The 68,652-nt window shown below is 49.1% G+C and overlaps 4 protein-coding genes across 13 annotated transcripts; all 4 read left to right on the forward strand.

Moving 5' to 3' along the window:
* Nucleotides 1-387: 387 nt before the first annotated feature.
* Nucleotides 388-17,141, forward strand: S100A2 (S100 calcium binding protein A2). Of its 4 annotated transcripts, none has more exons than XM_043456398.1 (4): nt 388-1,010; nt 2,357-2,423; nt 10,725-10,782; nt 12,584-13,764. In XM_043456398.1, exons 1-4 carry the CDS (start codon nt 1,004-1,006, stop codon nt 12,815-12,817), a joined length of 366 nt encoding a protein of 121 aa, XP_043312333.1. In that variant the 5' UTR covers nt 388-1,003; the 3' UTR covers nt 12,818-13,764. The 4 variants fall into 4 exon arrangements, with proteins under 4 accessions (XP_043312333.1, XP_043312324.1, XP_043312339.1 ...); XM_043456389.1 differs by lacking the exons at nt 10,725-10,782; nt 12,584-13,764 and adding exons at nt 15,134-15,287; nt 16,897-17,141 and having other exon boundaries at nt 989-1,010; XM_043456404.1 differs by lacking the exons at nt 388-1,010; nt 2,357-2,423 and adding an exon at nt 9,460-9,526.
* A 6,756-nt stretch (nt 17,142-23,897) lies between these two features.
* Nucleotides 23,898-27,007, forward strand: S100A3 (S100 calcium binding protein A3). Of its 2 annotated transcripts, none has more exons than XM_043446369.1 (3): nt 23,898-24,021; nt 25,902-26,041; nt 26,501-27,007. In XM_043446369.1, exons 2-3 carry the CDS (start codon nt 25,907-25,909, stop codon nt 26,663-26,665), a joined length of 300 nt encoding a protein of 99 aa, XP_043302304.1. In that variant the 5' UTR covers nt 23,898-24,021; nt 25,902-25,906; the 3' UTR covers nt 26,666-27,007. The 2 variants fall into 2 exon arrangements, with proteins under 2 accessions (XP_043302304.1, XP_043302297.1); XM_043446362.1 differs by lacking the exon at nt 23,898-24,021 and adding an exon at nt 25,491-25,588.
* Nucleotides 27,008-28,254: 1,247 nt separating this feature from the next.
* Nucleotides 28,255-30,721, forward strand: S100A4 (S100 calcium binding protein A4). Its single transcript, XM_043456451.1, has 3 exons — nt 28,255-28,403; nt 29,260-29,415; nt 30,423-30,721. The coding sequence occupies exons 2-3, from the start codon at nt 29,275-29,277 to the stop codon at nt 30,585-30,587; spliced, it is 306 nt and encodes a 101-aa protein (XP_043312386.1). The 5' UTR covers nt 28,255-28,403; nt 29,260-29,274; the 3' UTR covers nt 30,588-30,721.
* A 2,291-nt stretch (nt 30,722-33,012) lies between these two features.
* Nucleotides 33,013-36,568, forward strand: S100A5 (S100 calcium binding protein A5). Of its 6 annotated transcripts, none has more exons than XM_043446429.1 (3): nt 33,013-33,214; nt 34,437-34,595; nt 36,298-36,568. In XM_043446429.1, the coding sequence occupies exons 2-3, from the start codon at nt 34,458-34,460 to the stop codon at nt 36,436-36,438; spliced, it is 279 nt and encodes a 92-aa protein (XP_043302364.1). In that variant the 5' UTR covers nt 33,013-33,214; nt 34,437-34,457; the 3' UTR covers nt 36,439-36,568. The 6 variants fall into 6 exon arrangements, with proteins under 6 accessions (XP_043302364.1, XP_043302320.1, XP_043302337.1 ...); XM_043446385.1 differs by having other exon boundaries at nt 33,018-33,214; nt 36,295-36,568; XM_043446402.1 differs by lacking the exon at nt 33,013-33,214 and adding an exon at nt 33,724-33,851 and having other exon boundaries at nt 36,295-36,568.
* The last annotated feature ends 32,084 nt before the right edge of the window (nt 36,569-68,652 follow it).

The following is a 68,652-nucleotide window of genomic DNA, read 5'->3' on the forward strand; positions in this document are numbered from 1 at the left end:
ATCCAGAGTCCAGATCAAGCTATAGGAGCTTCCTTGTAATCTCATTTTGCTGGTGGGAGATTTTCCTTTCAGGCCATTCTTTCACTATGGAAGCAGTCCTTTGAGGGTCTTTGCTTCGTGTAAAGGGCTTTCCAATTCCCAGCTACTTGCAGATAAAAGACTCATTTCTTCTCAACTGATCCCTAAAAACTGAAGCCCTTTGTTTCTGAGACTAGAAACCACCCCTTCCCAAGGACAGCTGTAGCATTAACTCACGCTCACTCCTTAGTTTTTAGCTTCTCCTTTGCTTTGGGCCTCTGAAAATTTCCTTTCTTGTGAGCTTAGCTATGAATTAGAAAAAGTATGAAAGTTACATCTCAATCAGAGAGAAATAGAAGTCTAATTCTTTTTTATTTCTTCCTTTTTTAAGTTGAAGTATAGTTAATGTACAATGTTATGTTAGTTTCAAGTGTCAGCAGTGATTCAGTTACACATACACATTCCACATACTCTTTTTCAGATTCTTTACCATCAATATAGACATTACAAGACATTGAGTGTAGCTCTTGGTGCCATACAGTAGGTCCTTGTTTTTATTTCTTTTGTGTACAGTAGTGTGTATATACTAATTTGAGATTTTTCTTGTTTCTCGAGGTCAGATTATATCGCTATAAACTGCTCTCTCAGAACTGCTTTTGCCGTGCCCCATGAGTTTTGGACTGCTGTGCTTCCATTGTCATTTGCCTCTACTTACTTTTTGATTGCCTCTCTGATTTCTTCAGAGGTCCATTGGTTATTTGGTAACATACTGTTTAGCCTCTACGTATTTGTGTTTTTTCCAGTTTTTTTTTTTTTCCTGTAATTGATTTCTAAGCTCATAGCCTTGTGCTTGGAAAAGATGCTTGATATCATTTCAATTTTCTTGAATTTACCGAGGCTTGATTTATGGCCCAATATGTGATCTATCCCGGAGAATATTTCTTATGCACCGAGAAGAAAGTGTATTCTGCTGCTTTTGGGTGCAATGTCCTGTAAGTAGTGCGTATATGTTAATCCCAACCTCTTAATTTATCATCCCCCATCCCGTTTGGTAACCATAAGTTTGTTTCCTATGTCTGAGTCTATTTCTGTTTTGTAAATAAGTTCACTTTTATCATTTTTTAATTTTATTAAACACTTTTGATTAATTAGTTAATGTTTTGGCCTCACTGTGCGGCATGTGGGATCTCAGTTCCCAGATGAGGGATTGAAACCATAGGCCCTGCACTGGAAGCTCAGAGTCTTAACTACTGGACTGCCAAGGAAGTCCCCGTATCATTTTTTGAGATTCCACGTATTAAGTGGTATCATATAATATTTGTTTTAACCTGACTTACTTCACTTAGTTTAATTATCTCTGGTGTTTCCATATTGCTGTATACTCCGCCATTTTTCATGGAGAGTGCCCCAGAGTCATGTTTAAGACTGAAATTAAATTTTACCATCCTATTACTTAAAATCCTTCCCCGGTTTCCTATTGTGCTTAGAATAAAATCCATAACACCGGCCTACAAGGCTCTGCATGACTCAACTTCCTTCTGACTTCTGCAGCTCTATCTTACGCTATTCTTTCCCTCGCCATCCACGCCCCATCCACACTGGTCTTCATTTGCTTCTTTCACACCCCAAATTCCCTCCCATCTCTGGGTCAATGCCTGGAATGCTCATCCTCCACTCCCTTTGGGGGAACTCCTCACCCCTCAGGAGGCCTTTCCTGACCACCCTGCCCAGGTGATGATTCTCTCTCATTGCACCCATTGGTTTTCATGCATAGCTCTTACTACAACTTGTAATTTACATTTACTTGCTGTCATCCTCACTTGATTACATGCCCCACCAGTGTAAGGAATGTGTCTGTTTTTTTTTCACCAGTGTATCCCCAGGGCCTGCTGCAATGTTACTACTTAATTAACATTTGTTGAGTGTATGAATCAGGAATGAAATGGAGAGCTGTACCCTTGAGAGCCACACTGAGGAGTTTATTTATTTATTAAAAAAAAACCTTTTAATTTTATATTGGAGTATAGCAAATTCACAATGTTTTGACAGGTTCAGGTGCATAGCAAAGCAATTCAGCCACACATATACTTGTATCCATTCTTCCCCAAACTCCCCTCCTATTGAGGCTGCCACATAACATTGCACAGAGTTTCCTACGCTGTACAGTGGGTCTTTGTTGATTATCCATTTTCAATACAGCAGTGTGTGCATGTAGGTCCCAAACTCCCTAACTATCCCTTCCCCCATCCTTCTTCCCTGTTAACCGTAGGATTGTTCTCTAAGTCTGTGAGTCTGTCTCTGTTTTGTAAATAAGTTCATTTATATAATTTCTTTTTAGATTCTCCATACACACTGAAGAGTTTGAACGATGTGATGGTCAGTGAAGAGCTCCAGAAGTTTCTTGAGTAAGTGAGGGATAGAATGGATAGCTATGATCAGAATGAATGAAGGGAGGGGCTGTGGTCCAGGAAGAGACTGGTGAGGTTGCTCTCCCAGGGCAGCTGGGGTGAGGCTGTAGCTACAGGCACAGAGAGGAAGAGCTGGCCAGGTGAGGTTCCCCGGGAAACCCGGCAGCACTTGGTCTCGGCTCAGTGAGGACCTGGGCTGGTGAGGCTGCCTGGCTGGGCCTGGGGTTTCTACAGAAGAAGGCAGGGTGATGGCCATCGGATGACCAGGGGAGCAGTGGGAGGCTGAGACTCTCAGGGGAGGGTGGGGCAGCCTGAATGCAGATTCACGCTCTTTCAAGCTGGTAAAGAATCTGCCTGCAATGCGGGAGACCTGGGTTTGATTCCTGGGTCGGGAAGATCCCCTGGAGAAGGAAACGGCAACCCACTCCAATATTGTTGCCTGGAGAATCCCACGGACAGAGGAGCCTGGCAGGCTACAGTCCATGGGGTCACAAGAATCGGACACGACTTAGTGACTAAACCACCACCAAAGTGAAAGGATGATGATGCTGTGAGAAAGAGGGGGAGAAAGAAAGGAGATGGAGGGAAGCAAGCAAGAGAGAAAAGGATAGAACACTAATGTCAGCCACCAGCAGAGAGAGGGAGAAGAGCAACCAGGGAAGTGGCTAGAGAAGAAACTAGGGTGAAGGAGAGGCAGGCAGTGGGGGTGATTGAGGAGTGGTGCTCTGCAGCCAGGCCAAGCTGCGTTTCAGTCCTGGCTCTACGCTTAATCCCCTGAGCTTCTGTTTCCTGATCTATTAATCACAGACATTCCCCACATTACAGGGTGGTTGGGAGGATTAAATTAGATAATGTAGGTATAGTACTTGAAACAGTGTTTACACAGAGTAAACACTCAGTACATTCGCGTTTCTCCCCTCCTACTTGACTGCTGCCCTCTTTCTGTTTTAGAAGCAGATGTTTATCAAGCCAGAAGCTGGGCAGGTTTAAAAAGTCTTTATTACTTAACTCAAGGATGAGCTTGTTCTGAGAGACTAATTCTTGTGAATTCTTATAACTGTGTGATAAACATAAACATTCCAGAAGCCAGCTCGAGTTCTTACCAGAAGGAAAGTTTCTGTGAGAATCCAAATAAAGACCAGAGGTTAGTTGCTAAATAAACAGCCAGGAGAACTAGAGGTGGATGATCTTAACATCCTGAGTAACCTGGGATGATGACGTGTGTTTCCCCTCTTGTAGGGAATCAATTTCCTCATCCATGACATGGGGCTCAGAGAGGCATTGAACGAGATCAGCCTCGGTTGTCACCAAACTGCTATACGTGAAGCTGGTCCTAGATGTTTTACCAATTATTTGGAGAAAATATGTTCATTTCCAAGCTAGGAGAATGAATGAAGGAAACAAGCAGATTTTCCTCAATTTTAAGATTTTCTTTATTATTTTTATATTAAAAACTGTTAACACCTGATACTGTGGGTGTATGCTCAGCCATGTCTGACTCTTGCTGCCAGGCTTCTCTGTCCATGGGGATTCTCCAGGCAAGAATACTGGAGTGGGTTGCCATTTCCTCCTCCAGGGGATCTTTCTGACCCAGGGATCAAACCCACGTCTTCTGTGTCTCCTGCATTGACAGGCGGATTCTTTATCGTTGAGCCACCTGGGAAATCCCTGAGATTAGCAGGAGACAAGCTAAGAGCTCAAAAAAGTGTATAAATGTTGACAGGGAAACTAGAAATAGACTACGGTCCTTGAGTTTCAGTGGATGTGTGGGGCTTGATCCTGGTTTCATGTTGCTGACATGTCAGACGACCCCATCCGGGCAGTGACATTGTTTCTGAGTGCATATCCTGGCTTCTTTTACTGGTGTATCTGTAACGTTCACTGAGGGCTCTCTGGGGCTCTACATGTGTTATCTCGTTTGATCTGTGTGGTAGATGGCGGTGTGCTCATGTTACAGGGGTGAGAGGAACCTCCTGATTCTCAGCGGGGGTTAAGTCATGTTTGTAAGGTCACAGGTGAGCGTCGTGACTGTGGTAACTTGCTTCCTCCATTTGCAAAGAGATCCTTGATGGTAGGCTGGGTACCTTACCCACGCTGGCCATTGATAACACCCTGCGTCCCTGGAAACAGGGATTGGTCAACAGCTGAACCATATGGGACCATATGGTGAACCATTATGAACCATATGGGACCAATCAAGGCTCTTCCTGGGATATGTGAACCCTGGGTTTATGAAGCTGGAACAGTCTGCGGCTACATTCTTTGATATACAGAGAGACCTTGGTACAGTAAGAGTGAAGCCAGCACGCAGAGAAACAGTGATGAGAGAAGGATGGACAGATAGATGGATGGTCTTAAGACCCCTGTTCTGGGCCCCAGGGCTGTGGCTCATGGACCTGTGAATTATCACAGTGACCTTACCAGTTATGTAACACAGTATATCCCCCTTTTTCTTCAGTGAGTTTGCCTTGAACTGCCATCTCTTATGGCTGAAAGATCTTGATCAATGGAGCTCGAATACAGTGGAGTTAAGATTCAATCTCAGACTCCAATGTCTTAACTTCTTTGCTACAACCATTTCCTAGTATTATACATTGATCTCTTAGCACATCTCTCTTTAAACCACTTCCTCATGAGCAATACCCTATGCTTTTAAAAATCACTGCTCACCTTTCTGAGTCACCTTTCTTTTACTGAAGCTGCTTTTAGCTCCTTTCTGAGATTTGGGAAGTTCCTAGATGTATCAGAACACATCAGAATGCACCTCTCAAGCTGAACGTTTCTGGGAAGAATGTTAATCACTCCCCTTTGCGTTGATTCCGGTTGGCACTAGTTTCACCAAGTGATATTCTCCATCTGTGGCCCCATCTTCTGGCAAACGGCAGAACCCCACTTCAGACCTAGGTCTGTCTGACACCCAGGCCTGAGTGCTTGGCAGCAGGACAGCCAGAATCTAGGCCCCTGAGTCAGGCATCAGACTGTAGCAACTCACAGGCCCCTGTACTCTGACCTTGTAAGGAGCTGCTGGCTGGAGAGGCAAGTCCCCAAACCTGAAGTCCAGCAGTGCGGGGGAATGGCCCAGAAGGTGCCTGTGCCCCTGGGAGCCCACTCTCATGAGGACACAAATGAGGGTGAGGGCGGCTGGAGGTGGGCAGGTACAAAGAGTGGTTTGTTCCTGGCCAGACCCCTGAGGAATGACCCTGGTTAAAAGGTGTAGATAGCAGTAGAAGGGCCAAGAAGGAGGAGACCTAAGTACTGGGGTTTCTGAGGGTACTCATTGTTCACACTCCACCTCCTTTTTGAGTTTGGAGAAAGTGGACCAGAGAATATAATTTAGAACTGGAGGCCAAAGCCCTTTAAGTTCCTCTCCTGCTGCTTCTTGAGTTGACCATCCCCGTCTCATCACAGAGGGCAGCTGCCCTCCTGCCCCTGCCCCTGGGGGCAGTGTGGTCACCAGGGAGGTGAGGACAGGATAGGGCTGGCTGGTGGAAAAAGAGAGCAGCAGGCTAGGAGTGCGGCCTCTTCTATCAGAGCCGGGAGGGAGTGCTGGGGGGAGGCGTGGACCGGCCCCTCCCTCTGAAGAGCCCTTCTGAGGAGTGGGCTGTTAAGTTGCCCCCTCCCCCAAACTGGCGTCGGTAAGAAGGCTGCTTCTGGTGACACTGGAGATAGCTGGATTTGCAGGATTGTAGAAAATCAGCTTTTATTTGTTTATTTGCCTGCGCCTTGCAGCTTGTAGTATCTTAGTTCCCTGACCAGGGATCAAACCCAGGCCCCTGACAGTGAGAGTGCTGAGTCCTAAACAGTGGACCACCAGGGAACCTGCAAGTCAGCTTTTAGAAGGTTCAGGGATGGGGGTAGAGGATCTAGAGTCTTGGAAATGTGGGGTCAAAGGGAGGAGAAAGGGTGGTGGCAATGAGGGACTGTGCTTGTGCCTGCTTCTGGCCATTCACGGGACACTTGCTCCGTGTCAAACACCGGGGATCCTAGGAGTTGACCATACTCAGCATCCATGTCCCAGCAGCCTGAGCTAGTTGGGGAAGACATATAAATAAATGGCTACAACTACACGTAAAATGTGCTGTTACAGGGAGATTGGCAAAGGGCTGCAGAAGTACGTAGGAGGGACACCTAACTTAGCCCAAAACCCCACTCTGTGTGTGTACACATGAACACACATGTACACCCATGTGCTCTAGTATGTGAGGAGGCTGGGGAGTAGATCCAGGGATGCTGCACAGAGGAGTTGCTCTTTGAGCTAAATTTAAAGGGTGAGTAGGAAGAACTATATAAAAAAGATCTGCACGACCCAGATAACTACGATGGTGTGATCACTCACCCACAGCCAGACATCCTGGAGTGTGAAGTCAAGTGGGCCTTAGGAAGCATCACTACAAACAAAGCTAGTGGAGGTGATGGAATTCCAGTTGGGCTATTTCAAATTCTAAAAGATGATGCTGTGAAAGTGTTGCACTTAATATGCCAGCAAATTTGGAAAACTCAGCAGTGGCCATAGGACTGGAAAAGATCAGTTTTCATTCCAGTCCCAAAGAAAGGCAATGCCAAAGAATGTTCAAGCTACCACACATTTGTACTCATCTCACACGTTAGCAAAGTAATGCTCAAAATTCTCCAGCCAGGGTTCAACAGTACATGAATTATGAACTTGCAGATGTTCAAGCTGGGTTTATAAAAGGCAGAGGAACCAGAGATCAAATTGCCAACATCCGTTGGATTATCAAAAGAGAGTTCCAGAAAAACATCTATTTCTGCTTTATTGACTATGCCAAAGCCTTTGACTGGGTGGATCACAGCAAACTGTGGAAAATTGTTCAAGAAGCAGGAGTACCGGATTACCTTACCTGCCTCCTGAGAAATCTGTATGCAGGTCAAGAAGCAACAGGTAGAACTGGATATGGAACAACAGACTGGTTCCAAATCTGGAAAGGAGTATGTCAAGGCTACATATTGTCACCCTGTTTATTTAACTTCTATGCAGAATACATTGTGTGAAATGCTGGGCTGGAAGAAGCACAAGCTGGAATCAAGATTGCCGGGAGAAATATCAATAACCTCAGATATGCAGATGACACCACCTTTATGCAGAAAGTGAAAAAGAACTAAAGAGCCTCTTGATGAAAGTGAAAGTGGAGAGTGAAAAAGTTGGCTTAAAACTCAACATTCAGAAAACTAGGATAATGACATCTGGTCCCATCACTTCATGGCAAGTAGATGGGAAAACAATAGAAACAGTGACAGACTATTTTTTTTGAGCTCCAAAATAACTGCAGATGTGACTGTAGCCATGAAATTAAAAGATGCTTGTTCCTTGGAAGGAAAGCTATGACCAACCTAGACAGCATATTAAAAAGCAGAGACATTACTTTGCCAACAAAAGTCTATCTAGTCAAAGCTATGGTTTTTCCAGTGGTCATGTATGGATGTGAGAGTTGGACTATAAAGAAAGTTGAGCACCGAAGAATTGATGCTTCTGAACTGTGGTGTTGGAGAAGACTCTTGAGAGTCCCTTGGACTGCAAGGAGATCCAACCAGTCCATCCTAAAGGAGATGAGTCCTGGGTGTTCATTGGAAGGATTGATGCTGAAGTGAAACTCCAATACTTTGGCCACCTGATGAGAAGAACTGACTCACTGGAAAAGACCCTGATGCTGGGAAAGATTGAAGGCGGGAGGAGAAGGGGGATGACAGAGGATGAGATGGTTGGATGGCATTACCGGCTCGATGGACATAAGTTTGAGGAAGCTCCGGGAGTTGGTGATGGACAGGGAAGCCTGGTGTGCTGCAATCCATGGGGTTGCAAAGAGTTGGACACAACTGAGCGACTGAACTGAACTGAGGAGGAAATTCCCCGGCGGTCCAGTGGTTAAGACTCCGAGCTGCCAGTGCAGGGGCACTTGTTTGATCCCTGGCCAGGGAACTGAAATTCCACATACTTTGCAGTGTGGCTAAAAAAATAAATAAATAAAATAAAGGATGAGTAGGAGATTGACGACTAAGGTCCATATAGTCAAAGCTATGGTTTTTTCAGTAGTCATGTATGGATGTGAGAATTGGACCAAAAAGAAGGCTGATTGTCAAAGAATTGATGCTTTAGAGCTGTGGTCCTTGAGAAGACTCTTGAGAGTCCCTTGGCCTGCAAGGAGATCAAACCAGTCAATCCTAAAGGAAATCAACCCTGAATGTTCATTGGAAGGACTGATGCTGAAGCTGAAGTTCCAATACTCTGGCCACCTAATGTCAAGAGCCGACTCATTGGAAAAGACCTTGATGCTGGGAAAGATTGAGGGCAAGAGGAGAAGGGGGTGACAAAGGATGAGATGGTTGGATGGCATCATCGACCTGATGGTTTAAGCAAACTCTGGGAGACAGTGAAGGACAGGGAAGCCTGGCGTGCTGCAGTCCATGGGGTCACAAGGAGTCTGACGTGACTGAGTCACTGAACAACAGGAGATTGACAGGGGGACAAAGCAAGAAGAAGCTTCCTGAGAGAATGAATGGCTTGGGCAAGGGCTCAGAGGTACGGAAGGGCATGGCATGTGCCTCAACGCAGTTGGGTACCTAGGGAGGTGTGCCACGCTGGGTAGCCTTCTTCTAAAGTTAAGGGAGATCACTCAGTGTTTTTACTTGTGGAGTGACATGGTCAGATCTGAATTTTAGGAAGATCACCCTGGTGGCAGAACTGAGAATGGGTCAGAGTGGGGGACAAGGTTTGAGGTGGGGGAAAAGGCCAGATGTACTTGCAATAGCCTAGGAACCAGGTGATACAGTGGGATCTCAGGCGGTGTAGACAGAACTGAGCAGTATTTAGAAGGTCAGGTTGCCTGACTGGGTAACTGGAGGGCAGTAAGGGGAGGATAGGAAGACAGCCACGTTTTTGATTTGGGTCACTGTGTGAATAGAGGTATTATTTGTTGCAACAATAAGAGTCAAGGGAGGTGGCAGATCTGAGGAAGGTTTTTTTTGTTTTGTTTTGTTTTAAGCTTATTTTAGATTCAAGCCAGAGTGCATTTGGAGGGAAAGGAAGAGGGATCACTGAAGATGTCAGACCAGAGCAGGCAGAGAGATGAGCTCCTGGATACTGGGTGAGGTCCAGAAATAAGACTCAGAGGTTGGGTATAATGTGAGGGGATGGATGGTGGATGGTTGGTCTGTGTAGGAATCAGAGGTTAGGATTCTATGGGATTCTTTTTTTGATGTGGACTATTAAAAAAAAAAGTCTATATTGAATTTGTTACAAAAATGCTTTGATTTCATGTTTTGGCATTTTGGCCACAAGGCATATAGAATCTTAGCTCCCTGACCAAGGATTGAACCCATATCCCTCACATTGGAAGGTGAGGTCTTAACCAATGGACCATGAGGGAAGTCCCTAGGGGATTCTTGATGATTGGCTCTTCTAGGGAGGTTTACCATTGTGACCACCTGTATTTAAGCCATGCCTCATTAATTGTGTGAACTTGGGAAAACTTCTCTGAGCCTCAATTTTCTCCTCTGCAAAGTGGTGGTAAGACTGTACCAACTTTCTGGGATTTTTGTGTAAATTAAATGGGCTGATATATGGACATCACTCAGCACACAGCAGGTGCCTCATAATGTCAGTCTGGACTCCTCCAGTAAAGGATATGACAAATTCATTACACATGGAAATCCAGAATGACCCAAACCCAGTGTGATAATTGCAGGTTCTCTCATGCCGAGTAGGCTGTCAGGGGATGTGCTGTGCTGGGCTCACTCAGTCGTGTCCAACTCTTTGTGACCTCATGGACTGTAGCCCGCCAGGATCCTCTGTCCATGGGATTTCCCAGGCAATAATACTGGAGTGGGTTGGCATTTTCTCCTCCAGGGAATCTTCCTGACCCAGGGATGAAACCCTCGTCCCCTGTGTCTCCTGGATTGGCAGATGGATTCTTTGCCACCGGGCCACTGGGGAAACCCCATCAGGGGATTGCTAGATAAACTATTTCGTGCAGTTTGTTAAGAGAAAATATCTCAGCAGATTTGGGGAGGGCAGAGAAATAATAAAAAGGATCCTTGTGGTGAAAAATTTTGAGTTCAGAGGTTGGTGCAACTTCCCCAAGTCGCATGCTTAAGTCAGGGGAAAGCAAGGGCCCTAGGGCCCCAACAGCGAGACCATTTCTCTTTCCCTGGAAATGCCCCAGGGATGGTGGGGAGGTTGACAGAGCTTGACAGTGTTCAGCCCCTCACTTCTGCTACCTAGGTCCTTCCTGCCTCCTCCCTATGGCTTTTAAACTGTTTACAGGCATCCAACTTCCATTTCAGAAGTCCACCTGGGCGTCTCAGCAGGACCTGTCCTGGAAACACTTCATACGTCATGCAGGTGTGAGAGGTGTGGGTGTGGGAAGGCTTGCTGGAGATGAATCAGCATTGTCTTCTCCTGCCTGAGTCAGGAGCAGGGCTGGGCAAGTGCTGGCCGACCCAGACCGGAGGGAGGGAAAGAAGAGTAGGGAGACCAGCCTGCAATGACACGTCTCAACCACCAGGGGGCATGAACAAGACGGGGAAAACCCAGGAGTTGCTGATGGGAAACCTTTGGCGCTGGAACCACGCCTAGGGGAAAGAGGACACCCAGCTTCCCAAGCCGGGCATGGGCTCAGTCACTGCCAGGATGTGCCCACTGCCTGCTTGCGTCCTGGCTTCTCTGCCTTCATGAAGAAGTGGAGAGAGTAGAATGGAATTGGACTTTGAGGGGTCAGCCTGTCCAACCCTCCTGTTCTGCAAGGGGGAAGGAATTACTCTAGATTACCCAGCAAGTTAGTGGCAAATTACTGTGATTTTCATTCAGTTTCAGGAATATGGCTCCTTGATGGGCACAGCCCTGGTCTCAATTCAGGGACAGGTGTCCTGATGCTACTCCTAGCATTCAGAGGCGCTCTCTCTCCTCTCTGGTCTTCCCTTTTCCCTCACACTTTCTGTGACTCTGTTTTTCTTTGACTTTTTCTCCCAGTTTCCGTCTGACTGCCTCTTCGTCTCTTCCTCTGTCTGCCTCCTGTCTCCATCCCTGCCCGCTGGGGACTTTGCTGTGCTCCTTCCCTCAATGGGTCCCCAGAGCAAGATATTTCCCGCAGTCACTCCTCAGGGACTCATAGCTCTCTGAAGCTCTGTTTTCCAACCCAGAGTCTCAGTTCCACTCCTGGGAGCAGGCAGAGAAGTTATGATTTGGTAGCATAATCAGTGATGTGATTTCGGGAGGTGGGAAGGCTCCCTGGTACTGTCCCCAGCACCCCACCCCCTACGGTGCCAACCGTAAACTTGGGATGGCACCTGGTGTGGACAAGACCCTTTGCTCACGCGCTCCCTGCCCGGTGAGCTCACCACGTGGGAGTGAGGGCGAGAGAAGACAGGCGCACGAGTGATTCAGTCGAGATCAGAATGCTCTGAGCACAAAAGGAGTGCTTGATGTGGGACAGAGCAGGTGGAGGCAGACTCTGGTTAGCCCTGGGGCGGCTCCGTGAGGCGAGGGCATTGAACTGGCCTTTGAAGGATCTGTGGGACTCCGGGAGGCAGGGATGTGGTGAGTGGGCACATTTTGAGCAGAAGGATGGGCATAGGCAGCCTTGGCCACTCCAGGTGCTCAGGCACAGTGAGCAGGCAGTTACTCCTAACTGCAGGAGTGCAGGAGAGGTTGGATATGCAGGTAGGGGTTGGATATGCAGGTATGGGCCAGAGCCCGAGCACCTCACTTCCAGCAAGGGCCATGGGGACGCCACCGCAGAAGTACCATCTGCCTAAGTCCATCAGTTAAAATGGAAGAAGTGTTGTAAAAAGCAATGCATTGCACCCCACTGATCCTTACCCTCAGGGAGAACAATTTTTATTCCAAGCTCGATCTGAAATAGGTTTTGACAGAGAAGAGCAGTAGCACAAGGGGGCCAAGTGCCTTGGGGAGGAAGGACACTGGGTGGCTTTGCAGAGGTGTAGGTGGGGGTACTGGGGGCCCCCGAGGCCTGATTTCATCTATGCTGCTCAGGCTGCCCCCAAGTCCCACTGCGAGTGACCTCCAGGGAAAGAGCAGCCTGGCTTGATGTCTGATCCTCTGTGGGTTCTCAGGCTGAGTTTCTCTGTGGTGTCATGACCCAAAACTCCCCAGAGTGGGCCTGATGAGGGGGTCTCTGTTCCAGGGCCCTGTCTGCCAGAGCTGGGTTGGGGTTTCCGCCTGCTGCCTCGTGACTTCGGCTGCCCTAGCCCTGGGGGAGGAGGGCGGTGCCGCTGAGTCACTGCCTGAGCCTCTGGGCCTGGAACCGAGGGTGAGTCACCTCGGACTCGGGCCGCCGGAGGAGGGAAAGAAGCTGGTGGACATCTGGAGGGGGGAGGGGAGCTGGCACACAGGAAGGGCGGTGCCCGGACTGGATTGAGGCAGTAGGCAAGGGGGCCTGGGAAGGGGCCGTGTGAAGTCTGCTCTTCTCTGAAAGGCCCTCCCCTGGGCTGGGTCCTAAGAGGCCTCAGTGTTTGCCTTTCTCTGGGGAGGGGCCTGGACGAGTGGGTGAGCGAGGCCGAGGCTGTGGCCTCGTCCCCGGCCTGGCCTCCTGGCTTGGGAAGCTGTGCGGGCCCCCTCCTCACCTGCCCACCTCCCGACCTGGAGGAGACTCTCGTTTTCTCCTCCCTGCAGCCCTCCTGGGCCTTCCTTACACACAGAGACTGCTGCTCACCCCAGCTCACTATAGCAGAGCCATCTCCCACCTCACTGTCTCCCTGTCTCCTGCCAGACCCCTTCCTACCCGAAGGGGGCCTTTCCAGGTCTTTTAAAGCACACCCACTTGCCTTGGTTCATCACTGAAAGTTATTCTGGGGCCGGCTATTAAAAGTCACTGTTTCCCTCGTTCCCTGCGGTCACCCCTGCCCTCTTCTTCCTGATAGCCCCCAGCTGCCTGCTGGTTCCCAGCACACACACAGGCCCGTGAAGTCCCAGCACACACCGGCAACTTCTGGCCCGACAGTGAACTGTGACTCGCAGGCATTTGTCATGAGAACAAGGCTGGGCCTGAATCTCCAGGCCCCTGTGAACAGGGGCGGCCTCCCCTCGCCCAGGGCCCAGAATACCTTTTCCCCGTGACACCTCCCGCTCCCGCTGTGGCCAGGGTGGGGCCGGGGGAGGCGCTGCCCTTGGCTGCCCAGAAAGGGAGGGACTGGGAGGGGGTGTGAGGGGGTGGCAGGAGGCCAGGCTTTGGCGGGATCAGGTTAGGGCAGGTTTGGTTTCCTTAAAATGCAAAGTTGGGGGCCAGTGGGGCTAGCATATAAATTCCAACTCCGGGCATCTGGCCCTTTGCTTTCCTTCCCGAGTCTCTCTCTGCTCTCTGGTCTGGTGAGTACCTCTGTCCTGGGCAGGGCCGGGTGGGCAAGACCCCCATGGGTTTCTGCCTTTGTCCCTTTGGCATTTTTTTTTTTTTAATGGATTTTTATGGGAGCAGAGCTGATTTACAGTGTTCTGTTAGTTTCTGCGGTATGTCCCCTTAGGTTGCTCTTGTCTCCTGGTTCTCTTGGTGGAAGGCCCGGGGCCTCTGTGGGTCTCTGCATTTGGGGGGACCTCCTCCCCAAATGTGTCAGATAGAGGCTTTTTCCCAGTTCCTCTGTGAGGTTTAGGGGTTACTCTTGTGCTGTGTCTGCATCTTTCAGCCTGAGTGTTGGTCTAAAGGTACTTCCTGGGGGTTTGGGCCTAGGCATATGAAGTGTGGTGGTGGGAGGATTCGGGGGGGGGGGTGCTTTAAGGAGAATCCTGGGTTTGTTTTTTTGAAAAGTCCTGGATTCCAGCAGGACGAAGAGCCAAGGATCTCAAGCGAATGGGCCTGCCGGTGTCCCTGCCCTGAGCAGCGGCATAGCTCTGCTGCGTCGGTCTTCTCCCACCTCCTGAGGGCAGGGCTGGCAGGATGGGCCCAGGGTGCTTCTTGCCTCTGGCGCCTGCTCCTCCGGCCTCACCCTGGGACCTGCCTAATCCTCCCAGGGTGGTGTGACCGCTCTGAGAGGCAGGGCCTTGGAAAGGATGACCTCCAAGTTCTGCCCTTGGTCTCAGATTCTGTCTTGATCCTGGGGTACTGGGCTTTTGATTTCTTGAATTCCCGTCCCGGGAGAATCCTTCCTGTTAGGGAGAGTGTTCAGTTGCCAGCACCCCTGCCCCGGTGCCTCCAGCGTGAGGGGAGACACAGTCCCTAGCTGGTGAGAGCCCCTGGTCTGACGGAGGATACAACCTTCCCAAGGGAGCTTTCAGTTAGATGGGGAAGTCACTCCTCAGGGAACCTTGTACCCCTGGGCTGTAGCCAAGGACACTTCCAGAGCCCAGTGAGCCCCACTAACTAGCACGTGCAGACTCCTGTCTCTGCAGCCCTGGCACAGAGCCCACTGGCCTATGATAGAAGCTGACAGAAAGGATCCCCAATGGGACTCTGGCCACCCTGCCGTTTTTTGTTTTTTTTTTCCCCCATAGACGCTCTGGGCCCCAAGTATGATGGGAGGAGACATGGGGCCCTTCCAAATATAGGGAAAGGTCTAGCCTCTGCCTCACCCACCTAGTGTGAGATGGAGGTATGGCTTCTGGCCAGGGAGCCACAGGCTGAGGAGGAGACACAGCCCTGCCTGCCCATTCAGAGAGGGACTTGGAAAAGCAGCTTGGGGCTCAAGGGCAGCAGACGGTCCTGCAGGCTGGGCTGAGGCATCTCCCTCACTTGCCACCCCTGTAGCCTTGGATCCAAGATGTCCAGTCCCCTGGAGCAGGCGCTGGCTGTGATGGTCGCCACCTTCCACAAGTACTCTGGCCAAGAGGGAGACAAATTCAAGCTGAGTAAGGGGGAGATGAAGGAGCTTCTGCACAAGGAGCTGCCCAGCTTTGTGGGGGTGAGTGGGGCTGGCCGGGGGTGAGAGGGGCCTGGTATACGGGGTGGGGGCCCAGGACGAATCTCTTCTCCCTCCCTGGGCGGGGGTGAGTGGGGCTGGCCGGGGGTGAGAGGGGCCTGGTATACGGGGTGGGGGCCCAGGGTGAATATCTTCTCCCTTCCTGTGTGTGTGGGGGGTGGTGCTGGGGACGCAGACACTAGGGTGGGGTCAAGCCTTTTATGACCTCACCAGAGTGAGAGTGAAGCCTTCGTGTGAATGCCTGAGGGGGTGCTCCACTGCCGGCTCCTCCCTGCAGCTTTCCAGAGAACGGATGTGCTGTCAGAGCCCAGAGAGGGGAAGTGACTAGCTCAAGGTCACACAGCTCTCATTTGTGATCTCCTTCTCTCTCTTCCTCCTTCCATCCTCTCCCTCTTTTGTTTTTCATATTTACTTGCCAAACTAAGAAGGTGTCTAGGGAGAGAGAAGCTCAGCGCAGACACACCCTGAGATGTTTCGTAGAGAAATGCCATCAGTTTTCAATTTGCCACTTGCCCTCCCTTTAATCAACTCCTCATATGTCTCGTGTGCTCAGTCGTGTCCAACTCTTTGGAACCCTGTGGACTATCGTCTGCCAGGCTCCTCTGTCCATGGAACTCTCCAGGCCAGAATACTGGAGCAGGTTGCCATTTCCTACTCCAGGGGATCTTCCTGACCCAGGGATCAAACCTGAGTCTCTTATGTCTCCTGCATTGGCAGACGGATTGTTTTCCACGAGTGCCACCCGAGAGGTGCTCCACTCCCCCTCCGCCCCACCAAAAAAATATTTATTTGTTTGGCTGCACTGGAGTGAGGACAGAGGGAGGTGCATGGGCAGGAAGGTCCAGCTCTCCACCTCCTTCCACAGGCCAGTGGGCTCTGTGCCAGTGCTGCGGAGATGAGCATCTCCCTGGGCTGGTTAGTGGGGCTCACTGGGCTCCGGCAGCGGACTTGGGTACAGCCCAGGGGTACAAGGTTCCTTGAGAGTGCATGGGCGGGAGTCCTAGTTGCGGCATGTGGGATCTAGTTCCCCGACCAGGGATCGAATCCAGGGCTGCTGCACTGGGAGTGTGGAGTCTTAGCCATTGGACCAAATCCCAGTGGAGTCTTAGCCACTGGAACAAATCCCAAAGTCAGATCTCAGGCTTTGGACATACGAGGCATGTCTTTTTTTCTTAAAAAAATTTTTTTGATCATACTTTCCTAATTTGGTTTCATTTTATCTGGTATGGGAAAGAGTCTGCCTTTTTGGAATTCATTTTTCTGGTGATGAGGCATGGTGGTGGCTTCAGAAAGCTTGAGTTTCCTCATCAGCAGGATGTGGGTAATGCCCATCTCGCTGGGCCCTTGTGGGGAGCAGAGCTGATCCTATGAAGGGAGGGTCTGGAGATCCCCCAGCAGGGAGAGCTGGAGACTCTGGCTCATGCACTTCGCTATGTCCCCACTCACAGGGCACCCTAGTGCTCCCAGGGCCTCCCTGCTCACCATCAGCCCCAGGTGCTCCCTGCTTACCACGTACCTGCTGCCCAGGGAGGAGGGGAGAGCTGGGTTCCGCCCCATGAGAGCAGATGGCCTGACTGTCTCTTGCTTTCAGGACAAGGTGGATGAGGAGGGCCTGAAGAAGCTGATGGGTGATCTGGATGAGAACAGTGACCAGCAGGTGGACTTCCAGGAGTACGCCGTCTTCCTGGCCCTCATCACCATCATGTGCAATGATTTCTTCCAGGGCTCCCCAGCGCGCTCCTGATGCAGAGCTTGTGGCTCCCTGCTGTGGGTCTCTTCGGCCGGGGAGGACTCTCTATCTTTTTTAGTTTTACTCAATAAACTGTTTTTGCCGGTTGACAGTATTTTCATTGCTCAGTGCTGCCCTGTCACCTGGCTGGCCCAGGTGCTGTGCTGAAAGTTAAAGACCCAAAGCTGCTTTTCCTTGTGAGCTGTCTTAATCCCTTTCAGTGCAAGATGATACAATTCCTTTAAAAATGTTGTGGGTTTCCTGTGTATCGACTTACAAGTTCAGTTAGCCCAAAGCCACATTTATAAATCTCTTTGAGACTGGCCCTTTCCACCTTAGAGTCAGGGTGCTGGGAGAAAATGTCCTTATGATTCTTAAAGACCCTCTTGTCTGAAAGGGTCAAGAAGACACACTGTTAAAATTATTAGAAGACATATGATGTATCTGAGATCTGAGACTTGCCCTTAAATCTTTTTGAAGTCCACATGAAATTTCTCCTCTTTGACTTTATCTTACTCTGAGGCCCGTTTCCTTGGCAGGGCCAAGGATTTGATCTTGGCCCCAAGGCCATTTATTACTTTGAGAGCCATTTGTTGTCTGGGAAGACTGTCTGGGGTGCCCCTGGTGGCTCAGAATGTAAAGAATCTGGCTGTAGTGTGGGAGACCCAGGTTCAATCCCTGGGTCAGGAAGACCCCTGGAAGAAAGGAATGGACACCCACTGCAGTATTCTTGCCTGTAGAATCCTATGGATAGGGGAGCTGGTGGGCTACAGTCCATGCGGTCGCAAAGAGTCGGACACAGCTGAGCAACTAACATGATCTTGTACTACAACTGCCCTGGGCCCTCTATATTTTCTCTAAATTCTACTCAAATTGAAGAGCTCCTTTTTTTTTTGGCTGAACCATGAAGCATGCAGGATCTTAGTTTTTCCACCAGGGATCCAACCCATGCCCCCTGCAGTGGAAGCAAGGAGTCAAAAAGAGTTTTAATGATAAGGAAAGGGGGGATGGAGAGTAGGCAAGTCATAGACAATATTTTTGTGAATTACTTCCTTACTTTTCTCAGTTCCCTGGGAAGCTCTGATGCTTGGGAACTGCTTACAGAGTAGCTCAGACAAAAAGCTCCCCCAAAATAAGGAGTGAGAAGGTTCTGGGACATCCTGCTTATTCTCACTGTTCTGCTTTAACTACACATCTGGGGCTGGTGCTGGGCAAGGTTGGGGAGGCTGAGCAATGAAAAAAGGGGAGCCCATTTCCTAATACCCTGTAGGAAAAGGAACCAGTGGTATTCACCTGTATTAGGTCAGGGATGTAAATGTATGATAATGGTAATTAACATTTCCACAGCAGTTCCCAAAGCTGCTTTCATGCACACTGTTTCTTCAGCCCCATGGTAACCACCAGAGAACTATCATTAGGCCTCTTTTACAGATAAGGAAATCGAGAGGAGGAGGCGTCTGCCATTCAAGGCGCTCTCGTTTTGGCCAGGCTCTCTGATAGGGCTATGCGGGCAGCACCCCACTGACTCTTCACAGCAGTTGTGTGAGGGCTGTATTACTAGTTTCCACATTTCAAAGAGGAGGACACAGGGGCTGGGAGAGGTTAAATATGGGCTTCCCCGCTGGCCCAGTGGTAAAGGATCTGCCTGCAATTCAGGAGACATGGGTTTGATCCCGGTGTCACGAAGATTCCCTGGAGTAGGGAATGGCTACCCACCCCAGTATTCTTGCCTGGGAAATCTCATGGACAGAAGAGCTACAGTCCTTGGGATTGCAAAAGAGTCAGACATGACTTAGCGACTGGACAGCAACAACAGAACGTATACAGGGAGTGGTTCTGGAATTTGCCCCAGGTCTGCGAGAAAGGGTCTCCTGCTTATGGGACATGCAGGCAACAGCCTGGGCCTTCCTCTCCTTCCTCTTGGGCTTTGTGTGAGACGAAGGGGACCTGGATGGGCAGAGTCCAGATGCTCTTGGTCTCTCGATCCTGAAGACATGGGGAAGTGGGTCCACTTGTTGGTGATTGCATGACTGTAGTGTGAATGTTTTCAGTGTATCCTGGTTTCTGCTGGTGCTCTGTCCCAGATTCTGGGGCTGTTTGGGCTGGTGGAGACTGGCCATGGTTGGCTGCCTCTGGAGCTGTCCCCCGACTGGTTAGGCCCTGAATGGGACAAATTTCTTTCTGTGTATTTGACAAACTAACAAACACACGAGTTTCCTAGCTGGTCTCAGTAATCTTCCCTCATCCCACTGCTCCCTGCAAACCTCTGTGCCAAGGCAGAGAGCAGGAGGGTCTGGAAAACCGTGCTTGCTGTTCAGGGGCCTGCTGGCCAGATTCTCTCTCACTTTCTCCTGGAATTAGGGCAGGGAGCAGAAGCTCAGGGAAACATATCTCCCCTTCCACTGTGTCTCACTGTGACTCTGCTCTTTGCTCTTCAAGGTCTGTCCTGCAAGAAAAGAGGGACAGAACGCAAAGGTCGATTCTGAGACAGAGTTCAATTCAGTTCAGTCGCTCAGTCACGTCTGACTCTGCAACTCAATGGACTGTAGCACTCCAGGCTTCCCTGTCCATCACCAATCCCCAGAGCTTGCTCAAACTCATGTCCATCGAGTCGGTGATGCCATCCAACCATCTCACCTTCTGTTGTTCCCTTCTCCTGCCTTCAATAGGAGTGACCCAAATAAGGCTCCCCATGCTCCTTTAGGTCACTTGAACTCTTCACCAACTCAGGGCTCCCATCCAGGAAATGGGCACAGTCAGGCATTGACTAGGCACTCAAAAGAGGTAGTAGGTCTAAACTCTACAGATTCTCGATCCCAGTTCAGATTGTCTCCCCACCCCCTTTCCCTAATTCTGTAGCTGGCTCTGTACCCTGGCTCCAGCCTTGGTAAATCAGATATCCCTTTCCACACTCTCTCTGCACTGGGCTCAGATGATGAGAGAGAGGAGACGGGTCAGTTTGAGGAGGTTCATTGAACCCCACCAGGCTATGAGACTGGGGGGGTGGTCACCCTGTCCCTTGGGCCCAGGTCCTTGTGGCACAAGCACAAGAATGTTCGGATGCTCCAGGACATTTCATCTTATTTCTCCCTGAGATGCGGAACCAGACACTGATCTTCAGGGGGCAAGGGGGTTTCCCAGAGGCCTTTGTAAGGTGAAGGTGGTGATAGTGGGGGACCGAGGCAAGGAGGGAGGAGAGATGGAGAGGAGGGGCAGTCCTGCCGGGTCAGAGAGCATCTGCGTCTCTTCCTGCCACCTCCATCGAGTGGGGGATTTTGCGTGCGGTTGCTGAGTTAGACGCAGGGCCCTCCGCTCTCAGACACTCTACAGGACCGTCAAATGATATGAAGAACTTTCACACTGAAGTCTCAGGGCAGGAATCTTCCAGATCAAAAAAAAAAAAAAAATCAAGACCCAAACAAGGTAAAGGACAGGCTCAAGGTGGAGGGAGGCGGGTGGAGGAGCTCAGAGTGAGGGCTCAGTGAAGCGGTCTTCTCATGACGGTGCTCCAGCCCCAAAGCACCTCCTCCCAGACCTTCCTGTCCACCCGCCCTCCCCTCAGCTGTCACCTCCTAGGGCGAGCTCCTGCCTGCCTCCTTCTGGGCAAACAAAGGGGCGGAGTCCCGGAGAGGTGCAGCCAGGCTGAGAAACAGGAAGGGCTGGGGGATGAGGGCTCAGACTGGGAGCAGGTTACCCGGCTCTTCCTTGACCGCTCACATGAAGTACCCCAGGCCCCGCCACTGTAGCCCTGCTTTCTTGCTCTTCCTTGCATTTACGTTACCCATCTATCATACATATGTTTGTTACTGTCTGTTGCCTGCGTTGGAGGGTCCTTTCCACAGAACTTGGATTTTGTCTGTTTTGTTTATGGCTATACCTCCAATGCCTAGGAGAGGTGCTTCTATATATTCACATGAGGACTTCTTGGTGGTGCAGTGGATAGGAATCCACCTGCCAATGCAGGGGACACAGGTTTGATCCCTGGGCTGGGAAGATTCCACATGCTATGGAGCAACCCAGCCTGCGTGTGCCTAGAGCTCATACTCTGCAACAAGAAAAGCCACCGCAATGAGAAGCCTCACACTGCAATGAAGAGCAGCCTTTGATCCTCACAGCTAGAGAAAGCCCACTGTGCAGCAACGAAGACCCAGCGCAGCCAAAAATAAGTATACTTTAAAAAAATAAAATAATTATTGACATGAGTGACGAATGGCTCTTACCCCATCACTAATTAGTTGTGTGACTTGGGCAAGTTACCTACCTCTCAGTTAACATTTACATCCTTACCAGGTGCCAGCGTGCCAGCGCTATTTGTCTATGAGCTGTGTACCTGTTAACTCATTTATGCCTCACAGCAATCCTATGAAATCGTGACCATTATTTTCCTTGGTCATCCACAGATGATGAAAGTGAGGCCCGGAGAGCTGAGGTGATCTGCTTAAGGAAGGTGGCTGCTCGTGGCATACCTGGGATGCCACAGGTGGGAACAAGTGCTTGACCCAGAACTGAATTAATCGCTGGTCCCCACTGGGCCCCTGCTTCTGTCCCCTACTCCCCATAACTCCTTGCCTATAAAACAGAGATAATCACAGCCCTCCCTTCCCTGCCCTCCCACTGCCTGCTTCCCTCATCTAAAGGGGCTGAGTCTTCAGGGAGCTGATGGCAAGGTTGAGCTTCAGGTGCAGGGGGGTTCAAGGGAGGCCAAGGTGTCATGAACTCTCTGGCTGCCCCATAGTAAGCATTAGGATTTCTTCCCCATTCCACACTCTTCTGGATCTTGAGTTCTTTTCTGAGAAATGAGGAGGGGTCTCTCGGGCCCAGGAATCAGGGGCGGGAGGAGAGAAGTGATATAAAGGGATTTCCATTTCTGGTAATATGGTGATCTGTGCTGGTTCTAGCTAAAAACAACAAAAAGTGCTGGAGAGAATAAAAACAGCTTTTCAAAGCCTTAAAGAGCTCACAAGGCGGTAAAGAATGAGATCAAAATCTAAGTGAAAGCAGATTCCAGGAAGAAAGCCCGTCGCCAGGCCCCTCATGTCCTGAGGACATAACTAACCTGAGCCAAAGTGACCTTTGGCTTTGTTTGTGGAAACAGGAAGGGTTCATTTGAGGAGCAGAGGCAAAGGGGAGACCCCACATACTGCTGAGACCCCAAAGGGCTATACCCTTAAGCCCCAAACCAGAGGAAACCTATCCCCACCCCATGGGAGTGCAGGGAACTCGGCCTTGGTGCCATGTGGAGCCAGGAGGACAGGAAACCAGAGCTCTAGCTCCAGGCTGCCCTGGGGTGAGTCTGTGCTTGGTGGGGTGGGGTGAGGGGGGACCAGGAAAACACAGCCTAGACTTCTGGAAGGGCCCCTAGGAGCAGCACACCTTCCTCCCGGGTCTCAAAGACATTCTACTGATGATCCCCCCCAGGGAAGCAAACGTGTCCAAGCAAAATCCTTAGGTGCTGTCTCAGGGGCTCCAAAGAGCTCCAGTACCGCAGTTCTTTATGTCTCAGCACAGAAAAGAATTCAGGGACAGGTGAAGTGATGTAGTGAAGAAATGATTTACTGGAATAGGACGCTTGTGAGACTTACAAGCGGGAGGACGAGTGATGCCACACCGTGAGAACTTACTGGGCTCCAGTTTTATAATCAGGAAAAGTGGGGAGAGGGAGAAGACCTTCTTTGTCTTTCTTGAGTAGACGTCAACGCTTCTATCATCAGCTCCTCCTCCAGGTTGAGCAAGGGAGTTTTCTTGTCTCTACACAGACAAGCTAGGTTCACAAATTATTGTTTTTTCATGTGTACAGACAGCATGTCCGAGGGATCATCAACTTACTGAGCTCACTGTGCAGTATGTGGGTCTCAATGTTTCATTGTTTTGGGGGATGTCTTGTGCTTCTGTTGTGTGGTTTTGTTGCTAAGGAAGCCTGCTTGCTTTTGTGGTTAAGCAAACCTGCTTTCAGGCTTCCCTGGTGACTCAGTGGTTAAAAAATACACCTGCCAATGATGTGGGCTCGACCTCCGGGTCAGGAAGATCTCCTGGAGAAGGAACTGGTAACCCACTCCAGTATTCTTGCCCGGGAAATTCCATGGACAGAGGAGCCTGGCAGGGTACAGTCCATGGGGTTGCAAAGAGTCGGACATGACTTAACGACTAAACAACAACAAACCCGCTTTCTTGAGTAATCATTAACATTCAGGAGTCTTCCATATTTTTTCTACCTACCATCCCCTAGTGGGATTACCTATTCAATCACCTATTTTGTCCCTTTGAAAGTGAAAATGTTAGTAGCTCAGTTGTATCTGACTCTTTGTGAACTCATGGACTGTACCCCCAGGCTCCTCTGTCTATGGAATTCTCCAGGCACGAATATGGGAGTGGGTAGCCATTCCCTACTCCAGGGGATCTTCCCGATCCAGGCATTGAACCCCAGTCTCCTGCATTGCAAGCAGATTCTTTACCGTCTGAGCCACCAGGACTATGCCCCCATCACAAAGACTGTCGGTCTGGGGATCCAGCAGGGAGAGTGATGGGCTCAGTGGTCTCACCATAAATGGGGGTCTGAACCAGAGGCTCACCAAGATCCTCTCTGACGCAGGGATTCTCTGGGGGTGAGGCAAAAGTGTGTCCTCATTTTGTCTTCTGTGGATGCCTCTTCAGCATGAAGAGGTAGGGGGCGGCTGTGGAATGACCTGTCTCCTCTAACCATGCAGGAAGGAGATGGACAGGAGGCCGTGCCCTGTTCCCAACGCTGGGGGAGGGCAGAGGGAAAATGAAGAGGTGGTGGTGTCTGCAGCCTTTGATGTGTGCATGGCTAGGTGTGTGAGTGGGGCTTGTAGTAGGGGTTGGCAGGGAAGGAGGCAGGGGAGCCCCTGGGGGGCATCCTGAGCTTGACCTACTTGGATCTCCCCATAATTACTCCCTTCCTTCATCGGGAGGCTACAAATAGGGATGTCCTGTCTCTAGGTTCCTCCACTTGAAACGTCAACATCAGAGGTGAGTGCCAGCTGCTTGGGTCCTGCCCTGGGCTGGGTGTTGGTCAGTCCGAGCTCTGTCTCCTGGCTCAGGGTCTGAGCTTGGGGCCAGAGGGGTGACCACAGCAGGGACTGGGGAGGTGAGGGGAGTCTGATGATAGACTCAGGGGTTTCAGGCACAGTAAGGCGATGCTGAGGAGCTTGGGTTTAGGGGTGTGCAGAGCTGAGGTCTAGCCGAGGGATGGACAGATGGGCTTAAACCACTGCTGTTGCCCATAGTTAACTCCCCCCTTAACCCGCTCTCTTCATTCCTGCCAGGGGGTGAAATGGGCCAGGGAGGCGGGCAAGAGAGGATTCCCTCTAGTCCCCAGGCACCAAGCTCCTGAAAAAGCCACAGTGGTGGCGCCAGGCAGGCTGGCAGGAGCCCAGAAGGGCAGGTCAGCTCCTCGGCATTTCCCTATTCCCTGCCATCACGGCCCTTTCATCTCCTGGGAACCCGGAACTCCGCTCCAATCCTGGGCTGTCGCAAAGCGTTAAACCCCAGGCAGCACTTAACCCCATTCTCTCTCCCTACTCTTGACCATCTGCAGGGCCCAGCAGAGGACAAATCATTAGGGAGGGAGAGAGCCTTGGCCCAGGCTGCCACATGCTGCAGGACTCCTGTCCCCTGGGGGAACCAGGAGTGAGTCACTCAGCTCACGTGGAAACAACACACGCCTTCCTGGCTGCCTTAGGGTTTCCCCAGGCTGGAGGCATCTCCCAGGAGGGCGGTGGGAGGGGCCAGTGGAATGGGGGTGGGTGGGCAATGCTGGGGAGGGCTTCCCGTCTAACAGAACGGGGTGATTGCAGAGCCTTCTGTCTCAAGACCCTTAGGGGTCAGGGGGATGGCCATAGTTGGGGCAGATCATGTATTGGTCCCTACTGGAGCTGGCTGTCTCCAGAGACCATCTGATTCAGGTCCCTGATTAGGTCTGTGAGGTGGGATTAACCCCATTTCACAGATAAGGCACCTGAGACCCAGACTGGGTAAATGCTCATCCTCACCTGCATAGCTAGTCAGAGGCATAGTGGATCTTTGGATGCAGCTTCCCTGGATTCAGGGCAGAAGGGATGGTGAGGGGGTGGTTGTGAGACTGTAGGGGTTCCTCTGAGACCTGACTCTCTCTAAGGATGCTCAGCTTTGCCAAGGGCCTGAGGCCGGGAGCCCAGAGCAAGGATCTCCATGCAGGTTCCTATGGAAGGGGCTCTGGGGTCCTGAAGGGGAGGAAGATTCTAGGGTCAGGGGGCTGTGTCTCAGAGGGTGAGGCAGAGCCGGACTGAGCCATTGTTGGGTGTCAGATGAGAAAAGATGGAGAAAATAGGTGGGGGTTTCCCTGGTGGCTCAGACGGCAAAGAACCCTCCTGCAAGGCAGGAGACCCAGGGTTTGATCCCTGGATCGGGAAGATCCTCTGGAGAAGGAAATAGCAACCCAGTATTCTTGCCTGGAGAATCCCACGGACAGAGGAGCCTGTCTGGCTACAGTTCATGGGGCCACAAAAGAGTCCAACATGACTTAGCGGCTAAACTACCACCACTGTGGGGGAGTGAGGTAACGGGGTCGGGGGGCGGGGGGGGAGAGCACTCTCCCTGAGGGGTTTGCAGTGATGTTGGGCAATTAAGGCCTCTGTCCAGAAATAGAACGAGTGATGGTGGTGGGAGAGGGTGGGGGCGGTCAGAAAACAAATGAGGAGGAGCTGGTGTGGTCAAGGAGGGCTGCTCAGAGGAGGGGGAGCTTGTGGGTCCGGAAGTGTGTAGGGGGTTAATCCAGGTCTGGGCGCAGTCCCTGGGACACTCAAAATGCAGAGATGAGAAGAGGGGCTGACTTGGCTTCTGCCATGAGTCCCACCTTTATTCCATGACAGTCAGTATGGCCAGTCTTCTGGAGCAGGCGTTGGCTACTATCGTGAGCACCTTTCAGGAATATTCACAGCTGTCTGGAAACCCGCTCTGCCAGGCGAAGTTCAAGGAACTCCTGGAGAAGGAGCTGCCTACCTGGACCCCGGTGAGCACCTGGGCTGAGCCCGCGAGGGAAGCACTGCTTGGAGTCTGCGAAGAGACCCTGCTCTGAGTCTGGGGCACAAGGGGGTGGAGGTTAGACTGTGGGGAGGGATGCTGGGAGGGAAATGGGCACAACCGTTTCTTCATCTGTAAAGTGGGAGAAAGTCACCTCCCAGACTGTCTGGCAGGGCAGTTGGGAAGGCTGAGTGAGAGCTCTGTGAAGAACGCCTGACACGCAGTCGGCAGTCGGTGAATGAGCTGAGAAAGAGGATTTGGGAGGGGAACTGACACGGTGAATCCTCAGAACAGGGAGGCTGAGGTTGACCCCAGGGGGCATGGGTTGCTGATGGCTGGGACCACTGCGGGGAGGAGGCGTGGAGGCGAGGGAAGCTGGCTGTGTGCACCAGGCTGCCCTGCCCTCCTCAGCCTGCCTTCTCATCCCTGCCCGCCCCACCCCACACAGACGACGCTTCGGGAGTGTGAGTACAAGCAGTTCATCAGTGTCCTGGACACCAACAAGGATTGCCAGGTGGATTTTGTGGAGTACATGCGCTTGCTCGCCTGCCTCTGCGTCTACTGCCACGAGTCCTTCAAGGACAGCCCCCTGAAGCCCTCCTGCTCCCAGTAATGGGCAGGGCAGCTGTCGGAGGGCAGAGGTCAGGGTCCTCTCGGGACCCGCTCCGTCTCTGCCCCGAGGTCATCCTGGGCACATCAGCTCTCCCCTTCCCAGCCCCCCGGGCCCCTCCTTCTAGAATCTCCCAGGCTTGCCCCTGGTGTGCCAACCCATGAGTCCAGGAGACATGAGGGGACAATCCCCAGAATCACAGCTAGTGATCTGAAGAGGAGCCAGCCGCTGCCTCCCCCCACCAGCCACAGCGGTGGTGGCTGTCAAGGCCCAGAAGACCATGTCTGGGAGAGAGACTGTGGCAGCAAAGGCCTCTTTTGTTCCTAATAAAGAACTGGCATCACTTGGCTTCGTTTGGTTCTTCTGAGACGACGGCCTGGGATCAGAGTCCCACTGAGGCGTCACTCCGCCCTGGACTTTTCCACGGGAGGACAGGAGGTTGAGGGCAGTTTCAGACCCTGCGGAAATGAAATGGTCCCAATGTCCAACAGGAAGGCATGGGGGCAACTCGGGGACAATGTCCATGGGAGGATGGTGGGGTGGGGGGCTCTCTTGTCTGTCTGTCTGTGTCGGGCGGGTCTCTGAAGACGAAGCTTCCTTGGGCTGTGAAGGTGAGGGGGGGGGTCAAACTCAGTCCCCCAGACCGGCTGTTCCGGGAGGAGGGTGGGGCTATAGGGGAGAGGGCGGGTCTGTTCCCCCGCCCTGGGCTATGAGAGCCCAGAATGCAGCACTAATCAGATTAGGGGTTGGACCAGGGTGTTGCTCCCTGATCATCTGGGGATGGGTGCTCTGCTGTTGAAGGGGGAAGGAGAAAGACCTTTAGGCAGACTCCTCTCCTTGAAGCCACAGCCACCTGAGGGGTTTAACCCCTGACTCCTGACCCTCCCTCGACCCCTGAGCTCATACCTTACCTCGGGAGGGTCCCCTGATCCCTGCCTCCCCTCATTTTGTGCTGCATCACCTCTAAATTTCCTCTGCTACCTGCCGTCTTCATCCCTGACACCCAGCCCAAATTCAAGCCCCCTCCCAAAGCCCTCTGCCACCCTACTGCTCTAGGTCTCTTCAGTCCCTCCCTGAGCCCCAGGGCATACCCCTCCTTCCCCATTCCATCACTCCTGCATCCAGTGCCTTTCTCCAAGGATGTGCCTGGGGTGTCCCCAAGCCTCCTTTGGGTGTTAGCCTGTTCCTCCTCCCAGACCCCCAGCTCCCGTCCCTGTGCTCACTCAACACAGTAGGAAGCTCTTTGGGGAGGGGCGCAAGGCAGCATGAGCCGCCCCCAGCACCGATCCTGAGGTGCCCTCCCTGTGTTCTGGGCTGCCACGTTCCAGGGCAGTTTCCCACCTGCCACCTTCCACCCCTCTATGCTGGCTGCCTGGTGGGACCACGTCCTCCTTGTCCCTCATACCCCAGGCACAACCTGTCCCTTGCCCCAGCTCCCTAAAACTCAAGCTGAGCTGTGCACACCCACCCTCCAGGCCCCCGCCTGTGCCCCTGGGGCTCTCCCGTGTCTGTCTGTGCCTGCTGGGGCAGGAAGCTGGCTTTCCAGGCTGGGCGGGTGGAGGGGGGTGGAGGGGGGCCGTGGCGTTCACCACATCAGCCCACGATAGGAGGGCTGGGTCCCGTTCTCCCCCATCCCTTGCCATGGGCAGGGCCTGGCCCGGGTATAAATAGGTCAGACTGCTGGGTTCTCCCCATTCTTCCTCTCTCCCCATCATCTCTCCCCAGCACTTCCTCTCTCTCGGTGAGTTGTGGTCGCCAGACTGGCATGCAAGGGGGGTCAGGCTGAGGCTGGGGCCAGGAGAAAGGGAGGTAGGTGGGGGCCAGAGGTGCTAAACAGGTCCAGATGTGAGATTCTGATGTGGAGGCTCTGGGGTGGGTGGTGTGCACAAGTGCGTGTGCATTCAAGGAAGAACAACAAGGGTGCAGGTGGCTGGATGGGAGCTGTCTGGGGGGTTCTGTGATGCTGGGGCTTGCGTGTGTTGTCGCTGCTGATGTTTTGTGGTGCATGTGACTGGTGGGTGTGCACAACGGCTGGTGTCTGCTGGGGGGCGCACTTGGGTGTGGAAAGCACAGTGAAGGCGGAAGGCGACTGTGGGCTCTGGCTGGTTATGTCCTAGGAGCCTCGGTCTTGCACACAGCAGCCCGGCCCAAGGGAGGGTGGCCTCCCTGTCCCTCCCCTGCATCCGTGCTGCTGCCACCTCACCCTGCCCCTCCCTATGCACTGGTTTTTTCCGCTAGGCCCCTGGGCAATCCTCCAGCAGCCTCGCCCAGCCCAGTGCTGGGAGGGGGAAAGAATGGGCTGGGGTGGGGCTGCTGTGGGCTGAGCCCAGTAGGATTGAGTGAATGGACCAAGTGAGGGTGGAGAAAGTGCTTCTGGGGAGCTGGCTGCCTGGAACCCAGAGCCTGAGCACCAGGCCCTGCAGGAGTTTGTTGCCTCAAGCATAAATTTCCCACCCCCGCTAGGAGCTGAACCCCTTTCTGGATGGGAGCAGTGTCACCAATGTGCTCCCCGAGGGATGGGAGTGGGGGGCATTTCCAAATACATAGCTGGGGGTGGGGTGGGGAAAACAAGGTTGTCTCTGTGACCCTGCCCCTAGCTCCTGACTGCTGCCATGGCATATCCCCTGGAGAAGGCCCTCGATGTGATGGTGTCCACCTTCCACAAGTACTCGGGCAAGGAGGGTGACAAGTTCAAACTCAACAAGTCTGAGCTAAAGGAGCTGCTGACCCGGGAGCTGCCCAGCTTCCTGGGGGTGAGTGACACTGCCTGGGAGGCACCCGTCCTCTGCTCAGCACTACCTACAGCTGGCATCTGCTGCTGACATGGGCAATTTCCGGGCAGAGAGCTTACCCTGGCTGCCTGGGGCCAAAGCACAGTGGGCACCCACCGCTCACTTGCTAGCACCCTCAGAGAGAGGGCAGAGTGAGCAGACAGGGTACGGTGCTCTGTACAACTTCCCTGGAGGGAAACGGATGCTCAGAGAGGCTAGGTAACTTCCCAAGGTACCCAGTGTTTAAAGCTGAGATCATGAACTAGGATGGTTGAGCTCTTGCCGTCACTCCAGCAATGAACCTCTTGTTTTTTTTTTAAGATTCTGTGAAAGTTGTATGCCTTCCTTTTTTTAGTTGAAATATCATTGATTTACAGTGTGTTCATTTCAAGTGTACAGCAAAGTGATTTAGCTACATATACACATATCTGTTTTTTCAGAGTCTTCTCCATGCTAAGTTATTACAATATTGAATATAGTTCCCTGTGTTATACAGTAAATCCTTATTGCTTATCTCTTTTATATACAGTAGTGTATATCTGTTAGTCTCATATTCCTATTTTATCACCATCCCCCTGCCCCATAAACCATTTTTGAATTTCTATTTGGCTTGTAGACGTGAAGATATAGTTCTCTGGAGACACTCACACACCTACAGAATTCTCCTGAGCAATTCCAGATGCCATCTGTATCAACCTTTACGCTGTTTATACATTGCTTTCATGACCATTGTATAATTGGACTCTTAAAATGACCTTGGCAGAAGATGCTGTGGTCTCCTTTGTCCAGTTGTACCTGGGTCCTCAGACCTCATCTGAGGGGTAGCTTAGCCCCTAGGGCTGGAGGTCCAAAGCCAGGCCCGCCAAGGGGTGCTGGTGCCTTCCTGAGCGCCCATCTGGAGGTGCCAACCTCGTCCAGTCCTAGCTCTGCCCCACTCCCCCACCCAGACTTCACTTCTGGTTTTCACCCGTAGCCTCTTCCTCCTGCAGAAAAGGACGGATGAAGCTGCGTTCCAGAAACTGATGAGCAACCTGGACTGCAACAAGGACAACGAGGTGGACTTCCAGGAGTACTGCGTCTTCCTGTCCTGCATCGCCATGATGTGCAATGAGTTCTTCGAAGGTTTCCCTGATAAGCAGCCCCGGAAAAAATGAAGGGTCCTCAGGTGTGGGTGGGTGGGGGGGCTGGAGCTGGGGTCTTCCCTGTTGGCGGTGGGCACATCACCTCACCCTGGCTCCTCCAGACGTGAGCACAATACTGAACAAGTTCAATAAAGATTCTTGAAAGCGATGAGGCTGATGGTCTGAGAAACTCTGGGGGCGTGGGGTGGGGCCTGAGGGGTACGATGCGGGGGCAGTGGGGAGGGGGTAACGGAAGATGCTGGAGTTGAGTTGTAGTGTTGTGGGGAGTGGAGAGCAGACGAGTGAGGGTGGGAGAGGGATGCGGGTGACTGTGTGTGTGTGTGGCGGAAAGAATCGACTCTGGATGGGGCCAAAGGCAGGGCAAGGGACCCCAGAGGCTTGGAACATCCCAGCTGTAGGATCTTAGCCAGTGTTCTCACCCATCTCACCTCCCCAGCTTTGCCTCTGGCAGGACCTCTGACTGAGGCTGGGATGAATTTGAAGGTCACATCTGCTCCTGGTTGGAGTCTGGAATGGAGTGTGGGTGCCCTGGGGTGGTGGGGAAAGGGCTGAGTCATGGGGAGGAAGTAGTGAGGCCAGAGTGGAATGGGGAGGAAGGCTCAATCCTGACACTTACAGCTTGGACCCTGCCTGCCACCTGTCCCAGCGCCCTGGCTTCAGACCCCAGGAAAGATGAATCCTTCCTGTCCAGGGTCAGATCAGGGAGGTGACATGGAGGAAGGGTAGGTTGATGGCCACAGCATGAGAATATCATCCTTCTCTAACCTCATCTCTCCAGGAGGCCCTAGGATGAGATTTGTTACCAGTTAACAGTCATGCTCTATCAGAGGTAGACAAAGGACTTTGGAACTGATGAGTGGAGGACAGTAACTGGGTTGGGAGGGAGGGAGATAGTGGGAGGTGACCAGAGTTTTGGAGACAAAATTCCAGGCATGAGATCTGATAAGTGGATTGAGATTCCCCTCCCCTCCTCCCCCACCCTCCTGAACGTATCAGGCATGATAGTGCTTCTCTTTAGGTTAAAGACCAGCGGCTCCAGCCTGCAGTGGGTGGGGGTTAGATTTCCAGGCCGTGCTTGGGTGGTACAGGGACCTTCAATGAAGACGTGCGTAGAAGGCAGGTCCAGAGACAGAGAAGATCTGGTTCCCGTGACCTTTCAAGCTTTCCCCTTTTCTTCTCATCACATTGTTTTTCTCTCAAGTTGCAGAGGAGTGGGGTAGGTGACTCAGATGTTCCTTCAGAGTGTGACTACAGAGACTTGGATAGAATTTTGATCCAGGAAAAAGTTTGCCACTTCTTCCTTCTCCCCCCTCATCCCCCGCCCCGGTCTGCCCATCTTCCATTGGAGTGCCCTCCCCTGAGTCTCCCTTCTGCATCACTCTCTACTTTGGAAACTCCTGTTGCTTAGCGACCAGTCCCTGCTGCCTCTTTACCTTTGGCAGCTGAGGGTGGGAGTGGAATTGGGGGCAGCAGGGAGCATCTAGGCAGGCTAGGGTGAGACGGCATCAGCCACAGGCACTAAGCCCCTAACTCTGTTCTCTTCTCATTCTTGAACTGGTTGGTGGTAGAACAATGTCTGGGCTTCCCTGGTAGTTCAGTTGGTTAAAAATTTGCCTGCAATTCAGGAGACCCCGACATGGTTCCTGGGTTGGGAAGATCCCCTGGAGAAGGGATAGGCTACCCACTCCAGTATTCTTGGGCTTCCCTGGTGGCTCAGACGGTAAAGATTCCACGTGCAATGTGGGAGACCCGGTTTCAATCCTTGGTTTGGGAAGATCCCCTGGAGGAGGGCATGGCAACCCACTCCAATATTCTTGCCTGGAGAATCTCATGGACAGAGGAGCCTGGCAGGCTACAGTCCATGGGGTTGCAAAGAGTCAGACACGACTGAGCAACTAATCACAGAACAATGTCTGAGTCTCTCCTGGGATATAGGCAAATCTCCTTGACCCACACCCTGGTCCTGCTCCCCAGGGTCCACAGCTTCTACCCCATCACCCAGCCCTACCCTGCCCCGATTTCCGCCTTGGTCTCCCTGATTCTCAGTTCCCCAAGGGTCTCTGACAATTTTTTCCCATGGTTACCAGTGAGGTGTCGAAGAAATCATCACTGAAAAGTCCTTTAAAAATCTTAGTCTCCATACTCGCTAATGACCTTGACCATGCCCTTGGCAGGAAACATCTTCCCCTGCTGATTCCCATCTTGAGATGCATCTGTTCTGCTCTTGGGGTGGATGGGAGGGCTCCAATACAAAGAACAGCCTAGGGTATGGGTGGATACCCTGCATACCTCCTGATTCTTCTTTCCAGGGATCCTGGCTTTCGTCCCATCAGATTGTGAGTTCTGGGTTTTGGTTGGACAGACAAAGCTTCTGGGATTGAAAATGTATGTACAAAGGTAAATTCAGTATGCTCCCATCCCCTCTGTTTAGAAACAAGGAAGATGAGATTGGCAAAAGGGGGTTTCTTTGCAGCCACATCCCAGGAGGCTCTGACCCCGGCCTCTTTGTCCCTGGCCCCTTCTTATTGGCCCTTTCTTTCCCCTGGTTTCCTGGGGACTGGAGCAAGGGAATAAAGGCAGAGAGCAGTGGCAGGCAGCCTGTGTCTGCCGCGTGAGTTCTCCGGCTCCCTCCTTCCTTGGTGAGTCCTTCCTTCTGATCTCCCTGCTCATTTACACGGTAGGGCAAGCTGGGCGAAGAGGCCAGAGGCTGACAAGCTCTGGTGACCTCCACCAAGAAAGGCTGGGTCTGATGAGTGGGCATGTCCTCAGGGAGGAGAGGGCCGGGTATTTGGCATCATGGCTATGAGAATTTCCTGAGAAGTGGCTCTGGAGGTGGAGGCGGGGATCAGAACCAGCCAGGAGGCTGCTGCAACTGTCGAGACCCTCGCCTTCCACTGCGGTCCTGGCTGAGTCTCCCGGTGGTGGCGAGAAGCTGAGGGTTTGGGGTGGTAGGAGATGAATGACAGGTCCAGTTCAAGAATAGCCAGGTGGGCTTCGGGCTTCGGGTAGGAGACAGTAGCTTCCTCCTCCTTTCCTGGCTCAGGACTCTACACAGATTTACCTGCAGCCCCCAAGTTCCTTGGGCGTTGGCTCCTTCCTGCCTAAAGGGGAAGTGGTTTCCAAGTCTGAGTCACAGGAGCTCCAACAGCTAAGAAGCTTTGGAGGGGTGTGTGGCTGGGCTGGTGGACTGGAGGGCCCCATCAGACCCGGTCTCTGGATCCAGCTCTCACAATGACCCTGGAGAGGAGGCCCACTTCCTTCACTGACTCATGACTGGTCTGTGTGTACAGTTCTCTGGGCTGGAGCCTGGGGACCAGGGGAACAAGTCCTGTCACCCCTCTCAGCTTCCTGCTGAGATCTTATCTTCTAGTTCCAGCCCCAGCTTCCTCCAACCCCGGACTCTCTCTTCGCCCTGTTCCCCACTTCTGTAAGGAGACACTCCCTGATAGCGGGTGGTTCAGGCTCCTGGGCCAAGGAGGGTGACTAGGGTAAGGAGAACGACCTCTGGAAAATGAGTGCCCAAGCTGGGTCAGGCCGGAAGAAAACCCTGACCCTTCACTGGCTCCACCATCTGCCACCAGTTCTTCTGAGGAGGTCAGCTTGTTACTCTGCCCCCAGACCTTTTTTTCAGCATCTTCTAAGCAGGAGAGTGTGCCGTCTCCTTCCAGGGCTGGTCAGGCTCTGGCTCTTCCAAGTTTGCTGCGGGTCTCACTACAGCCTGTCCTGAGACATTGAGGTCCATGTGCTAGACTTTGGTCCCATCATGCGTTCTAGTCACTGGTCCTTGAAGGAGAAGCTTGGAGAGGGGTTAGTGATGGGGTCCGGATTCCTGGGGAATGTGATCTTTCCCTCTCCCTTCAGCCTCTGGAACTGCACACCGTGATGGAGACGCCTCTGGAGAAGGCCCTGACCACTATGGTCACCACTTTCCATAAATATTCTGGGAGAGAGGGCAGCAAACTGACTCTGAGTAGGAAGGAGCTGAAGGAACTGATCAAGAAGGAGCTGTGTCTTGGTGAGGTGGGTTCCGGTCCCTCCCCTGCACCCCACAGCCCCAGCGCTCCCTGGGCACGGTGGGGGAGGGGAGGGAAAAGAAGAGGAAGCAGGGATGCCACTGTCAGGGGCTCCCCAGCACGAGGTGGGGAGGCCCCTCCAGAGGGGACACATGTCTGTCTGCAAGGTACACTAGTCTCAGCCAGGACAGGATGGCCAAAAGTAGGGGTGGAGACCCAAGGAAGACGGTGAACATCTTGGGCGCATGCGACTCTAGACCCGGTGCTAAGGGATGAATCAGGTATCACTGGGATCAGAGAAGAGCAGCGTTTGCAGGGTGGACCTCAGCCTGGGTGAGGGATTCAGAGAAGGAGATCAAGGAGACTTCCAGGTTGAGGCTGGGTTCCTGCAGCTGTGGAATCTGTGAGAGGAACGGGGTGGGTGGTGGGTGAGGGGATTCAGGGGTCCAGGTCAGCTATGCATAACTCACATGCAGGGCTCCCACCTGGTCCTGCTGTATGCGTCCGCCACTGCCGGGGCTTTCAGCTGACGCTGACATGGGACCCAAAAGGACCATTCTGCTAGTTTGTGAACACAGGTTGGAAGGAAGCAGAACTGATTCTTACCAGATGGAGATGGTGGGAGGGAGGCAACTGACAGAGGGAGAGGCCTATGAGGTAGTCATCATATTATTGTTAGAGTTAAAAAAAAAATTAAGGCTCAGATACATTATATAATCTCCAGCTAGTGAGAGGTTGGAATTCCAGGCCAGCCCCATGTATCACTCTCCCTCTTTCCTTTAAAATCAGCCGGGGTCCACTGAACCTTAGTGGACTTCCCTAGAGAAAAGTGGGAATGTGTCTCTGCGGACAGGAGACCGAAGCAGGGGTGGGTGTCACCAGGCCTCCCCTCTGGCCTTCCTGCGTACTTCTCTGCATCCTGGAGTTAATGAGGGCAGAGGGAGGGGCCGTGGGTCCGGCAGGGTTAATTACAGGGAGACGGAGGCCCTGGGGAGGGCCTGGCTATAATAGGAGCCCAGATTGGGGACAAGCGTGGCGTCACAGAGAGGCTGTTTCCATCTCCGTATGTCCCGACGTCCTGTCTCCTGTGCCAAAGCTGGAGTGGAGGGCAGTGAAGAGGAGAGGGCAGGATGTGCCTGTATTTTCTTCCTGTTCCCCCCAAGTGCCCTGTCTCCCTCCTCTTGTAGAGCTGGGCTGGGAGGGCAGGGGACCAGACAGAGAGCAGGCCTGGGTGCCATGCACTCGTTCCATACAGCTGTCCTGCAGGCTCTCCTAGCTAGGGAACCCAGAGCTCTAACCACTGCTCTCGTGGAGGGATGTGCGATCTGCTTGAGTTTGAGCGATCCCCAACAGGGACAGAGTAAGACTGGGATCCTGCTCAGTGCCAGTATAGTCACCAAGCTGTTTCTATGAGGTGGTGTAGGAAATCTAGCTGTTTCTTTGAACGGTAGAAATTGTTGAGAGGAAGAGGGGGGCCTGCACAAGCCTGCACTCTAGTCATTTATTCAGATTCAGGAGTCAGCTCACGGAGGCTCTGCTTGGTGTCAGATCCTATGCTGGCTGTGGCCTAGGGGGAGACTCTGGGGGTTGAGATGCTCCGTGTTGCTGACTCAGCTGGGGATCAGCCTGAGGCCACCTTCCCAGGGGGCACGGCAGGGCTGGGAGAGGAGGCTGGCTGACCTATCTCTCTATCTGGACCCTCGAAGAAGATGAAGGAGAGCAGCATTGACGACCTGATGAAGAGCTTGGACAAGAACAGTGACCAGGAGATTGACTTCAAGGAGTACTCGGTGTTCCTGACCACGCTGTGCATGGCCTACAATGACTTCTTTCTGGAGGAGAACCAGTGACTGGGGCCTGGTCCCTGGCCGCTGCAGCTCTGCTCACAAACCCTCCATCGCCCCTTGCCTTCCCCTCCCTCCCAGAACCTGCTTCAGCCTTCCCCTCCAGCAGAGGAATAAAGGTTTTCCAATCCAGGTGTCCAGGGCTGGTTTGGTAGATTCTTTTCCACCTTGGCTGGGGGTGGGGTGGGGCCAGGCAGAGCTTCTCCTTGAGTAAGTGGACAGCCTCTGGGAGTTAGGGTTCTGGGTTTCCTTCAGAGTGGGTGTGACTAATCTTAACCAGGCTTAGTCTTGCCCTAAAAAAAAAAAAAAAAAAATGGGGAAGTGGGGCCAGCCTTTTGCTTGCCTCCAGGGAATGCCGCAAGTATGCAGAGAAAGCTGCTGGGGGAAAGCGCGTGGGGAATGAGGACACCGGTGAAATCCTTACATGCTGTTTCAGGAGCTCCAAAGAGCTCTGGTACCATAGCCCTTTATGTCTCAGCACAGCAAAGAATTCAGCAAGAGGCTAAGGGATAGATAAGAAGTGATTTCCTGGAAGAGGATTGTGAGGCTTGCAAGTGGATGAGTGAGAGATGCTGGTCCCTAAGAATTTACTGTGTTACAGTTTTACAATCAGAGGAAAGGTGGGGAGGGGGAGAAGACCTTTGTCTTTCTTGAGTAGACATCATGCCTCCATCATTAGCTCCTCCTCTGGGTTGAGCAGGGGAGTTTTCTTGTCTCTGCGTGATCAAGTTAGGTCCACAAATTACTGTTTTTTATGAGTACAGAGAGCATGACCTGGGGATCATTAACTTACTGAGCTCACTGGGCAGTATGTGGGGCTCATGCCATCATTGTTTTGTTGTTTGGGGGTATGTCTTGTGTTTCTGATGCATTGTTTCGTTGCTAAGCAAGCCTGCTTGGTTTTGTGGCTAAGCAAAGCCAGTTTCTTGAGTAATCATCAATTCATAGGGGTCTCTCATACCTTTTCTACTTATAGTCCCCTAGTGGGATTAACTGTCCCACTACTTTGCCCCTTTATTCTGTCCCTATCACTGGGGGCAGCTGGGGTGTGGTTCCTGAGGGCAGTGGTGGGCTGGCCAGAATGACTTGTCCCTGCCTCACAGGAGGCTTTCCCCACTCCGCCCCCCACCCCACAACACACTAAGAAAAGAGAGTCTGGCCTTGACCTCCATGCCAGTCCCCTTCTCCTCCATTTCCCCTTTGCAATGAGCCCCACCTCCATCATCTCTGGGGTCCAGAGATTTCCGCTCTCCCCACCTCTCCATGTCAAAATCCTTTCTTAGGAGAGGATCTGAAAAACTTTGCAGTTGAGGGTGAATAACTACTGACACAGGGCTCCCTCGGGTGTGCGGGTGTGCGTGCAGTTTAAAGGGCAAGAGGTTCCCAGTGGAAATCGGGAGGGGGTGAGGTGGGGGGAGGGAGAGGGTGGTGGTGGCAGGAATTTATTTTCCCTAGTGGGATGGGTGTTCCAGATGCCCTGTCAATTCTACCCTTCATCTAGGGTTTCCCCTGCATCGCCACCCCCTTAACTTCACAGACAGACAGACAGACACACACACACAGTCGCTGCCCGGTTCTCCGCCTCCTCCCCTTGCCCCGTCACATCACGACATGGGGGACACGCTGAGCTTTGGAGATTAGGAGGGTGTGCAGGTCTTCCTTAAGCCCCTCACACCCAGCCCACGGAGCCCAGAAAAGCCCCCGGGGCAGGGGGTGTGGAAAGTTCGGGCCGGGCTGCTCTGTAAAGAGCCGGCAGGGTGGGGCGTGGGGCGGCACGTGGGCGGCTGGGGGCCTTCGCTGAGCGGCTTCCCTGACGCGCAGCTATAAGGCGGGCTGGCCGAGCACACAGCCTTCTCTTTCGCGACAACCGGCGGCGAGTTCTCACCAGGGCAGCCCCGGTCCTTCTGGGCCGGCGCTCCCGGGTTAGTCCGCCCGCATTCAGAGCAGGCCGGTGGCGGGAGCGGCAGGCCCCGTCAGGCTGGCCCCGGGCTAAGGCATCCTATGGGGCAGCTGCCCACAGCGGGCCCTGTAGGGTGCAGGAGGGTGTGTCCCGGGTGTGGGGTGTGTCAGCGCCATGGTATGTGGTCCTATGAGGGGGTCTGTGTGTTGTGGGGTGGGGGGGCTGGGTGTGCAGCCTCCATCCCACACTCCCAACATACTCCCCAACTTTCTTGGAATCCCTAGAGGAGAGTTCTCAACTGTGGTCCTGTTTATTGCTTCGGATCCTTGAACCACCTCTGCTCTGGTTCTCTTCTCTGCAGGGCACTTATCTCTTGGCCCTAGAGTCTGCCCTCCCCCTCCCCTTCCAGCCCTGGGCTTTCTCCTTTCTCCACCAAGGTTTATCTCACCCTAGTCAAAGGGAATTGAAGGGGTTGCTTGATGGTGGTCTTGAGGCGTGTGGGTGAGTGAGAAGGCCTTGCTGCTGAAGGTGCTGACCTGCCCCGCTGCCTGCAGCTCTGAGCCCAGTCTTCAGCTATGGGGACACCCCTGGATCAGGCCATTAGCCTCCTGGTGGCCATCTTCCACAAGTAGGTAATAACACCCTGAGAAAGAAGGAGCTCACCCTTGGGGAGATGAGTGAGCCTCCCAGGCCCCCTCTCCCCACCTCCCACTCTTTAGCAGCAGGATTGGGAGAGGGCAGGGTACCAGGTGCATCTGACTCACCCCTGTCCACATTCCAGGGCCCTAGACCACATGCCTTACCATTGGTTCACACTCCTGCAGGGCTGGGGATACTCTCAGCCTGCTATCCCCTCCCCTTGAGTGAGGAACAGAGGAGAGGTGAAGCCAAGTGAACCCAAGGTGGAATTGGGTCTTTGGTGACAAGTGAGAACAGAGACACTTGTATGAGAGAGGGCTGCCTGGGAGGGGGAAATGCAGAGAACTCAAGGTCTCATCACTGTTGAGTCTGGATTTCCCGTTCTGACACATTAAAAGATGCAGGATGCTGAAATCACAGAGCTAATGGGCGAACTGGACCAGACAAGGACCATGTGGTGAACTTTCAAGAATATGTCACCTTCCTGGGGGCCTTGGTTATGATCTACAATGAACTTCTCCGGGACTGAAAATAAATTGGGAAGTGGAGACACCTTCTCTCTGGTCTGTCTGTCTAATGGTGGTAACTGTACAATAAATGTATTATTATTTTTTGGTTAAATCTACCCCTGTGTCCTGGCTTCCCAGTGATTTCTGTTTCCTCCTCTGACGCTGCATCAGCCATCAGAAGGTTTTCTCACAGGTACCTCTGTGAGTGACTCAGTGAATCACCAGGCCAGGAAAACTGGTGGGAAGGCTCGCAGGATGGTGGATGTACCCTAACAGAGTGGCTGTGAGCTCATAAGTTGGCTTTTATGTCAATTAGAAAAGATGTCCACTCTGGGTGAAGCTATCTTAAGGAAAGGCTCAAGTGGTCCCCAGGCTTCCCAGGTGGTGTCAGTGGTAAAGAACCGCCTGCCAATGCAGAAGACATAAGAGATTGGGGTTTGATCCCTGGGTCAGGAAGATCCTCTGGAGGAGGGCATGGCAACCCATTCTTGCCTGGAGAATCCCATGGACAGAGGAGCCTGGCGGGCTACAGTCCATGGAGTTGCAAAGAGTCGAACATGACTGAGGTGACTTAGCATGCACACACACACATGAGGTCCCCGGGTGTTCTGGGAGAGTGGGTTCTGGGATGGGCTTGGAGAAGGAAATGGCGCCTGAGTCAGGCTGTGTTGAGCCCATAGTGGAGCAGAGATAGTCCTAGCAAGGTCCCTGATGATGAAGACTTATTTTTGCTCTGAGTAAGGTCAGAGTGGAAGGGCCAGAGCGCTGGGGGCGACGCTGGTCCACATTCTCAGCACAGCAAATTGGGGGCAGAGAAGGCGCCCCTGACATGCCCAGCGCCTGGTCAGAGAGTGTTCTGTCATCCTGTTGAGACCACCACAGATGGACAGGACACTGGATGCTTGAGTTCTGTTCTGCTGCCTATGCTCTGGGTGGTCGAAGTTGGGAAGCTCGCTTTGGGAGTCTGTCCATGCATTCAGGGGGCAGGGTTCTTTGTACCAGGGGCAGCTGTGTGACTATGTGAATCATGGGGTGTTTGTGAAAGGGGTGGAGTGGGGGGTCCCCAGGATGGGGTGGGGATCCCAGGGCTGGGCAACCACGGCTTCAAGCTTTTCTGTCAATATTGATCCAGCCAATCCCTACAGCCTTAGCAGAATGAATCACCCCAGTTATTCCATCAGAGCCAAGCCTCATTCTCAGCCCCCATCAGGGAAGGTGAGTAACTGTCTGAATTATTGCCTGAGTTCATTGTTTGCAATAGTGTTTTCACGTGGGGGGTGAGGGTGGGGGCAAGGGGGTAAATTGTGTCTCAGGGTGATGGGGCAGTTGTCACAGTTCTGTCCCCTGCAGGCCTGGTGGGCCCCAGGAAAGTTCCTCTGTAGGCTCTGGGGACCTCAAAGGGAAACCATATCCTCCTTCTCCTCTTACCTCCGCACTTCCCTGGGGCCCAGGTTTGTGGCATTGTCTTCTTCCTCCTTGGGGTGGGGATGAGTGGACAGTCTCAAGAGGACTGGAAGCCTTACCTTTTGGTGTCCCTCCTTCTCTAGTGGCCTCTCCTTCCCCGCAGGGTGCAGTGACTGGCACAGTTGGGAACCAGGAAGGGACCCAGGGCTTGAGATCCCAGGCTGCAACCAGCCTTGGTTGTATCCAACACCACCTGGAAAAATACCTTCCCAGAACCCCAGAGGCCCACATATTGGGGCGTGGAGTGAGCGCCCTCTGGTGGGTAGAGAGATCAGGACGCTGCAGACGGGGGTTGGCTTTCTCCAGCCCTGGGGGAGGGGCTGATGGTGGTTGGTGGAGCCCTTCCAGTGAAGAAGGAAATGCCACTTAGTGCTCAGGGAATATCAGCCGGGCGATCTTTTGGCTCCTGGCACCTAACCTTTGGACAGCAAGATCAAATCAGTCAGTCTGAAAGGAAATCAACCCTGAATGTTCACCGGAAGGACAGTTGCTGAAGCTGAAGCTTCAATACTTTGGCCACCTGATGCGAAAAGCCGACTCATTGAAAAAGACCCTGATGCTGGGAAAGACTGAAGGCAAAAGTAGAAGGGGGCGGCAGATGATGAGGTGGTTAGATAGTGTCACCAACTCAACAGACGAGTTTGAGCAAACTCTGGGAAATAGTGGAGGCAACTATTAATAGAGGAGCCTGGTGTGCTGCAGTCCATGATGTTGCAAAGAGTTGGACATGGCTTAGAGACTGAACAAACACAAACCTAACTTAGTCCTCAAATAAAGCAATTCAGCTTCATCTAAGACACACCTACCACCAACAAGTCAAAGAAAGGAAGGCAGTTTGCAAAGACAAATAGAATCTGAACCCTTCCTCTCCCCTCCCTCAATTTCTGGGCTAAGTAGGCCTTCATACAAAGAGGGAGGAGGGGTCATTTCAGTGGGTGAAGATCCACTGCAGAGGGAGGGGCTTCTCAGACCAGGCCTTCAGCCCTGCATCTTCAGGGAGCTCTGGTGGGTGGGCAGGCCGTGAGGCTGAAGGAAATCAATAAACATGCACAGTTCACATGCACCTTAACAGAAGTGTCCTTTATCGCTGTCTTTCCATAGTAGTGGAGGGGAATAGGAACACAGATTTTAAAAATAAAATCGCAAACAAATAGCAGATCTTCTGTTTGCTTTGAAGTTATGGTTTTAAAGGTTTTTTTGTGGGGGGCGTGGGAGGCAGCAGCATTTACAATGAAATTTGGTGGATGCTCTACTCAGAGGGTGGGATTGGGTGTGGAGGGGAGACACAGACTGGTCATGTTTTATTGCATTTGCTTCCAACTGATGTAAGGTTGGAAGTGAAGCCTTTAGCTCACCTCACGCTGTGGAACAGGGTTCTGGGCTTAGAGCAGAAGGAAATGTTCAGATGTGAGCTGGGGGCTTCATACCTTGTCCCTTTGCTGAAACTGATCCAGGCCTCTGGTGGAAGTGGCTGTGTGTTCCCCCACGCCCCTTGATGAGGCTCCCTTTTCCCTTGCGGTGTGTAAACAGGCATTAATCCTACGACCTAGTCAGCCTGACTCCCAGGAAGCTGAAACAGCAACATCACAGCCCATGTCTGTAAGCTGGGGCGGGCCCCAATCAAAGGAGTTTAGGACTGAGTCACAGTATGTAGCGCTTTGTTTTCTGCCAAGCGTATCCAGTACAGTGGAGAATAAAGCCGCTGTACATTTGTATAGCACTTTTAGTTTTACAAGGCACTTTCTTATCCATTGTCTTTTGTGATGCTCAGAAGATTCGTGGGTAGTATGAATTATTAACCTTGTTTGACAAGTGAAAAGACCAGTAAAGGAGTAAGTGCCTCCACCCTGGGCAAACTTAAGTTCAGAACTGGGGCTTCTCCATTCTCTTTGCCAGTTTATCAGTGCTTATCACATCATGACATATTTTGGCCATTTCTTCTTCATGTTCAGTTTTTCTCTTAAATGTTTTCATCACATATTGCGAGTGTACAAAATGATTTATAGAAATAATCAGTGAGTCAGAATTGTCTTGGCCTGGGTCTTATTCTGGGCTGGGTCCCATTCTAGGACCAGATATTCAAAGACTAATGACAAGGAAAGATGATTTTTCACTACTTGTATGGCGGGAAATAGCCACCCACTCCAGTATATTTGCCTGGAGAATTCCAAGGACGGAGGAGCCTGGTAGGCTACAGTCCATGGGATTGCAGAGTCGGACACGACTGAGCCACTTCATTTAAGGAGGGAAAGGGAACTTGCTCTCTTCTTCTGGAATGGTCTCCTTGGGAATGTCACTGGCCTGAATCCTAACACCACCTTTTGGAATGTAAATAAAATTTCTCTAGGAAGAAGATAGCTCCAGGAGTCTCCAGTTTTTAGATCCTAGAGATCTCTAAATTCCAAGTCTTCATATCTTTTGAAGTATAAATACCTAGAGAGATAGCTTTGTTTTCTTGAGCTCCTTGGAGCTTAACCTTGGGACCTACCACAGGCAGTAAGCATTTGACTCTCTCTCTTTGGGAGACAAGTGAAAGAAAAGTGAAAGTGTTAGTTGCTCAGTCCGACTCTTTGTGACCCCACAGACTGTAGCCTGGTCAGGCTCCTCTGTCCATGGAATTCTCCAGGCAAGTATACTGGAGTGGGTTGCTATTTCCTACTCCAGGGGATCTTCCTGACCCAGGGATCGAACCCAGGTCTCCTGCATTGTGGGCAGATTCTTTACCATCTGGGTCACCAGGGAAGCTCTGGAGGAAAACAATTAAGTACAGAATAGCTGCAAGTTTAATTCTCAAGGTATGTGAAGAGTCCCAGTGTTAGGGGAAGCACACTGACTGAAACCGCCCACCCTGGCCAGGCACCATAGTAACCATTTGCATGAGTTGTTTTCCACAGTAGGCCCTGGTAAGGAACACAAAACTAATAAGCCGTCATCAACCGGAAGGGTTCGGGAAAGGTCAGAAGGAGACACCAGGTGTCCGACCGCCTCCCAGAATCCTTCTCTCCGGCATCCATCTTGGCTAAACAAGGCATGCACCACCAGCAAGGACTCTGAGTCAGAATGATTGGCTAAAGACAACCCAGAAACTAATCCCATCACCATAAAACCGAAGACTGAGAGCCACATGGCAGAGCAGTCCTTCTGGGTTCCCTGGCCCTACTGCTCTCTGCCTGGGCACCTCTTCCCAATAAAATCTCTTGCTTTGTCAGCACATGTGTCTCCTTGGACAATCCATTTCTGAGTGTCAGACAAAGAGCCCACTTTTGGGCCCTGGAAGGGGTCCTGCTTCCTGCAACACCAGGAGGCTGGGGCTTGTGCTGGGCAACTGAGACATTCACTGAAGTTTTATTTTCTCACACTCAAACAACTAATGTTAATAAACTAGAATGCATTATTCCATAGCTTGTTTATGACTGTGTTACGTTATATAAATGCAGTCCCACATATAAGAGATGTTCTGTATAATTGCATTATAAAAATGGCATCACGATCTGTATATGGTGTTCTCATTTTATTTTTCTCCATTTATCAATATTTCTTGAAAATCCTTTCAAGTCAACTGATAGAGGTCTAAATCCTTCTTTTTAATGGCTGTATATTATTCCATAGTACAGACTCACCAAGTGGGGCTTGACGCTCCCTATTTCCTATTTCCCTAGTGGTGGGCATTTTCTACCCCTGATTTTTTCACTATCAACAATAATAATATTGATGAATAAACATCTCTGTATACACATTTTTAAGAACTGGTGGTTTTATTTATTTAGTACAGAATCTCAGGAGTGAAACTGCTGGGTTAAAGGGGTTATACATATTTAATGTAAGTAGCTATTACTATTTTACTTTTCAAAATTACAGTAACAGTTCCCACTTCCCACTAGTGGTAAACTAGATTCAGCATCTTGGACAGCCTTAGGCAGTATCATTTTAAAAAGTTTTAGCTAGTCTGATAGCATCTAGTGGATTTGGAACTACAAGAGCTCTCGTGGGTCCTCAAAGGTGATTTAGGGGCTTGCCCACGTGGGGTGGTTCTCATTTGGTGCAGCTTCTGACCACTGACCATGTCAGCCAGTGCTGTGTGCTTAGTCGCTTCAGTGGTGTCCGACTCTTTGCAGTCACATGGACTATAGCCCGCCAGGCTCCTCTGTCCATGGGATTCTCCAGGCAAGAATACTGGAGTGGGTTGCCATTTCCTTCTCTAGGGGATCTTCCCAACCCAGGGATTGAACCCACATCGCCTGTGCCTCCTGCATCGCAGGCAGATTCTTTACCCACTGAGCCACCTGGGAAGCCCTATTTTTAGGTAATTTTCATAGACCAGCCTCCTCCATGTTTCCTTTTCAGAAAGGGTTCCAAGAATAAAGGGCTTCCCTGGTGGGCTCAGACAGTAAAGAATTTGCCTGCAATGCAGGAGACTAGGGTTCAATCCTTGGGTTGGGAAGATCCTCTGGAAGATAATGGCTACCCACTCTAGTATTCTTGCTTGGAAAATCCCATGGACAGAGGGCTACAGTCTGTGGGGTCGCAAAGAGTCAGACGTGACTGAGCCACTAACACTTTCCAGGGATAAAGGAATGTTTGAAAGCCCTGCATACTGTGGGTATACTATTGGTATTGAAGGTTTTGAATGAGGTGGTGATTTGACGAAAGCCTGGACTTCAAAGAGATCTGGAGCCCATGGAAGAGGCCAGGAAGCTGGTGACCCCTGTGAGTGGGACAATGAGGATCTGACCTGGAGTGCGGTGGGGTGGCAGGAATAGGGCAGGCAGTTACCCAAAGATGAACCTGTAGGATCTCCTGGATATGTGGTGAGGATGGAGTTGTAGACAAGCTAGGATGCCCCAGGTTAGCACCCAGTGGTTGGCTAGGAAGCCTGTGATGACACTCCTGGAGTGAGCACCCCAGTCTTCCTAGCACTTTGGGAATTAATTTATAAACCTAGCCCAGGTGGTTAGTAGGGACAGACCCGGAGGAGCCTGAAAAAGGAGCTGGGTAAGGGGTGGTGGGGGGTGTGTAGGGTCAGGGGTGGGGCTGATTGCAGCTCTTCTGGCTTCTTGTTGAAAGGGTGTGGTGGGAGAGCGGGAGGGGAGAAGGGGAGAAAGGGAAACCCTAGTCAGCCACCGGTCATTGCTCAATGGGATGTCCAAGCAAACCCTTTCCCCTGTCCTCTGAGGGCCCTGCCTGTGTCCTCCCAGAGTCCAGGGGAAAGCAACCCAGGCCTCTGTTTAGAGGGAGGGGGAAAGGTGGGGAAGGTCTGGAGGCACTCCCTCATACCTCTCCTTGGGAAGGCTACACTCACAGCCTCAGGAGGCTATTCTCCTGCCTCCAGGCTTCCCTCGTGGCTCAGATGGTAAAGAATCCACCTGCAATGAAGGAGACCTGAGTTCAAACCCTGGGTTGGGAAGATCCCCTGAGAACAGAATGGCTACACACTCCAGTATTCTTGCCTGGAGAATTCCACGGACAGAGGAGCCTGGTGTGCTACAGTCTGTGGGGTTGCACATAGTCTGACATGACTGAGCAACTACACTTTCACTTTCCAGGTCGATGGTAGGGCTCTCAGGTGGGGAGTCCTACATGGAAGCTCCCTCCATGGAGGTCTCCTCCTCACACGGTTCTTTAAGCCTCCAGACTCTGAGTTTCACACCCTTCCCTCAGCACGCCTCTCTGCGCTTCTTATTTAAGGGTGTCCCAGCATTCAGGCCCTTGGTGCATTGGGAGCTAATAGAGCTTTTGCTCAGACTCTGCCTTCTCTGGAGGGTTCAGGGTTGAGGGGAGGCCGTAGAGTTCCAGGCCGGGGAGTAGGGTCGCCAGTCCTGGTTCTTTTCTGCAGCACTTGAAGGCTGTGACCAATTTCCTCACAAATTACCTCGAAGCAGGACTGCTTTTGACTTCCATGAGCTCTAAGTACTTTTGCCTCTGTGAACTCTTTCCTCCATAAGAGCATAATAAAAATCATCTTTTACTACTGTATTGGTGTAAAGACAAACGTGAACCAAAATGGATTCATTATTATATATGCGTTATTTGTATATTCAGATTTCTCATACTTTAAACAGAGAAGGCAATGGCAACCCACTCCAGTACTCTTGCCTGGAAAACCCCATGGACGGAGGAGCCTGGTAGGCTGCAGTCCCTGGGGTCGTGACGAGTCGGACATGACTGAGCGACTTCACTTTCACTTTTCACTTTCATGCACTGGAGAAGGAAATGGCAACCCACTCCAGTGTTCTTGCCTGGAGAATCCCAGGGACGGCGGAGCCTGGTGGGCTGCCGTCTATGGGGTCACACAGAGTCGGACACGGCTGATGCGACTTAGCAGCAGCAGCAGACTTTGAAAAGAAATGAGTATGTTTTTAAGGCCCTCGGCACAGTGCCTTCTGCGTCTAATAGGTGCCCCCTACCCAGAGGCTAGCACCTCACCCAGGGACTGTTTTCATTACAAGAAAAATTAGCTGTGTCTGTCTCTTTTTTTTAAACAGGTTTATTGAGGAATTGAAATTAGAATCTCTCAGAGACATCTGTACTCCTATGTTCTTTGCAGCATTACCCACAATAGTCAACATCTGGAAACTATCAAGTGAATTTCAGTGGATAAAGATGCGGTGTATATACATACACAATGGAGTCTTATTCTGCCCTGAGAGGAAAGGAAACCCTGCCATGGGGACAGCATGGATGGACTTTGAGGGTGCTAACACACATCAATGGAGCAGAGTCCAGAAGCAAATTCACACGTACGTGGTCAGTTAATCTACAACAAAGGAAGCAAGAATATTCAAAAGGGAAAAGAAGCCCTCTGTAATAAACGGTGCTGGGAAAGCTGGACTCGGTGTGCAGACAGCGAGGAACCTAGCAGTCTGATAGACTTTCTCTCTGTGTCTCTTAATCTTTAAATCACCCAGCAAACATTTGTTTACCAAGCATTTGCTTTTCTGTCTCCATGGGAATTACCTTCTTCCCCTTTGAAATCCAAAACCACTACCCCCAACATCTTATTTTGTCTTTCACTGAAGATGGTATTTAAGATGGGAGTTTTGGCCATTTTGGTGAGTTACTCAGTTTTTCTGGGTCTCTCCCATGTATCCATGTTATCAAACTTTTGAGTTTCTCCTTTTAGTCTGTCTCATGTCAATTTAATTCTTAGACCAGACAGAAAAATGTTAGGCAGGTAGAGGGTGTGTACATTATATATATGATATTCTTCTATCTCAGAATCATATTGCCAAAATTAATTTGAAAAAGTACTCTATTTAATTGGCTTAAAGGTAAGTAGTTACAGGAGTTTCCCGGTGACCTAATTGTTAGGGTCTTGGGCTTTCACTGCTGTGGCCTGGGTTCAATCTCTGGTTGGGGAACTGAGATCCTGCAAGCCATGTGGCACGGCCTAAATAAATAAATGCAACCACTTATAGATTAAATATTTCCAAAGCTCAAAAGTATAATAGAAACTACCCCAAATGTTTTCAAGTTCACATGATATAGGATTAATCATTGGTAAGTAAATGAAAACAAGTTTAAAGGTATTGGTTTAATTAAAATAAGAGTGTCTTTAGAGTTATTAGCATTAAATGTAAAATTTTATAATATACAGGCTTGCCAAAAGTCAAATAAAGTTCATATTATCTCCATTACAAAATTTGTTAGCAAGAAAAATAGCTTGGCATGATGGCTGACTTTGTCTAATGTCTCACAAAATTTCCATGGGTAGCTAAACATAATTGTTGGGAATAAATGACTTAGAAAGATGTAAATCTACCTAAAGATCTAAAGATAGTTTCCAAGATCTTTCAGGAACTTAACGCTTTAGTTTTGCTAAGTTAAATGATGGAAATTCTTTTGATGCCTAGATTATTTCCAAATAAGATAAAATGTTGAAACATTAATTGCTAAATAAGCCTAAATTTACCTACTTTTTTCTTATTATTGAAAAACTAAAGATGTTTGGGTCTATTAGAAAAATGTCATGTACCACTGAAAAAAAATGTTATGCTATGAGGAAATGTATATTTTTAGAAATTATAAAATATATAAGTTTGCCAAAGAAAAAATACTGGTATAACAAACAGTCTACAATTGGTTGCTTCCTACTTTTAAATAGAAATTAAGGTTTCCAAGGGTTAATAATTCTAATTAACATAAGTAATTAAAGTTACTAAAATTAAGAAGAAAAACATTCTCATATGTAAAGAAATTTTAAAAGTATAAAGTTATGGAAATGCATTTTGTTAAGTGAAAAGAAAGTAATTTTACACTAAAGAGAGGTTGAGAGAGAGAGGATAATGGGACAAAAATCTGAATGTAAAGAATTAAATTATAGAAGATTTGTGGAAAAGAAACCTTGGAAAAAAGAGTTTTATATATGGTCAATGTGGCTAAGATTAAAATGAATTTAATTAAGTGAATGAGTTTTAATATAGAAGTAAGCTGATACAAAATTAGAATCTGGTTTTCTCTCTCTAATAGCAGGAGAGCATTTTCTTGGAATATTGATCTGTTTTGAAGGGCCACAGCAGTTAAAGTGCTGAGTCCTAACCACTGGACCACCAGGGAATTCCCCATTGATTTTTTTTTTGGTAACAAATTATACAAATTTCTTTACCTTTTAAGTATTAATAATGTGTTATAACTTTCTGTATTTGTCTTTGAAATCTTTTATTGAATCTTTGGTTAAATAGATAATCATTGTTTCACAGTGACTTATGATCCTATTTGACCAAAAAAAAATCTTTGATAAAATTCCCCAAATCAAATTCTAAATAAAGCCCTTTGATTGCTAGCTGACTTAGAGAATCAAAGGGCCCCTGAAACATCTCCAAAAGAGATATTAAGCTAATTAGTCTCATTTGTCATGTTAAATTACATGTGACACATTATCAAATAAATAATGATAAATCTTCTTAGGTTACATTGTATGGATAAATCTCATTAACATAAATATTCTAGAAATTGTATAAAATTCCTAAAAGTTGGATATGTCCTGTTATGTCATCAGTTATATTTCTAGTTATTATGTTAAAATGTTGTATGTCACAGAAATGACCAAATATCTTTTTCAATTACATTGTAATCAGATCTTTAATGTGGCATTTAAAGTCCTTTGGCATTTATAGACAGTTATTATCTTACTGTGATGTTTTTGGGGAAATGCTTCAAGCTTCATAGATAGGACATTTTTTAAAAAAACAGACAAGTTTCTGATGACTTTTAGATAATACCAGTGAAACTAGGTAAGAAATTATAGAACTCTAATGAAAACGCTGATGGCTTTCTGAATATACTAAAAATACTAACAAAAGATTGAGATCAACAGGAAATAATTACATGGGACTACAATGAACTGATGAGTATGATTCTAGTTTTTATAACTTCTTGTCTGAAGTTTCAGTTCAGTTGCTCAATTGTGTCCAACTCTTTTCTACCTCATGGACTGCAGCATGCCAGGCTTCTCTGTCCATCACCAGCTCCCGGAACTGACTCAAACTCATGTCCATCAAGTCAGTGATGCCATTGAATCATCTCATCCTCTGTCATCCGCTTCTCCTCCCACCTTCAATCTTTCCCAGCATTAGGGTCTTTTTCAGTGAGTCAGTTCTTTGCGTTCAGTTGCCAAAGTATTGGAGTTTCAGCTTCAACATTAGTCCTTCCAATGAATATTCAGGACTGATCTCCTTTAGGATGGACTGGTTCGATCTCCTTGCAGTCCAAGGGACTCTCAAGAGTCTTCTCCAACACCACAGTTCAAAAGCATCAATTCTTCGGTGCTCAGCTTTCTTTATAGTCCAACTCTCACATCCATACATGATGACTGGAAAAACCATAGCTGGAATATTACTGACTTTTTAATCTTTGTTTCCAGTTATGAGGATACTTTTCCTTTTACACTAACTATGACTTACAGTGATTTGGTAAATTATGCCTTTGTAAGGACAATTGAAACATTTATTTTTTTTCTCTCTCTCTGGTCCTTTCAGAAGTTGGCAACTCTTAGTGGGTGTTCTTATGTTCGCAGTAATACACGTGTGTGTGCTAAGTTGCCTTAGTCGTGTCCAAGTCTGTGAGACCCTATGGACTGTAGCCTGCTAGACTCCTCTGTCCATGGGATTCTCTGGGCAAGAATACTGGAGTGGGTTGCCACGCCCTTCTCCAGGGGATCTTTCTGAGCCAGGGACCGCGTCTCTTATGTCTCCCCCCCAACATTGGCAGGCGGGTTCTTTACCACTAGCGCCACCTGGGAAGCCCTGGCAATATAATTATTTAATATATTTGGTAAGAATCTGTTCTCCTTGTAATAGGATACAATTGGAAACATTGGTTATTTTTTTTTTTTTAAATATTTATTCATTTATTTGGCTGCACCAGGTCTTAGTTGCAGCATGTGGGATCTAGTTCCCTGACCAGGGATTGAACCTGGGCCCCCTGCATTAGGAGCTCAGAGTCTTAACCACTGGGCCAGCAGGGAAGTCCCAACATTGGTTATTTTATGAAGACTTTGACTGGAATATCATATTTGAAGGGGACATGCATAGAATCATATGTGACAGTTTTAAGGATCTAAGATTGATGTTAGTGTGTCTTAAAGACCCTTGGAAAAATAGTCTGGAACCTTCCTTACAGGGTTCCCAGCAGTCTTACCAGGTGAGTAAGAATGGTCACTTCCTGGCAGGCACAAGTACTCAGGATATTTGGGGGACCTCAGACAGGGACCTCAGACCCCAAATTTGTAGGGATCACAGGCAAGTCTGATGGCAGGCTATTGGCATGGTTTCCTGGCCTCAGAGGCATTTAAAAGTTCAATCTGGAGATTTCTGATGAAAAGTTCTCAACAAGCTGGTTTGAAAGAGCCTATTGGTCAACAGCTATTCTTTCTGGATTTATGTTAAATAATCAGACCAAGTTTAATGAACCTAAATTTATTTTGCAAATACATTAGTCTTAATTTGGCTATCTTCTTTAGAAATGAGGGTGAGCTTAGAAAAAAATTGTTTCAACAGAAACTATAGTAAATACTTGTAGATTTTAATTAATTAATTAATTTTGGCCATACCACGAGGCTGGACTTTCCTGTGTATGTATGTTATTAAACCTCTGCTTGATGTTTTCCCGTTAATCTGTCTCATGTCAATTTAATTCTCATACCTGCCAGAAGAACCAAAAAGGGCAGGGAACATTTTCTTCCTCCCTGACAGAATAAACTGGTGATGGCCAGGGGAGGGAGGTTGGGGGAGGATGAATGAAATAGATAGGGAGATTCAGAGGTAGTTGTGAAATAAAATGTGAAAATTATAAATAAATAAATGCAAAAAACAAATGTGATTTTATATCCCCATAGGATATAATATACTGTATAGGGGACATAGTAATATTGTAATAACTCTGTATGGTGATAGATGGTAATTAGACTAATTGTGGTGATCATTTTGTAATGTAACATTGAATTACTATGTCATACACCTGAAACTAGTATAACGTTGTAAACCAGTTATACTTTAATTTAAAAAAGAACACAATTTAAAAAAGCAATCATCGTCAATGGTGCTGTCCTTGAGGTGTGAATGTAATTTTGTGGACAGTTTGGCAGTTACTGAAGGCACTCTCATCTTCATCTAGGCTGAGAGGGGTGAGAGGCAGCTGATTCCATCTCCTAATGACCTCATTTCTTTTTTTTAAAAAAATAATTTTATTTATTTTTTTGTCTGTACTGAGTCTGCATTGCTTTGCGTGGGCTCTCTCAAGTTGCTGGGGGTGGGGGAGGGCGCCCTTCTTTGCTGCAGTTCGCAGGCGTCTCCTTGCTGTGGCCCCCCTTGTCGTGGAGAACAGCCTCTAGGCATGCGGGCTTCAGTAGCTGCGCCTTGGGGAGGTAGGAGGGGGCTCTAGAGCTCCGCAGTTGTGGCAAACAGACTTAGTTGTCCCAAGGCATGTGGAATCTTCCCGGACTAGGGATCAAACCCGTGTCCCCTGTGTTGGCTGGTAGATTCTCAACCACTGTACCACCAGGGAAGTCCTCATTTCTTGCTTAATAACTTTTTTCTTTTTAAATTGGAGGCTAATTACTTTACAATATTGTGGTGGTTTTTGCCATACATTCACATGAATCAGCCATGGGTGTACATGTGTTTCCCATCCTGACCCTCCCTCTGACCTCCCTCCCCATCCCATCCCTCAGGGTCATCCCAGTGCATCAGCCCTGAGCACCCAGTCTCATGCATCCAACCTGGACTGGCGATCTGTTTCACGTATAATATACATGTTTCAATGCTATTCTCTCAAATCATCCCACCCTCACCTTCTCCCACAGAGTCCAACAGTCTGTTCTTTATATCTGTGTCTCTTTTGCTGTCTCGCATATAGGGTCATCGTTACCATCTTTCTAAATTCCAAATATATGCGTTAGTATACTGTATTGGTGTTTTCCTTTCTGACTTACTTTACTCTGTATAATAGGCTCCAGTTTCATCCACCTCATTAGAACTGATTCAAATGCATTCTTTTTAACGGCTGAGTGATATTCCATTGTATATATGTACCACAGCTTTCTTATCCATCTGTCTGCCGATGGACATCTAGGTTGCTTCCGTGTCCTGGCTATTATAAACAGTGTTGCGATGAACATTGGGGTGCACGTGTCTCTTTCAATTCTGGTTTCCTCGGTGTGTATGCCCAGCAGTGGGATTGCTGGATCTTATGGCAGTTCTATTTCCAGTTTTTTAAGGAATCTCCACACTGTTCTCCATAGTGGCTGTCCTAGTTTGCATTCCCATCAACAGTGTAAGAGGATGCCTTTTTCTCTGCACCCTCTCCAGCATTTATTGTTTGTAGACTTTTTGATAGCAGCCATTCTGACCAGCGTGAGATGGTACCTCATTGTGGTTTTGATTTGCATTTCTCTGATAATGAGTGATGTTGAGCATCTTTTCAGGTGTTTGTTTGCTTAATAACTTTTGAGATGCTTTTGAATTTTTTTCAGGGCCTCCCGTCTTTGTTGTTTATTGTAAGGTACAGTTTCTGTTTTAAAGAATATACATTCAGTTTGCTTTGCCTTCCTTGTGCTGTGCTTAGTCACTCAGTCGTGTCCGACGCTGCGACCCCATGGACTGTAGCCTGCCAGACTCCTCGGTCCATGGGATTCTCCAGGCAAGAATACTGGAGTGGGTTGCCTTGCCCTTCTCCAGGGCATCTTCCCAACCTGGGGATTGAACCCAGCTCTCCTGCATTGCAAGCAGATTCTTTACCATCTGAGCCACCAGGGAAGCCCTTGTCTTCCTTATTGACTTCATTTATGAATATGGATGATAATTTGGAGGAACTGGTATCAATTTCGGTACTAAAATGTCCAACATCCTTTGCTCAGGGATAAGAAGAATTATTTTTTCCTTTGTTGATTGCCATTTTCTATCACCGTTTACAGATTATGGAGGTATAGAAAAATGTTTTCTAATAGAGTTAACCTTTGTTTGAGTTGAAATTTTAATGTAACCTATAATTCTTAGAGACACCTAAATACGAAAATGGTTAGGGTTTCTGGTTTTAAAAAATACTGAATTAATGTTGCTATATTGACAAAATGCTAATAGTTTGGTACCTATTTCTGTATTGTATTGTATTGTACCAAAATACAGAAATATAGAAAACAAACATTGTAATCACTTATTCTTTAAAATAAACGAGCAAGCAATCAAATTCCCAACCAAGCAGGGTACTCCTCTGCCTGCCCTTACTCTCTCTCGGGGGAGGAAGACTACATTTGCCTCCAAGAATGAGTAAAACCTTTTTTAAAAAAATCTTTGTATTTTATATTGGAGTATAGTTGATTGAGAATACTGTGATAGTTTCAGGTGTAGAGCCAAGTGATTCAGTTACACATTTACATGTGTCTATTCTTTTTCAAATTCTTTCCCCATTTCGATTGTTACATAATACTGGGCAGAGTTCCCCCTGTTATACAGTAGGTTCTTGTTGGTTATCCATTTTAAATACTGCAGTGTATACATGTCAGCCCCCAATTCCCTAACTACCCCTTCCCCCCTGGTAACCATAAATTCCTTCTTTAAGTCTGTGAGTCTGTTCCTGTTTTGTAAATAACTTCGTTTGTATCATTTCTTTCCAGATTCTGCTCATAGGATATTTCTCTTCCTCTGTCTGACTTCACTCAATATGATAATCTCTAGATCTACCCGTACTGTTGCAAATGGCATTATTTTATTATTTTAATGGCTGCTGAGTAATATACATTGTATATCTGTACCGTGTCTTTGTCCATTCCTCTGTCGCTGAATGTTTAGGCTGCTTTCCTGTCTTGGTAAACAGTGCAGCAATGAACACTGGGGTGCATGTATCCTTTCAGATCATGTTTTTCTCTGGATACATGGCCAGGAGTGGAATTGCAGGATCACAGGGTAGTTCCATTTTTAGTTTTTTTTAAGCCACCTCCATACTGTTCTCCATAGTGGCTATACCAATTTACATTTCCATGAACAGTGTAGAAGGTCTCCCTTCTCTCCATTCCCTCTCCAGCATTTATTATTTGTGGATTTTTTTTTGATGATAGCCAGTTGAGTCAAAACTCTTTTAGTGCATCCCCCTTCCCCTACAAAAAGAAAAGAAAAGACAAGCACTTCTACCTTCTTACCAAATTTTGCTACGAGTACATAATTTCCATTTTACTGATGACACAGTTGTTTCCTGTTGATGTTCCACATTTGCTAGTGTCCCTTAATTTTGGACATTTAGATGGTCCTTTCCTCCTCCCAGTTACAGATCCCCTATGGTAAATATTTTAATAAATATAGATTTAAATTGTGAGTTACTCTCAAGAGTGAATTATTACCAGATTGTAATTAGTTCTGAGGCTCACACCCAGCTCTAGCTCATGATTTTATGTTTTGAGAAGGGTCCTTGCTCACAGCTCAGAGCATTAGTTTAGGAACACACAAAAGTATGACACAAAACTTGATCAGGAAATTACTGAGTTTGGTAAGTAAAAACCTTCCTAAGAAACTGGGAAGAGCCTTTAAAAAAAAAAGTATGTGTGCATGTTTGCCCTGAATTTGGGGGAAGAAAAAATTCCACCTCCTTCCTTTTCTGATCTCTTATTTGAGGTCAGAGTGGGGTTGGAGTGAGGGGTGGGAGAGGCTGGGAATGATGGAACCCAAGGGATCAGGCTGTGCCAGGGTCTGGAACCTGGAAGATTTTCCTTTTCACCACGTGGTGGGAAGGCTCTGGCCAGCCTTGTGACAGTCCGATCACCAGTCCTCTGGTGCCCCCTGCTGACCATTCAGTCTCCACTCAGCGTGGTCCTGTATACGGTGAAGCCTGAGAGGCCTGGGGTAGTGAGATTTTGCCAACAGATTGCCTGGGAGAACCTGATGGCCAGATGTCTTGATCAGAAGCCAGACCCTTCCTCTTTAGTGTTGAGTCACACAGCTCTGCTAATGGGCAGCCTACAGTATAAGGAAAAATTGAGTTAGACCCGGTTTGTCTTCCACATTGCTGTCAAATTTGTCTTTCTGGCTAATAAAGCTGATTCTGTAGCTTAAAATCCTATATTGACTTCTGCTATGGATTGAATGTTTCTTTCCCCCAAATTCATATGTTAAGCCCCAACGTGATGATATTTGGAGGCCAAGGCCTTTGGGAAATAATTGGGTTTGGATGAGGTCATGGGGGTGGAGCCCTCAGGATGGGATTGGTGCCCTTGTAAGGATGCCCTCTGCTGGTAGGAAGAAGCACTGCACATATGCTGGACGCTTGCCCTGGTCCCTAGACCTTGCCACGTTCATCCCATGATTTGTCCAGGCAACTTCTCCTATCTCTCGGGAAACCCACTCCAGGCTCAAATGTCACCTGCTTTGTGATATGTTAGGTCTCTGTTTTCAACTCCCATAGCACCTCTTACACCTGTCTATACTAGTCCTGCTACACGTTAGTGTAAACACCTGTCTATAAGTCTGATTTCCTTCATTTCCCCTTCCTTCCATCCCCTCTCCTGATACTCACACTTGGAGCTACTCAGAGCGAGGGACCATGTCATCCTCATCTTTATTTTAGCCAGAGCCTGCCACCTAATAAGTGTCCCATACATCTTTGTCGAATGGATGAATACACTTCCACACTCTGGAAGGTTGGGGGATAAAGGGCTAGGAATGGGGGACTGCATAAGAATTTTTACATAGAACTCGGAGCCACACATCTTGAAGCTGGAGAACAAGTTCAACTCTGAGGCAGGGGGATGATGGAATTGATTAGTCAAGATCAGGCTCAACATGTGGGTCCTGAGTTTGCACATACCAGGCAGAGGGTATCCATGAGTTACCCTTTCAGACACATGGCAAGGGTGCAGTTGTGCTGCTGAGGGGTGGTGGGGAAACACAGCTATAGGTGGGCATAGACCTGGAATTCCACTCTCATGTAAATGCCAGAAGGATCACCAGGAACCCTGGATGTGTTCATTGCTGTGTCCCTCATTCCCAGCCCCATGTGGGGTGTAGAGCAGATGATTCACTAAACATAACCAGCTTATTGAGTGCACTGCACTCAGTGAAGTATAGATGAAAACGAATCTCTATTCCCTCCAATTGCTCTCCATTAAACCTGATTTCTCATTCTTCTCTACCCCTGGAGGAAATCCTGCAGCTCTTAATTTTCAGGAAGTGAAAAGTTGAGTCCAGAGTTCCATCTCTCATCCCAGTGAAAGCACTTGGCCTGCCTGGTGGCGGCCTCAGAGGGGTGGGGGTGGGGGTGGGGGTTGTGGGGTAGGGAGGTGGCCCCTTCACTGGTCCCTCCTACCCTTTCACCCGCCTTCCCTGCTCACCATGTCACCTCTGGCCCTTCTAGGGAGACACAGACAGGAGAGACAAGGGGTCACAGAGGTCTTAGTGACCAGGGCACGCATCAGCTGGCCTTGGAGTCCTCACGCGTGGGGGTTCAAATGCTGACTCTCAGGGCGAGGGTAAGTTTTGTGGGTTTGTCAGACCCCCCTTCAGATCCTTTACAGCATCTCGCCTCTATTCTGCTCTGACTTCCAGCAGAAGTCTCCATGCAGGCCCTCATCTGGGGTCCCTCCATCCTGGAGGCAGGCCCTCTTTGGTGGGGGTCTGGCCATAGGACCCCAGCAATTGCCCCACAGTTGCGGGAGGGCAACCTTACCCCTTCGCAGGCATCTTTCCGTACCTGCTGTTGGAGCAGCCAGCCTCTTGCCTTGAGGGTTCAGATGTCCACGGACACAGCCCTGAGTGGCTCTCGCTTGGGTTAAGGTGAAGGAGAATGCCTTGCCTTCTACCTCTTTGGGGTGTGCAGGAAGGAACAAATAATAGCCTTGCCATATCACCCTGCCTCCCTCCTGTCTCTGACTGACCCCAGCCTTTCCTTGCCCCGAGTCGAGGGATAGGTAAAGACATTGCCTTTTTGCTTCACCTCCTTTCTAGGAAGTTCTCCATAGTTGGTCAATAGCCTCTCTTTAGAATGTGTAGAAACCTACCCCTTTGTCCTCAGCCTGCGTCCTCAGTCAAAAAGAAGACAGTTGAAAAAGTTTCATTTTTTTTTTTGACATCCTGTTACGTCAAGGTTGTCGGACAACAATCAGTATCAAGACCTCAAGGAACAAAGAACTTCATTTGGGCTCTTAAGACCTGCAGTTTGGAGGCACAGATTGGGGTCAACCAGAAAGAGTGTTCTGAGAAAGAGACAGTCAAGGGCTCATAAAGACAAAAGCCACAAAGATGTCTTCTGACACAAGGAAGGAAGTATTGTCCTTAAGGGATAGGCTGTCAGGAGTTATTTTAGGGTGAGTGTCTGATAAGTATCTTGGAACATTGAGCAGATGCTCTAGATGTCTTTGTGAAGACAATGAGAGGTCAAAAGGTCAGTTTCCATATGGGCTGAGACGTGCAAAGGTCTCACTTCCTCAGTGGCCTCTTGGCTCCATTTTAGGGAGCTCTCTTAGCAACACTGACTCTAGGGTTTGTGGAATGAATAGAGATGACCAGGATGCTTCCTGGGTCAGCCATGAGGTGGCAGGAGAGCAGCGAGGGGGGCCTGGCTTGGATCCCCAGAGTAGACTTGGACCTGAATGCTGGCTCTCTCATTTCTTCAATGTGTGTTTTGGGGACAGCTGCATATTCTCTCTACAATTGGCTCATCTCTAAATAGGGATAATTATGGAAGCCACCATACGGGGTTAGGATTAATGAGATGATGTAGACTAACGAGAGGCCAGTGGCACAGTGGTAAAGAATCTACCTGCCGATGCAGGAGATGTGGGTTCCATCCCTGGGTCAGGAAGATCCCCTGGAGGAGGAAATGGCAACCCGCTCCAGTATTCTTGCCTGGAGAGTCCCATGGACAGAGGAGCCTGGCAGGCAACAGTCCATAGGGTTGCAAAGAGTTGGACATGACTGAGCCACTTAGCACATAGATTAATAGATGATGAGCCTGCAGGAGAGTCTTCACTCTGGTAGTAATACAGTTGTTGGGGTTATTGTTCTGTTATAGCCACGCTTTCTGGGAAACAAACTCACTCAGAAGAACAATACAGATAGTGGAGTGCAGTTTATTACACCGGCGGGCCCAAGGCAGAGTCTCCTCTTAGCCAAGGCCCCCGACCAGCATTTGTGAAAATCTTTTATACCCAATGTATAGGTGTCCAAACCCACCACCCCAAATCCCTTGAGGCTTACAAAGGAAGAGTAAATACAATCACAATAACCCCATCATTCACATGTTATGTGTTCAAACAGTTAATAATCAATAAGCCCCCGGTTACATTCTAACCAGTTAATAACCGATAAGCCTGTGGTTACATTCCGATAGATACTGTCCGGAGGCAGGGGAGATTAGAGTATGTTTTCTCTTAGGCGATGAGTAACCTGGATACGATCTTCAAGGTTCCCCTGTCCAGAGGGGGTCTTATCCTTCCATTGTCGTTCCCACAGGCACTAAGCAGAGAGTTCAGAGTCCACTGGAGAGGCGGCCGAGCACGATCAGCACAGACAGGCCTGAGATGGAGTGCAGGCCCTATGAATTCCTTCTTCAGTTCCTCAGAGGCCAGGGGGTGGCTTTGTCAGCAGGCTAAGGGTGGGGTCGGGGCTCAGGCTTGGCTGGAAGCAGCAGGAGGAGAAGAGACAGGGAGTGAGGAATTCAGTCCAGAGGGGAAGCCAGTTTCCAGCTCCTGGATTGGGCAGCTGTTGGAGGAGAAAGTCAGAGATGAATCCCCAACTCCCTAGCCACCCTCCCTCCTTCCCAACTCACTCAGCCCGGTTGCAGGCAATCTGCACTCCCTCCCTGCGTGGGGAGGGCCGACTCAGCCCTGGGCTGGGTCCCTGGAGAGTGGCTCTGGTGGGCAGGAGAGAGGGTCCTCTGCCCTCCGAGCGCCAGTCCACATTCTACCCTCCCCCTTCCTCTCTGCTGGGCCAGCCCCTCCTCCCTGCCCCAGGACCTGGGCCCTCAGGGCTGACTCATGCGCTCTTGGGGTTCTCTGGCCAAAAATTCCACAGCCTCCCCTCTCTGGTCTTGGAAATGGAAACTCTTCTCCATGGAGCTGGTGTAGGAAGCCAGCTGCGCAGAGCTGGTGAGTCAAACTGGACCTCATGACCAGTGAGAAGGGCTCAGTAAGGTCAGATGCCCCATGAAGGCCCGTGGAGGCCAGTCGGCCCTTGGTGCTTGCTGCTTTCATTTTCACGCATGCAGGTCTGAGCACTCTCTCTTCCCCTTTTGAGGAACTTTCCTTCCCCACTCTCCCTTCACTCTGGCTGTGCTCCCACTTACACCGCTTTACTCCCACAAGCCCCAGGGGTGTGTGAACGCAGGTTGGCTGGTCCGACAGCCTTGTCCCCTGACGCCAGGGCCCTGGCTGGCCGGCTGTGCTCCGTCCCTCCTGGCCCTGGAACAGAGGAGACACCTGGTGGATGAGGGCCGAGGACCATCCTGACCTGGATGCAGTGTGGCTTTGCATGCAGGAGTGATACAGCAAGATGGGGCTCAGAGCTGTTATGCCCGATGTCTGAATCCCCGAGCGGGAAGAGAGAGAAGGCTTCCAAGACAATGCAACTCGCAAAAAGGGAAGTTTATTACTGTCTCGAGCCAGGGCCTTCTGCCACAAACATCACAGTGGTGCAGGGTCAGAAAAGCGCCGAGCTCAAGCTTGTTACACAGATTTATAAGATATGCAAAAGCGGTTAGTAGCTGGCTTAAGCGGATTGGTTACATGTTTGCAAAGTAATTCTATCGGTACAGACTTTCGCGGGCTTTTCAGCTCTCCCTTTGTTCTTACTGGGCGCATATTGATTGGCTGGCTCCAGGTTACCTGATGGGGGTAGGGAATCTTACCATTTCGGGGGAAGCTAAAACTTAGGTCCAGGCCGCCCGTCATGGTATTAACCCTGGCAGCTTCACATTAGCCAAGAGGAAATTGTGCCTGAAACTAGGGATTGGATCCAGGTGATGTGGTTTTCTGAAGGTCAGTTTTTTATCTTGTCACTCTGGAGTTTCAGTGTAACAAAGTTGAAAGCATGAGGGGGAATTGGAAAACTTCAGAGAACAGCTTCCAGCCTGACATCCTCTGGAATGTCTTGTGGGATGGAATTTTTGGGGTCTTTTGCAATAAAAACAAGCTACAGAAACGAGGTGTCAGAATGCTCTTTTCTTCAAGCCTCAAATCCAGCTCTTGTGGATGATGTCAGCCTGGCCACAGTGACTATTGAAGGGAGGTTACGTGACCTTGTTGTTCAGTTGCTCTGTTGTGTCCGACTCTTCTTTTTTGTTAAATTTATTATTATTATTTTTTTGTGTGTCTGACTCTTTGCAACCCCATGGACTGCAGGACACCAGGTTTCCCTGTCCTTTACTTCTCCTGGAATTTGCTCAAACTCATGTCCATTGAGTTGGTGATGCCATCCAACTATCTCATCCTCTGTCATCTCCTTCTCTTCCCGCCTTCAATCTTTCCCAGCATCAGGGTCTTTTTCAATGAGTTGGCTCTTCCCATCAGGTGGCCTAAGTATTGGAGCTTCAGCTTCAGCATTAATCCTTCCAGCAAATATTCAGGGTTGATTCCCTTTAGGATTGAATGATTTGATCCCCTCCAACACCACAGTTCAAAAGCATCAATTCCTTGGCGCTCAGTCTTCTTTATGGTCAACTCTCATATCTTTACAGAAAAACCATAGCTTTGACTAGACAGACCTTTGTTGACAAAGTGATGTCTCTGCTTTTTAATATGCTGTCTAGGTTTGTTATGGCTTTTCTTCCAAGGAGCAAGTCTTTTAAGTCATGTGACCCAAACTGGGCCAATTGGGGTCCTTTCCTGGGGGAAGGATGCTAGAGGAAGAAAGCTCTATTTCCCTGTGATTGCCACACGTGTGTGATAAAAGCCGTCTGTCTTCTCACGGAGGAAGTCCTCCTATGCAGGGGAGAACGGGATCTTCTAAGAGAGACAGGGCATCAGCGGATCCATCATCTAGAAAACAGGTGGTATCATTTGAGTCTTGGCATTTCTCTGTGTCCTCTAGTGATACAAGGTTTTTTTTCCCCCTGAAGCTACTTTTAGATTTGTTCTTTTCAGTCAGAAGAGTCCTCATAAGACATCCCTTCAGAAGCTCCTGCATTCACACTCTGTCACAGTAACTTATATCCTTGGTGGTTTCTCTCCCTGCCCACCACCCCCCCCCTCCAAACTCCTTGGGCCACTGTCTTTTGTCCACCTCCCCCCGCCCCACATACACATACAATCAAGGATAATAAAGAGATAACTACTGTATTAATGTCTTCTCCTCCCACTTGGCTCTCCTCACCACTCTGTGAGGCAGATGGGCTGGGCAGGTCAGGTGTATTCCTACCTTACAGATGAGGAGACAGAGGCTCAGACAAGTGAAGCTCGGGGCCCATGGCCCAGGGCTTGGTGGCAGGGCTGAGACTCATGCCCAGGTGTTCTGGTGCCGGATGGCATCACAGAAGGGAGGGAGGTGGACTTACAAAAGGCAGTTAACACCTTTGAAACTTAGTTTCTTCAGCTGAAAAGTGGGGATAACATGATCCATCCCACAAAGTCACCATGAGATTGCAAACAGAGCTTCTGGTTGAAAAGGGGTCTGGGCTGCAGCCCCTGATAGCACTATGTTCTCATAGGATGAGTCACGAAGGTTAGGCGTGTGTGCATGCTCAGTCGCTCAATCATGTCTGACTCTTTGCAACCCCGTGGATTGTAGGCCGCCAGACTCCTCTGTCCATGGAATTCTCCTGGCAAGAGCACTGGAGTGGGTTGTCGTTTCTTCCTTCAGGGAATCTTCCAGACCCAGGGATCGAATCTTAGTCTCCTGCATTGGGACGTGGATTCTTTACCACTATGTCACCTGGGAAACCCTTCATGGAAGTAGAGAGAAAGACAAAATCTCTACAGACATCAAATATGAAAGATGAGGAAGAATAAGGGCTGAGGAAATCTGGCAGCACTGTCTTCAGTCTTCTCTCAGGAGAGTTTTTTCTGCTTGTGAAAACATGGGGAGACATTTGTTATCTGAGCCATGGGTCCCAAACTGTAGCATGCATCAGAATCATCCGAAAGGCTTGTTAATACACAAATCGCAGGACCATCTGAGTTTCTAACACAGTAGGTCTGGTGGGGCTGAGAATTTGCATTTATTGCAGGTTCCCGAGTGCTGCTGGTTCTGCTGTTTGGTGGACTGCACTTTGAGAACCACGGTCCTCAAGTGTCTGCTCTGCAAGGGCTCAGAGATGGAGTTGGGGGCCCTTGGTGGTCTTCCCTCTTCTGGCTTCACTGAGTGATACCCCAAGCCCTCCCACTACTTAGGCTGCTGGACCAGAGTCACTGGTGGCTTTAAGTTAGTGCAGAACCTGAAAGGACATTGGTATCACATTTTTGGTGCTTGCATTTTAAAAAGTTGGGCTAGAGATAAAGAAAATAAAGATTTGGATGCATATGTAATCCTTCCCTAAGACCCCTCCTCCAAACCTTAAACCCTGCATCTCCCAAACCCCAAGGAGCCAGGGCAATGACTGGGTGGGGTGGGAGTGCAGGAGCAGACAGAGGTCACTGAGGTTACAGAACAAGCTCTGGCCCTGAGATGGTGCCTCTTGGAGCTGATCAGGGCCAGCATCCGCTCGTTCAGCAGGAAGGTGGCCCTGGGCCTGAAGACTTGGCTGAACCTCCCATCTCATTCTCCAACAGCCACATGGATGTGTGTGGGGGCCTGGATACCTGGAAGAATGGTGGTGTTTTTCTTGGCCGCTGGCATGGGATCTTAGTTCCCCAACAAGGGATCAAACCCTCATTCCCAGCCTTGGAAGCGCAGAATCTTAACCACTGGATCACCACGAAGTCCCAGAATGGCGGTTCTTAGAAAGGATAGTCCCCCTCCCTCTCTCCTAATATGGGCAAGGAGGGAAGCTCCTGGCTACACAGGGTTATCATTAACTGGATGAGTCTCTCGAAAGGTTTATTTTACTTTAAGCGTGTATTTGCAATCCTGGTTTTCTCTCTATCCATCAGAGGTAGCCAGAGCCCCGAGATCTTTCCTGTTCTTTCCAATCTTTCGATATCTCATAAGAGAATGCAACTCCCAGAGAACCAGAAGGCAGGAAGGAGGTGTAGGAGAGAAGAAAGGGGAGCCTGGCCGTGGTCTGTGACATTATTGTAACAGTAATAGCAGCTGCTAAGTAGTCTGATAGAATTGTGAGCTGTCACTCATGGAGGGCCTGGCCATTAACACGGGTGAGGCAGGTATAGGCGGACAGAACAAACAACAAATCAACAACAAATCCCAAACTTACTCTAGAGCTGTGGTATCTACCACATGGATTAGCTTTTTATATTATTAAACATAATTCACATTAGGAGCTTCCATAATGGTCCAGTGGCTATGACTCAGAGCTCCCAATGCAGGGGGCCCAGGTTTGATCCCTGGTCAGGGAACTAGATCCCACGTGCCGCAACTAAGACCTAGGACATACAAACGAACAAATAAACAAATATTAAAAAGAATACTTGTTTAAAAATTCATACTAATGCCTGAATATCTTCATTGCATACAGATAAATTAGAAATTATTCACATTATAAAAAAATTATTGGGTTATATAGAAGGGTTACAGCATCTTAACACACTTAACAGAGGGAAAAATTAAAAACACAATTATTCCAAGCACTGTGGATTAAGTATCAAGTGCAAAATTAAGATGAAGCAAATGTGAGGTTATAATCATAAAAAAGTGTTTTCCTTGTTCTTCCTTTCTTTCTACTTGAGTTTGAACAAGAAGACAAAACCCCAATTACTTTGCAACCTGATACTTTTCAGGTACCAGTCATTACGCTAATCCATTTATACACATCATATTTAATCCTTGCAAAGTGTTGTCACCGTGTTTTCACACATGAAGAAACAGCTTTAGGAAGATTAATAAACTTGCCCAAGATCACGGAGCTTGTGTGACCCCAGGTGGGCCTGATTCCACACCTGTACATTTAATCTCAGCACTGTCCCGTGTGGTCATGACTGTTCCTGAGAAAGAGGGCAGAATAAAGGGAGCTGAAGTAATTATGTACAGCACAAAGAAAGAAAATCTCCTTGGGATAAAAAAGATACAAGAATGTGTGGGAGGAGGGCTTACTGCAATCCATGCAAAATTTATAAAGGCAGAAATGCCTAGACATGCTCTGGAAAAAGTTATTGGATTATAAGAGGGAAAATGTTATCTAGAAAGGAATGATTCAAGTGTCTCGTACTTCTTAGAATTTACTCATAAGGATCACAAGTAAGCAAAATCTTCAGTTTTGTGGGGAAAAAGTTTTTGACTCAGAATTTTATAACTAAGTTATTGGCCATCTGTGAAGGCATCAGAAAAATATTCTCAGACCTGCCAAGATCAAAGTGATCTAATTATATTCTCTTCTGGAAGTAAATATACTGATTATATTCTCTTCATGCAGTAAATTACGGGAAGTATGACCCTGATCAAAAGATGAATCCAAATGAATAACTTGAGGCATAGTGTCTTAGAATTCTTAATAATAAACCAATAAATCCACTTAACTTATAGTCAGGTCCAAAATATAATAATAAAATATATTATTAATTTACTGTTCCACTAAACTTTAAAAGTAAGCTTAAAAAATAATTATTTCAAGAAAAAATACAATGTAAATGTGATAATTTATTGACAACAATTGGAGTTTAAATTGTAAATCATATTAACTTTAAATAGGAAGTGGGTTTGGAAAAAGCAAAAATATATACATTTCTTTATATTATATGAGGAAAATGAAAGGATATAATTTTATTCTTGACTTTCAAGATTAGAATAATATTTGTAGAAAAAATATTTGTAGAAATTAAAAAATTTTTTTAAAGTATCCACAGGAAAAATGGAGAGTGAAATACATGTTTTCCAAGTAACTGGGGAAATTATGATGAAATAAAGCATGATCCATGTAACAAAAGTAGCAATTAAAGAAAGAGCAATAAAGTATAAAAAAGGAGAGCATTAAGAAAGCAGAAACAAGGGAAGCATACTAACCATGCCTTGTTAACGTGTATATTAAGTTATATACTGTTGCACAGTAATAATACAAAATTATGTGTACAGTATGTTTCCAATTTTGATATTACTCTAAGTATATGTAAGAGGTAACATATACTCTAAGTGTATGTAAGATGTAACAGCATCTCCCATATTGTTTTCTGTAGAGCATTACTTTCTGTGAGATGTTAATAATTGTTCTAGAAAAGGAGATGTGGTACAGTAAGGTGGGGGAGAGCATAAGTGAAACCTTATCAGACATGATTTATTTTTTGCGAGTCTTCTCAGAACCTTGTTGGGTATAGGAAGTGGATAATTTTTCATTTTGGCCGTCCAGCTCCTGGATTTCCATCTTGTTTGTGGGGAAGATCTCATCTGATGAAGTGGAATCCATCTCCCTTTGTAGAAGCTGAAAATTCCAGTTAGAGACTTAATTTCTCTCTTCCTTGACAACTGCACCAGTCAGAGATGCACCTGCCTGGAAGTTTGGAGGTGGGCCAGTTTCCCCAAGCATCAGGGGTTATGGAGAATCCTTCTTGGCTTTGGGCAGCAGCTCTGCCAGTGTCCACGATGGCTGGGGAGGCCAGTGCTCAGTGCGACCACGCAGGCTCCTTGCCAGACTGCTACAGTGGCACAATTATGTCTATGTTTCTGTTTGGGTAACTTTTGTTTATTCTTGCCCATTTTCGCTAGCCCATAAGCCCTCATTCCCTAGTCTTCTTGGTGAATCTGTCAAATGTCTAATACCATTTGGCTAAAATCTTTTCCTGTTCAAATCAGTTTGAGGCAGTTCCTATTGCTTGCAATTCTGAACAATGACCCATACATTATGTTAATGTGTAACTATAAATTTCTAAGAGGGAATTATTTTCCAAAGTAATCTGCCTACATTTTTTCTTTCCTTTGTAGAAAACTTAATCTTCTGTGAAATTAATATGCTGTGGAACATGAACTGGAAACTTATGGTTAGAAAAAAATCTGGAAGAGAACATAGCAAATGAATCATAATGGATATTTGGCTCCAAATAATGGGTTGAGGATTTGTGTTTGTGTCTCTCTCCGGAGATTCCATTAGAAAGGGGATGGAGGCTCATAGTGAGAAAGGTGATGTGAGATGCATCAGACAGTGAGTCAGAGATTCAAAGATTTACAACAGATGGAAAATTGAAGGAGGTATGTTGGTTGAGTGAAGGAAGCCTCAGACAGAATATGATGCCAGGAAGGGAATGGAGTGAAACTGGAAACTCACGTGCATTTTGGAGTCCCAGGGAGACTTCAGGATGAGTTGGCCATGGAGGATGGGAATGAGTAGGGGGCTGGCATTGCTAGAGTTGGCTGAAAGTCTGTGGGCATCCAGAGCAGCCACACCCCTCTCCTCTCTTCCTTTACCTGCTTGCAGAGCAATAGCTGTCGGACCCAGCACTTCCCTAAAGAAAATGAACAAGCTCCCTGGAACTTCTTCTTCTTCTTTCCTTTTTTAAATTGTATTTATTTCTTTCTGGCTGCGCTGGATCTTCATTGCTACATGGGCTTTCTCTAGTTGCAGAGAGTGGGGACAACTCTTTGTTGTGGTGTGTAGGCTTCTCATTGCTGTGGCTTCCCGTGTTGCAGAGCATCGTCTCTAGGCACGTGGGCTTCAGCAGTAGCTGCACACTGACTTTGTTGTCCTGTGGCATATGGAATCTTCCCAGACTAGGGATCGAACCCATGTCCCCTGCATTGGCAAGTGGATTCTTAAGCACTGGGCGGCTACAAGTTCAGCTGGCTTACATTGTTATGGCAACATAATTATTGTTTTTTCCACAGCTGGAAGTTGCTAAGATGACTCTGTTTTATCTAATGGTCTAGGGTCACTTTCCTGGTTTCTTACAGGACAGACCTAGCATCAAAGTTAAATAAAGTTAAATAAACGACTACAAATCAGCCTGCGATGAAGGAGACCCCAGTTTGATCCCTGGGTAGGGAAGATCCCCTGGAGAGGGGAATGGCTACTCACTCCAGTATTCTGGCCTGGAGAATTCCATGGACAGTGGAACCTGGCGGGCTACAGTCCATGGGGTCACAAAGAGTCGGACACAATGGGACAGAGCGACGTTCACTTCACTTTGCTACCCTGGAAGTCCCATAGTTTCCTTTTCTCTTAACAAGAGGAAGACAACAACAACAACAACAAATCCAAAGC

Source organism: Cervus canadensis, chromosome 2 (assembly GCF_019320065.1).
Source record: "Cervus canadensis isolate Bull #8, Minnesota chromosome 2, ASM1932006v1, whole genome shotgun sequence".
NCBI classification, from domain to species: domain Eukaryota; kingdom Metazoa; phylum Chordata; class Mammalia; order Artiodactyla; family Cervidae; genus Cervus; species Cervus canadensis.

Bases quoted from the DNA above. Each gene is read 5' to 3' on its own strand.
- S100A2 (XM_043456389.1), top strand. The intron at 2,424-15,133 runs GTAAGTGAGGGA...CCACCCCTGTAG, and splicing joins GAGCTCCAGAAGTTTCTTGA to CCTTGGATCCAAGATGTCCA. The intron at 15,288-16,896 runs GTGAGTGGGGCT...TCTTGCTTTCAG, and splicing joins AGCTGCCCAGCTTTGTGGGG to GACAAGGTGGATGAGGAGGG.
- S100A3 (XM_043446369.1), top strand. From the start codon at position 25,907: ATGGCCAGTCTTCTGGAGCAGGCGTTGGCTACTATCGTGAGCACCTTT. The intron at 26,042-26,500 runs GTGAGCACCTGG...CACCCCACACAG, and splicing joins AGCTGCCTACCTGGACCCCG to ACGACGCTTCGGGAGTGTGA.
- S100A4 (XM_043456451.1), top strand. From the start codon at position 29,275: ATGGCATATCCCCTGGAGAAGGCCCTCGATGTGATGGTGTCCACCTTC. The intron at 29,416-30,422 runs GTGAGTGACACT...TTCCTCCTGCAG, and splicing joins AGCTGCCCAGCTTCCTGGGG to AAAAGGACGGATGAAGCTGC.
- S100A5 (XM_043446385.1), top strand. From the start codon at position 34,458: ATGGAGACGCCTCTGGAGAAGGCCCTGACCACTATGGTCACCACTTTC. The intron at 34,596-36,294 runs GTGGGTTCCGGT...GGACCCTCGAAG, and splicing joins AGGAGCTGTGTCTTGGTGAG to AAGATGAAGGAGAGCAGCAT.